Consider the following 72,089-nt stretch of genomic DNA (forward strand, 5'->3'; position numbering starts at 1 on the left):
CTCTTCCTGATTGTCAGACACAAAACAGCGTAAGTATTGTTCCAGGTTTTAGTTCATACGCTCAGTCTGCCCATTCGACTGAAGATGGAAAGCCGAAGAATGAGACAATTTGATCCATAGACGTGAACAAAACGCTCTCCAATATTTTGCCACAAATTGTGTACCTCTATCAGATACAATGTCAGATGGGACACCATGAAGTCTGACCACCTCGCGAATAAATACCTGAGCAAGGGTCTTCGCATTGGGCAAAGATGGCAAAGCAACGAAATGCGACATTTTAGAGAACCGATTAACTATTACCAGAATGACCGTGTTCCCAGCCGAGGAGGGCAAATCCGTAATTAAATCCATGGAAATCTCAGTCCATGGCTTACTGGGCACACAGAGAGGATGCCACATGCCAGTAGGACGGAAGCGTGGTGTCTTGGCCCGTGCGCACGTGGTACAGGCAGACACATATGAAGCCACGTCCTGCCGGATATTGGGCCACCAAAACCGAGGTGATACAAGTTCCAGAGTGCCCTTAACCCCTGGGTGGCCTGCCAGGACAGTATCGTGATGTTCCCCTAACACTTTTAAGCATAGGTGTAGTGGCACAAACGATTTATTAGGAGGCAGACCCGGCGGTACCTCCTACTGAGCCTCAGCAATCTCTGCCTCCACTTCTGTCGTGATAGCTGAGACTACAACACCCTTTTGGAGGATAGGCACCGGCTCCTCACATGGCTCTTCCCCCCGGAAAACATCCGGACAGGGTGTCCGCCTTAGTATTCTTAGAACCTGGTCATTAGGTCACAAAAAAATTGAACCAGGTGAAGAATAACGCCCAGCGAGCCTGTCTGGGGGACAGGCGTTTAGCAGACTCTAAATAAAGCAGATTTTTATGGTCTGTAATAACAGTAATCTGATGGACAGCCCCCTCCAAGAAGTGTCGCCATTCCTCAAATGCCAACTTGATGGCCAACAATTCCCTGTTACCAATATCGTAATTACGCTCAGCATTCGACAGCTTCTTGGAGAAGTAGGCACACGGATGCAATTTGCCCAAGGATGGGCCCTGAGATAGTACCGCCCCCACTCCCACCTCAGATGCATCCACCTCCACGGTAAATGGTAGGGAGACATCAGGCTGAACCAGGATGGGAGCTGAAGCAAAACTGTTTTTGAGGAATTCAAACGCGTGCACCGCAGCCTCAGACCAGTCAGAAAAATTAGTACCTCTTTTAGTCATGTCGGTGAGCGGTTTAGCAATTATAGAAAAATTCTTAATAAATTTCCTATAATAGTTGGAAAAGCCTAGAAACCGCTGAAGCGCCTTGAGATTATCAGGCCTATCCCAATGCAGCACCGCTTGCACCTTAGCGGTGTCCATTTTAAACCCTGAGGCAGAAATAACATAACCCAAAAAATGTAATTCTTGGACGACAAATACACTTTTCTCAAGCTTGGCATAGAACTGGTTCTCTCTGAGCAACTGTAATACCTGCCTAACATGCTCTATGTGTGTATCACGGTCGCGTGAGTAAACAAGAATGTCATCAAGGTATATGATAACAAATTTCCCCAAAAGATGAGAAAAGACATCATTTAAGAAATGTTGAAATACTGCTGGCGCGCTAGTCAACCCAAATGGCATCACCAAATTCTCAAAATGACCCTCAGGGGTATTAAATGCCGTCTTCCATTCATCCCCTTGACGGACTCTTATGAGATTGTACGCCCCCCTGAGGTCAAGTTTGGAAAACCATTTGGCACCAGACACCTGGTTGAACAAATCAGGTATGAGTGGCATCGGGTATGGGTCACGAACCGTAATCTGGTTGAGTTCCCTAAAATCCAGACACGGGCGTAATCCGCCATCTTTCTTCTTGACAAAGAAGAACCCGCCGCCAATGGAGATGATGAAGGCCTAATGTGCCCTTTGCTTAGACTTTCTGCAATGTATTCTTTGAGAGCTTGCCTCTCCGGACCTGAGATATTAAACATCCGGGCTTTCGGTAACTTGGCTCCCGGTTTTAACCTAATAGCACATTCATAGGGTCGGTGCGGTGGCAGCTCTGAACAACCCTTTTCAGAAAATACATCAGCAATGTCAAGCAGTGGCTCCGGGATGCTGGGAGTCACCGCGGAAATACAAGTGGCCAGACAACTCTCCTGGCAATCTCTGCTCCACTGAATTATGTCCTGGGTTTTCCAATCAATCACCGGATTGTGCATAGACAACCATGGAAACCCCAGAACTACCTGAGCAGGTAAATTACTGAGCACCTTACATGTTACCCGCTCAGAGTGTAAGACCCCAATGTGGAGTTGTACATCAGCCACAAACTCTTTAATCTCCCCTTGTGAGAGTGGGGAGGCATTGATGGTAACCACCTGGATAGGATTAGGCAGCTTCTCCACCTTCAATCCCGCTGTCCGTGGAAATCTCTCATCAATGAGATTTGCAGCTGAACCACTATCAACAAATACAGTAATCAACAGCTCTTGGCCCCCGTCTACTACCTTGGCAGGGAGCATACACTGGGAGACCAGCATGGAGGATATGCAAAGGCTCAGATTAGACTCCTCCAAACCCTCTGAGCCTAGCAGATTTCCGCCGGCGCGTCCTCCTTAGGTACCAGCCGGCAGGCATTAATAAAATGTCCTTTCTTGCCACAAAAAAAACAAACCCCTTGCTTTCTGGGCAAGGGACATTTATGCTTGTTACTTTGTGAATGTGATATACCAGCGATCTGCATAGGCTCAACGGATTCATCCGAAGTAGCCTCACCAAAAACTGCCCCCCCCCACAGAAAATATCTCCTGCGAACTCTGACGAAAGCGGCGATAAATGCGTACTACAAGCACCATAGCAGCCTCCAGAGAGGCGGGAGTCTCATACATTAACAGAGCCTGTTTAACCCTTCCAGAAACCCCATGCAAAAATTGACTCCTTAGTGCAGGGTCATTCCACTGAGTGTCCACAGTCCAGCGACGAAATTCAGTACAGTAATCCTCCGCCAGTCGCTCACCCTGGAGCAGAGAGCGTATTTTAGATTCTGCTAACGCCAGTCTGTCAGGATCGTCATAGATTAAACCAAGAGCAGAAAAAAAAAAGGTCTACAGACTCAAATGCAGGTGAATCAGAAGGTAGTGAAAAAGCCCACACTTGTGGATCACCACTCAGCAAGGAAATTACCAAGCCCACATGCTGAGCCTCATTTCCTGAGGAGAGTGGCGCATACAAAAATACAATTTGCAGGATTCACGAAATACAACGAACTTACAGCGATCACCAGAAAATCGTTCAGGGAGAGGTAACTTGGGTTCAGCTGCCCTGACTGCTGCCTCAGTTTGTACAGCAGGAACTGACAGGCCTTGTTGCTGGACCGCCCCCTCAGTTCAGTGACCTGTAAGGACAGAGCCTCCAGCTGTTTGGTTATGGAGACTATAGGATCCATGGTAACTAATTCTTGGGCCGACTATAATGTCACCGGAAGCTTAGGTAACTCTAGGCTGAACCCCGGGGCCCCTGCGGTGTCCCTCAGACTAGAGGAAACCCTGACTTTCCCTCAACCCAGGGTTTACACTGAAGGTGTGCCTGCCTGGGCCTCCACCCTGTCCTTGTCTCCTGTCCAGCCCTAAGCTGAACCCACCACCCTCCACCCAGTGAAGAGACCAAACACCAGACCCCACAAATAAGTATGGACAAGGGTAAGGGAAACGCACCAACTGCGTACACACAAGAGAAAACAATAAGGTGCAAGGGCAACCAAATAATACCATGCTGGGAGGAAATAATGGCAACAACGGAATATACTACACCAAATATTGTATGCTCCTAAGACGCCCCCTTCAGACCTGTACCGCTAGCACATGGCAAGAGCTATAGTCGGCGACGCCCATAGTCACGCAGGACAATTTAAAGGCAGGGGGCGTGGCTAAGCCCTCACCCAGACTAACAACCTGGTTAACCCAATCTAAGCCGGATCAGAAGACCAACCGGCACCGATGAGAACAATGTGGTAGGATGGGGTATTACCGCTGTCTGCCGGACAACCTGGTGCGAACTGTGTCCGACATGACAGATATTTACATAGTGTGTCTGTTGTCTTCAGGGTCAGTAACATGGTAAGACAGTCTACATCCCTACAAAGTGACATGCACTTTTGTTTATCCACATTGCGTTTTCCAAAATCTCTTCAAGAAAGTAAAAACAAGGTAAAAAAAAACTAATCATGTGATCAGCAAACTGAATTTCCCATAGAAATAAATTGGAAGAATTTAACAAGAGTTTTTTAAGTGGTTCTAAAGAGGATTTTATTCAGAATCCACTCCAAAAAAGTAAAAATAAAACTCAGTGTGAACACAGTTTTATATGTCTTGCAACACAATTGTTATGTATTTTAGGCATTTTTTTTTGCTTGCTCAACAAAGGGGTTTGACCTAATAGAAATTGCAAGAGCATCCGCCAAAATGTTCTCAAAGGTTGTGACAAATTATATTATTGCTGCAAAGTAAATTAACATGTGGCAGAACCTTAGACTACAGAGTCTATAGATGCACCAAACTTATGAATTAAAATTAATAGTTTAGATAAATTTGGGGCATTTTAAGACTGTCCTGTCTACATTTAAAATATCTTAAAGTTAGACTGTTTTAGTAAATCTGCCCCATTTTGTGCAGGTGCATGTATTTGGTGACATTACAGCTATATTCTCTATTTCTTCACAATATGGAGTCGAAATTAGCAATTTTAGATGCTAGGTAGGCTTCCATGGATACCATATGACCAATTCATACTACTTTGAACATGCATGAGTTATTGAAAAAATACAGTACCTATGCTAAGTCCTAATGGATTTTTTTTTTCTCTTGCTTGAACAAATAGCTGCCACAAGACAGAATGGATGAGCCAGTGGTACATTTGGTAAGAACTTCAATCTGCTATAAAATACATTAAAAGGCTGCATTATTGTTTTCTTTTAATTCCCTTGAGAAAATTCTACTTTTTTAGCAGTGTGATAAAATCTATAAAGTGTTTTTCAGATAATCATGAGAGTCAGAATGAGCAATATTATACTAAATACACTAAAAAAAAATAAAAACCTAATAGCTCTCAATTCTTTGTCATTTCTCTGTTCCTTTAGGCTTGTGGTTACCGCGGGAGTATTGCTGCTAATGTTTGGAATCACCTGCACCTGTCTACGCTGCTGGTACCTGAGACAACAGCGTTGCCCAGAGCGGGCAGGGGAACAGCCCTGTGAAGTCACAGTCATAGCCTTCGACCACGACAGTACCATCCAAAGTACTTTGACCTGTGAGTCACTAAAAAGGCAAATGCATTGCATGATTATCTCTTATCAAGCCATTACAGTACAGTACAGATATTTGAATAACACTAGTTACTATGCACACAGTGATTTTATTATGGCAACATGACTTCTTTGTGTTAATTGCAGTGTGTGCCTGTAAATTAGTTTTGGACTTCGAAAGAAAAACGCTTGCGCTGGAGGCTATACTGTGACTATTGCTGTGCCTTAGAAATAGGGAAGGCTACTGGTTTATGCAGTTTCTTGTTTGACAGAGTCCTGGTGGGACCCTCTTTAAATTCAATTTTTCCTTCTTCCCTTTCAAGATCTATAATGGATTTATTTTTCAGTTATTACCATTTTGATGCCCATACAGACTTTCTGATGGCTTGTTTATTCTACAGTATTTTTATTTTCTTGTTAAGAGGCAAACTGAGCAAACAATTTCTATTTTTCTTTTTTCATTTTAGTTTTCACCATATTGAAAACATAAAATGTTGAAATTGTAACATCAAGAAAGAAACCTCATTGAATTATAAAAACTACAAAATTGATAGACATGCTAATAATATGCAAACGGTAAAAAAATTGAAACATTTTCCAAAAATCTTGATTTACACAGCATCAAGTACAAGCATCACACGATGAAATACACACTCTTACGCACCTTGTCTGCTATCAATTACGTTATTACTGATTGTTGGAGGAATGTTTGACATGTTAAATGCATTTGGGCAAATCATCACAATCCACTGCTGGAGCTCTCTTTGCAATTGCCGACAAATTACTTCCCAGATGTGCTCAATGGGAGACAAGTCAGGAGACACTGCAGGCCATGGTAGCATATTTAAACCATACAGGCTGTTCACAGTAGTAGCATACCTGACATTGTCGTGTTGAAAAACAGCTCCTGTGACTCTTTTACATTCCCTCATAAAGGCCTCGTCATGATGTTTCTGTCAAGTAGTGACTAGGGACTTTGGGCGCCTACACAATCCCTCAAACTAGGGGCTCCCTAGTCTATCTCTGTCCACTGGATTACTCCTGAAGGTGGAGACTCCGGAGTCACGTGCCTTGCTATTCTCCTATATTTACCCTTAATTGTTCACGCTCCCACTCAGGAAGGTGAGAGGCCGAAGTGTATAGGATTACACTAACCAGACAAACAAGGGAAGACAGACAGGGATAAATTAAAACTACAATCATACAAAATACACTAACCAAATAACAGAGTGGAACAAATGCCTACTCCAAACACAAATTTCACCTCCAACTCCTAGCCAGGCAGTAAGAACTATCCCTGGCAATTCTTGACGTTGGTATTGTCAAGTATTTACCTCGTGGGGATAACAAGCATCTTGACTTACCCCCAAAAACCCCACCGTGACCATAAAACCACCACCCCCACCTCGGCGCCAACTAATACACAGAGACCGGTATTTCTTTGGGAATTTTATGGCCACAGCAGCCTTTTATTATAACAACAAACAAACAATAAACACTGTATCATAAATAACATGAGTACAATGAATTTAACCCTGGAAGGAGAAGTCCTTGAAGCCACAAGATCATGGTGAAATAGTCCAAAATATTGTGAACAACCCCCGACCATTTGCTCCCAGCCGTTACCCCACAGGCTCGGGAGCACCAGCACACCAATAGATGTTGTCCACAAACTCCTTGGAGATCCGCCCTCTTCCGACGGAAAACTCCCCATCCACCTTTCACCAGATCACGACCAGCATACCTTTAAACGAAGGAGACCCTACCCACAGAGTCTCCCAAACCAATTTCCACCGACTTCAAGGACTCCCCCCTCCCCCAAAACTGCCACAACGAGGGGCCTTTGAACACCTCAATGACCCGAGACCCCCACAACCCGCCAAGCGACAGCCTTCTCTATACCCTCCTGAAGGGCAAGAGCGCAAATATCAGAACCCACTGCATTCAAGTGAATCCCGTCCGCCAACCAGTAATCACCCTCACCCTTTTCCAAATCGAAATGTCGCACGGCAACTCCCCCATTTTTAACTATAAAAGCAGACACCGCTCTGTTGACCTTGATCCTGGCCCGGTTGACCTTTTCCAACGATCTCATGGACCGCCAACGCCTACGTGGCACAATCTCAGACCACACAATCGTGATCTCCCGATAGGTTACCCACAACCACAAGCAATCTTGCTTAATGTTCTTGATCAATTCCCGAAAGGGACGGACCGCCAAATCATTACCCCCAGCATGAATAACGAGAACATCCGGTGCCCGGTCCAACCGGACACACTCGTGAATTTCCGGCAACACCCGACACCACACCAGGCCCCTAAAACCAATCCACCGCACCACCGCCACCGTTCTGGAAATTCCCAACTGTCTGCCGTCGTTCCTGACATCAGCTCGCACCGCTCCCCAATAAACAAAGGAGTGACCAAATATCCAGACCAGCAGCGGTTCCGCACCTGAAACACAAAACGACACTCACAGGAAAACATATCGCAAAAAGATAACACTCCAACCCCTGTAACATTCAATCGACCCCATGAACTCCACCAACCAGGCCCACCTCCTGCACACCTAAGGCCGAACATAACTGCGATAGCGATTAGACCTCCACCCGCCGATGCGCTGTATGAAAGAGGGACCCAAACCACGCTCGGCTGCCTCAGTCGCCGCGCCAATCCTAAAAGAATGAGTGACAAGATATAGAATAAACGGGCACCATCCACAATGTCAATTTAGGTGGGATCACCTAGTGCATATAAATGGATTGACATGAAAACACATGAAGAAAAGAAAGTATATGCACACAAATAGGGATCACCACAAGGATATGATAATCAAAAAGTATCAATTTTATTAATGGACACAACAAACAAACACTTTGTTTAAAAACAATTAAAATGTCTGAACAACCAGACACTGATAACAAAACAAAGACAATGGGTCATTTTGATAAATAGTTAAATACTATGGGTCCCAAGGCCAACCATTCAGTATAATGCCAGGTATCTGCTAGTTACCATAACCTAGGGTCTATCAAATCAATTGTAATGACAATCATGACCTTGGATCAAAAATACCATATTATCAATAACTACTATGGTTACATAGAGATTCTACATATGCCATGAATAGAAAATTGAATACTTATCATGTCCACCAGGTCCACCTTGAGAAAGACACATCACTGTGTCGATACGCGTGGGTTTGGGGGTCCCATGTAACCTACCCGGTAGCTTGTTCATCCTCAGAAACCAGGTGATATCATGCTAGGGAAAGGGACTTGTTAATGTATGTTTATTTGTGTTGGCAACATGATAAGTATTCAATTTTCTATTCATGGCATATGTAGAATCTCTATGTAACCATAGTAGTTATTGATAATATGGTATTTTTGATCCAAGGTCATGATTGTCATTACAATTGATTTGATAGACCCTAGGTTATGGTAACTAGCAGATACCTGGCATTATACTGAATGGTTGACCTTGGGACCCATAGTATTTAACTATTTATCAAAATGACCCATTGTCTTTGTTTTGTTATCAGTGTCTGGTTGTTCAGACTTTTTAATTGTTTTTAAACAAAGTGTATGTTTGTTGTGTCCATTAATAAAATTGATACTTTTTGATTATCATATCCTTGTGGTGATCCCTATTTGTGTGCATATACTTTCTTTTCTTCATGTGTTTTCATGTCAATCCTAAAAGAATGAGAGGCAAACCGAGAATCATCCAACCCCAAACACCGAATTGACATCTTAAACACTGCGCCAAACTGATACCGAGACAGACTACCACCGTCTGCGTGACACAACAAAGATCTGCCCAGACTGGGACGAAGGTCCCAAAAATTACGCAAACACTGAACCGGGCACATTCCCGAACCAGACACAACACCCAACACAACTCGACGGCCTTTTCCAGACTGGTCCGTTTTTGACCTACGCAGCCAAAACTCGACGCTCTGGGAAGTCAAAACCACATCCGTGGCTAGCAACCCACCCATCGACTCTTTATTGTGAGACACGAGTTCCCCAATCTGCAGTGCCCCAAAAAATGCAAAGGAAAAAGCCAGACGAAACAACGCAACCTCATAACCATCTGCGCATACCGATCCCAGAACCAGTCCCAATTGCTCTAGCATATTAAACGACACGGGCCGTCTTAAATCACCCCCCCTCGAAAACGGTGAAAACCTTTCACCGCCTGTCTCACCAGAAACGTTTTCGTCAAATCCCTGCACCCACGCAACCGAAAACCGAAAGACAAACCGGCCAACAAACGTGTCACCTTCGCACGAGACCAACCTTCGCTTGCGCCCTGCCCCAACCACGACAACAACAAACCCTCTTGCTCAAGCCTAACCCCACTGGTGGGGCCAGCCGTAAGGACCTCTTCCCACATACGCCACACATTCCGGTAGGCCTCCCAGGTTTTTGGTGCCAATGACGATACAATCAGTGACTCCGCGGCTCGTAAGCCACCCTCCACAACTCCTCCGGACAAATCAGACCCTCGAACTCTGCCTCCGGAGCCAAGAAACGAAAACGATCCCACTGCAAACGAGAGAGAGAGTCAGCTATCTCGTTCTTCACTCCAGGCACATGCGTCGCAGTCACATGCGCATTCAAAGACAAGCATGATAGCACCAACTTCTGCAAAACCCTGACAACTGGAGGGGACGATGCAGTAAGACCATTAATCGCGCTCACAACACCCATGTTGTCGCAATTAAAACGAACGCGCCGATTCCGAAAATCCTGACCCCACAAATGTACTGCCACCAGAATCGGAAAAATCTCCAACAACGTGATGTTACGCACCAACCCCGCCGAAACCCATGCAGCGGGCCACTGAGCGGCGCACCATTGCCCTCCAAAATAGGCACCAAAACCGAATCCACCCGCCGCATCCGTAAACAAATCCAAAGCATCGTTACAAACCTCATCAGCCATTACCAACGAACGACCGTTGTACTCCTCTAAAAAGGACTCCCAGACCACCAAATCAGCCCTGAGCTCCGCCGACAATCTCACAAAATGACGAGGAGCCCGAATCCCCGAAGTAGCGCTAGCCAGCCTACGTGAAAAAACTCGACCCATCAGCATCACCCGACAAGCGAAGTTAAGCTTTCCCAACAGCGACTGAAGATCCCGCAACAAAATTTTTCGCAACCGACGTGCTCAAACCACCTCAGACCTCAAATCTTCTAGCTTGTCCTCAGGCAACCGAAATTCCCATTCGACAGTATCGATGACGATCCCCAGAAAACACAAACACGTACTTGGGCCCTCAGTTTTTTCGGGCGCCAACGGGACCCCGAACCGATCTGCCACCCACTCAATCGCTTTCAAAATCCTGAAACAACGTGAAGAATCAGCCGGGCCAATGTACAAGAAATCGTCCAAATAATCAACCACCGAATCACAACCAGAAACGTCACACACGACCCACTCAAGAAAAGAACTAAAAGCCTCGAAATACGCACAAGATAATGAACAACCCATAGGTAAACACCTATCTACAAAAAACCTGCCTTCCCAAAAACAGCCCAACAACCTCACGCTTTCTGGGTGGACCGGAAGTAAACCAAAAGCGGATTCAACATCAGTCTTAGCCATAAGGGCACCGCGACCACATTTCCGGACCCAACTTGCCGCCTCGTCAAATGAAGAGTATACCACAGAACAAATCTCCGGATCAATACCGTCGTTAACCGACCTCCCACGCGGGTAAGACAAATGCTGAATTAGCTGAAATTTATTGGGCTCCTTCTTCGGAACCACCCCCAACGGGTAAACCACCAAATTCGGAAAAGGAGGGGACACGAAAGGGCCCACTATGCGACCCAACGAAACTTCTTTCCAGATTTTCTCCGAAACAACTGAAGGATGCTCCAAGGCGGAGCGCAAATTTTTCAAAACAAATGGGATTTCAAACGGAGGACCCGGAATGCGAAAACCCTACTTAAAACCTGAATACAACAGCCCCGCTCTTACCCTATCAGGGTATCTATTTAGATAGGGGACCAACCTTTCCAGATTCACTGGAGTCTCCCCCTTGCGAATTACCCCCACCAGATTTGGACTTCCCTTTCTTGAAACACTTTGATGCCCCGTGTGAGGCACCATTGCAATTTGAGCAGAGGTGTTTAAATTTACAGTTGGCCCCGAACTTACACTGGCCGTCATTAAACTGCCAGCACACCCCCGCCTTGTGCGTTCCTGACTGCCCTTGACCCCCGCCACTCGTAGAGCCGGAGGTGCCGCTATTCTGGCTGGTGCTTCCAGCCCCCCCATGAAAGGAACTCCCCGACTTATTTTGCGCTATCACATGCATCCACAAACCAATGTCTTTTTGATCCCAGCGGATAGCCGGACTCACAGCTTTCCTCTGACGAAATTGCTCATCATACCTCAGCCACGCCTGACCGCCATATACTCTATAAGCCTCCCCAATAGCATTCAAATAACAAAACAACGCGGAGCAATTATCGGGGGCCTGTTCCCCAATAACACTCGCCAAAATGGCAAAAGCCTGCTGCCAATTTACAAATGTCTGAGGAATCAAGCGCCACCTCCGCTTTTCCTCCTCTTCCTTTTTGCTATCCTCTTTCTTACTTTTATCCAAATTAAACTTCTCAAGAGGCAATAGCGAAAATATTTCCACATATTCATCCTTCCAAATCCGTTCTTTCACCTCCTTTTTTAAATGGGCCTCAACGAACCTTCGAAGCACACATACACCTCGCCATGCGCCCGATCACCCGATCATCCAGATGCACACGACACTCCTTTTCTCTGTCGGTTTGCACCGACACTGACACCGGCTCACCAGCACAAGGGCCCGAAGCAGCCGCGCCCTGACTCGCCAACCCGCCACCCTGTGGCCCGACCCACGCTGCTACCGGTGACGACCCAACAAAACCCCGCTCCAAACGTAAAAGCAAGCTACGCACATCCGACAGCATATCACATACACCCCCGGCCGACCCTGAACTGCTCAACCCAGCCTCAAACCCACCGCCCCTGGATTCTGCTAAGGGGCCCCCGACCACCACTGACGAAGACAATAGCGGGTGACAAACAGGGGACATAGACGCATACTCACCGGGCTGCGAGGGGGCTGTGTGCCCTCCAGCCGGAAATCCTGGATCCCCTGACGCCTCTTGGACCTCGCGCCTCCCGGCGGCGAACTAACCGCCTCGTTGTTGCGGCCCGAACACCCCCGCAGCCTATGCCGGGGTAGGAGGCCTGAACCCTCGGAGTGAACCAGGCAGCGGTACCCCCACATCCGAAGGCTCCTGGCCCCCCCGCCGAGAGTCATTCCAGATGTGCCATCGCGAGGCACCTGGCCGCCTAGGGCCCCCCACGGCAACTGGGAGCCCGACAGTGTCCTCCGCTCAAATCTTCTTGCAGCCGGCCCCGACACAGCCGGGCAGCTCTCTGGTCCCGCTGCAGCCCCAGGGCTGTGGAACAAGCTCAGGGGGTCAGAAGCAAGCGCCGCTGCGGAGCCAGCGCAGCAGCGCCCCCCCGCTCCAACCGGTTCCCCCGCCCCGCTGGGGGACGAGACAGGACCCGGCCCTGCCACCTGGCAGGCCGCCACTCTGCCGGCGGCCGAAACGCTAGGAGTTGGGACAGGCCGCGCGGCACGTCCGTAACCGCCGCGTCCCCCGAAGGAGCTGGTGCTGCCGGATGTCGGGCGCGCGCCGGCTCTGCCCCCTTCCTGCCCCGGGGCGAAGGTCCGGACGCCGCCGCAGGGCCTCGCCGCGTATGAGGATTCCTCCCAGGCCGCGCCACCATGGATGGGGAAGGCAGCGTCGCGCGGCCTGGAGGGTCCCGGGAGGGGCTCCGATGGCGACGCGAGGCCTGGGGAGCGGTGTCGGGCGATAACCGCTCTGGAGGCCGCACCCGCCTGGACCTCCGCTCCCTCACCTCGGCCTGCGCTGGCGCCCCTTGAAGCAGGCCAGCCACTTGAGCCTCCAACCATCCAGGAGGCTGCTCTGCCGCTGCCGCCCGAAGTCTGTCCAGGGCCTGATCCACTCCAGACATCCCGGTAAGCTTGTGGGACTGTTCTGGAGCTGGGAAAAACAGGAACAGAGGGCGGGAACCCCCCAGTCCCTATCTTAAATACCCCCCAGCTCCCCCTCCCCTTTAACCCTTCCCTCACTACAAACTTCCAACCCCCCCGTCATGATGGCCTCCACCCACGCCTCCTCCAGGGAGTCAGGAGGCTCACTCCGGCCATTTCTTAAGTGTCAGTGGCGAGCATATATAGCAGAGAGGAGTGTCCAACACTGAAGAGCTGAGACAATCCAGGTTGGAGAGCTCCAAGAGCTTCAACTGAACTGATTAACCCTTGCACTGCCAGCAGGGAAAAACTTGCACTGTTTAATAAGATGGTGAAGTTGTTCTAATCAGAGCAGGAGTTTATGAAACCAGATGCTGAAATCTTCTGGCCCCTTTCTGTTGCGGTATCCCCATGACAGTAACCACTCTCCTAACAGGGACCTTCGGAACCAGGTTTATCTGGATGTGAAGTGTAAGAAGACCGGATCAACCTGTTCACATGTATATTTGATGCTGGTACCCAGAGTAATCTTTGTTATCTGGAATTCCAGATTCCCATTAGCAATGACTGGGGAAGGTGGAAGCAATATATTTCTTGAGGTGATCTGTGGAACAAATTCTGAATCTCGAAAGTAGCTGGTAAACCAAGGCAAAATGCTACTGGATTAATGACAGCAACTATTTTATAGGGGTCAATGAACCAGGGTCCCAGTTTCCAAGAAGGAACTTTCAACTTAATGTTCTTCGAGGACAACCACACAAAATCACTAACAGTCAGGTGCAGAGCCACCAAGCATTTCCAATCAGCCATACTCTTATATTTGGACCCTATCCTCCTTAAATTGTTAAGAACACCTTGCCAGATATATCAGATGGAATCCCATGTAATTTCACAATTTAACCACTTCCTCGCCCACAGAAAAACATGAGATAAAGCATCCACCTTAATGTTCTTATGCCCCGGGTTTTAAGTTAAAACAAAGTTGAATCTTCTGAAGAATAATGACCATCTTGCCTGTCTATGTGTCAAATGTTTGGCAGATTCCAAATGCATAAAATTTTTATGATCAGTGATTACCATGACCAGATGACCTGCCCCCCTCCAAAAAGTAATGCCACTCCTCAAAGGCCCACTTTTTTGCCAAGAGTTCCCTATTACCAATGTCATAGTCTTTCTCGGCGGACGACGGTTTCTTGGAGAAGTGTGCACACGGACGCCATGTACTTGGGGATGAACCCTGTGACAATACCTCTTCAAGTAGGTCAGTACCCAGCGCACCAAGGCAAGTGCCGGACAGGGATAAATGAAAACTACAATCATACAATATACACTCACCAAACAACAGAGGAGCGCCGAGGAGATGGCTGCTCTGGAATGAGGCTCCTGAGTTTTTTTAGTTTTTTACCCCGTTTAATTGTTAATTCTCCCTTTGGAGCACTCACCATTGCGTAGCTACAGGATTCGGCAGAGCTGGGAGTAGTGTGGAGACTGCGATCAGCTGGGACTGGTGTCTTCCTGTCCTCGTGAAGCTCTGTGCCTGGATTCAGCTGGGAGAGAGTGAAGCTGCTGGCTGCCTGCCAACTTTCCTACAACTTGTAACCAATTCCAGAATGCAGATGATCCCGGGATAGGAAAGCTGGTGGAGTGTGCGGTGCTGGAGTTGTTCTGGAGATCTTGTGGTCCACGTGGAGCTGTAGGGCTACAGGATTCGGCAGAGCTGGGAGTAGTGTGGAGACTGCGACCAGCTGGGACCGGTGTCTTTCTGTCCTCGTGGAGCTCCGTGCCTGGTTTCAGCTGGGGGAGAGTGAAGCTGCTAGCTGCCTGCCAACTTTCCTACAACTTGTACCCATTTCCAGAATGCAGATGATCCCGGGATAGGAAAGCTGGTGGAGTGTGCGGTGCTGGAGATGTTCTGGAGATCTTGTGGTCCAGGTGGAGCTGAAGGGGTGAGCTGGGCAGGTTTGGACTGACTGTTGGCATGTCCCCTGATGTCCCTGTCTTGTTGCACCCATGCCCTCCCCCCCAGCAGTGCTGGAAGCACCCTTTATGGAAAGTTGTACATTTAACTTTGCTAAGCTGTGACTGTTCAGTCTTTATAGCTACAAGCTGAGTGTAGTCATGGCCACTGCACTCTGTAAACCTACTCTTATGATTTCAAGGGACGATTTATTATTCTGGAATCATCCGCAATTTCTCATGGACTCCCCTTCTTGGAGCATGATTGCTAATTCAACAATTGAGTACATAAAATCCATTACTTCTGTGAAACCTGTGGAGGTGTACTGCAAGAGAGGTAGGAGAGGAGGAGTCCTGGCACGCCTTCGGAGGAGAGGGTTCAGAACAGCTCTTCCTTCACTCCACTTGGCTAATGTCCGTTCCTTATCTAACAAAATGGAGGATCTGAACTTACTTTGTAACATGAGATCTGATATGGCCAATTCAGCTGCTCTTTGTTTTATTGAGACCTGGTTGAATGAGACCATCCCTGATTGTAGTCTGGATCTACCTGGTTTTGTTATCTACAGAGCTGACCGTGATTGTGTAGCTTCAGGTAAACAAAGGGGGGGTGGGGTATGTCTCTACATCAACACTAGCTGGTGCTGTGATGTTAACATACTGGGAAAAGGCTGCTCTCCAGATCTAGAGTACCTTGCACTCAATTGTAGACCATTTTACTCTCCAAGAGAGTTTTCATCTATGGTTCTGGTTGCAGTATATATTCCCCCCCAAGCATCTGTTAAAGCTGCTATTGGTGAATTAGCATGCAAAATATCAGAATGGGAGAAAGGATCTCCAGAAGCATTTGTGATCGTAATGGGGGACTTTAACCAAGGAAAACTCAACCTGGATCTCCCCAAATTTACTCAACATATAAACTGCTTCACGAGAGAGAACAATACGCTTGATCACTGCTATACAGTCATAAAAGGGGCCTACAGGGCAGTGAGGAGAGCAGCAGTGGGCTTTTCAGATCATTGTCTAATTCATTTAATTCCAGCCTACAGGCAAAGGTTGAAAACATCCAAACCTACAGTTTATACAAAGAAGACATGGCCTGAGGAGGCAAAATTGCAACTACAAGCATGCTTTGAATGCACGGACTGGGAGGTATTCCAGGAAACATGCTCGGGTCTGGATGAATGGGTTGATGCAGTGTCCTCATATATCCGTTTTTGTGAAGACACGTTTATTCCATCCAAATCTGTCCACTTTCGGGGAAACAACAAGCCGTGGTTTACAAATAAAGTCAGGTTGATCCGTAAGAGAAAAGAGGAGGCTTATAAAGCAGGCGATATTACTGAATTCAAGAAACTTAGGAACTCGCTATCTAAAGAGATCAAGTTAGCCAAACACGAGTATGCAAAGATTCTGGAGGAAAGGTTCTCATCAAAAGATAATAGATCTGCATGGAGAGGATTAAGAGAGGTCACCAATTATAAAAGCCACCCCACTATAGTGAACCCCAGCAGAAGTCTGGCAGCAGAGTTAAATGAATTCTACTGCAGATTTGAGGCAAGCTCTACACACAGTGGCTATTCATCTCTAAGCTCCTCAGTCTGTTCATATAAAGATCATTCATTGTGCAACACTCAAGTAGTGATCTCCGAGGCAGAGGTGATACGCATCCTGAAGGGACTTAAGGTTAAAAAGGCACCTGGCCCTGATGGTGTATCTCCAATGTGTCTGAAAGTATGTGCTACCCAGCTTGCCCCTATACTGACAAATATATACAATATGTCACTGAAAGAGTGCGTTGTACCTCAGTGTTGGAAAAATTCCACAATTATCCCTGTCCCCAAGAAAGTGGGATCCTCTGAGTTGAACGACTATAGACCAGTAGCACTCACATCTGTAGCTATGAAAGTCTTCGAAAGAATTATGATGTCCCACCTGATAAAATTCACGCAGAAGCTATGGGACCCGCTTCAGTTTGCCTATAAGGAGAATCGTTCGGCAAACGACACTGTCAATCTGGCACTGAAGTACATTTTGGATCATACAGATGAACTGCACTCATATGTCCGGATTCTTTTCATGGACTTTAGCTCAGCGTTCAATACCATTGATCCGAATTTACTTCATAAGAAAATGGTAGCTCTTGGAGTCCCTCTTAACTTATGCTTGTGGATTTATAACTTCCTGACAGCCAGGATACAGAGTGTAAAAGTTGGACCATTCACTTCGGACACCTTGGTCACAAACATCGGGGCACCTCAGGGGTGTGTTTTGTCCCCGTTACTGTTTTCTCTCTATACGAATGATTGCATCTCTTCAGCAGACTCAGTAAAAATCTTGAAATTTGCCGATGATATGACACTGATTGGTCTCATCAGGGGAAATGCTGAAGACTTGTATCGGAGTGAGGTGGAAAGAATATGTGACTGGTGTAAAGCCAATAATCTTGTACTCAACACTAAAAAAACTGCTGAGATGGTTGTGGATTTTAGGAAAGATCAACATGAGATACTTCCAATCTACATCCATGACGAAGTGGTTCTTAGGGTCACAGAGACCAAATTCCTTGGTGTTATCATCTCTCATGATCTTAAATGGGGGAAAAATGTGGATGCTGTTATAAGAAAAGCACAACAGAGGATGTTCTTCCTGCGTCAGCTGAAAAGATATGGTTTGTCTAAGAATCTGCTGATCTTATTCTTTAATGCTGTCATCAGATCTGTAATTTGTTCCTCTCTGATAGTCTGGTATGGGGGAGCCACTGCGCATGACAAACTCCGCTTACAAAGGACTTTCAGAACAGCAGAGAGAATTATAGGTTCCCCCCTGCCCAAAATCCAGGATCTTTTTGATAAGAGTATTCGATCCCACGCATTGAAAATTTCATCCGATCCCTCTCACCCGGGACACTCCTCATTCCAACTACTCCCTTCAGGACGTCGCTTCAACCGCCATATGAACAGCTTCTATCCACTCTCTGTTCAACAATTAAATCGTCATGTGTAGACTATATACTGTATCTGTCTTGTTAGATGTTACTTGTTGTATCTGTTGTTATATATTATGTTGCCTCTTTGCCACAAAGAATTCCTTGTATATATGTAATATGTACTTGGCGATAATAAATTTGATTTGATTTGATAATATATAGCAAATGGGATATAAACAAAAGATAGTATATAGGGTTAATATTATATTGCTAAAGCAATTGGGCATAAATTCACCAAAAGCCATTAACGTCACATAACGCAGTATATAATAAGCCACGTAAAGTGCAGTACTAGGAGAGGTGACCAATAGTCACCAACAGCCAATGCAACTGCTTGTAGCAATTGCATAATCCCAATTATTGCACATTCCCTCTATATGCCTATAAATAAGAAGTAAAGAGCCACCGCACCCCAAATAATAGTATGAGGCAGTAAATTACCTAGTATGCTGGCGGGGGGCAGGAGCTTGATCCTTATTATGCTTATTTCAAGTTAAAAACAAACTTTGCTGAAGATACATTAACCCCTATATTTTGTGATTTTTTTTTTGTCCATTTTTTCCTTTCCTTTTTCGAAGTTGTAATTTTTTATTTTTCCGTTGACATAGGGCTTAATATTTGCAAGATGACTTGTAGTCTTAAATGACAACTTTTATTTTACCATACAATGTACTGGAAAATTGGGAAAAAATTAAATTTCTGTATGGGAGAAAAAAGGGGGTTGATTGAAGTTTTTTCCTTTTTTTAAATGTTTACATTATTTTTCACATTTTTCCATTCACTAGAGTTATACCTGTGATCATCTGATCACGTTTTCCATATTGCATTTACATAACTAAAATCACAGTCTCCTATGAAACCAGCATTCAGCAGACTGTCATGGCAACCCATGAGCCCTCCCAACAGTTCAGCTCCTAATCTCAATCCATACACTTGCATCTGACATGTGCCATACATGTGCGGTGTTCAGAAGGTGTTGAAAACTGGTTTAAAAATGATATAGCCTAAATTTGCATAGATGAATATTACAGAATACTACACAATGTGTAGATAAAATAAAAATATATTGTATAAGATACACAATTGTGTGAGATGGAAAAGGAAAAGAGGGGGGAGGATCAGAATGGAACAATGGTTAAAGGGGTTGTCCACTACTTTAAATTAACCCCCCAATGTATCCCCCCCATGGCCTCTAATGAATTTTGTAACTACCTTATGTTGCCTATCCTGCCTGTGAGCGGCGGTATCCGTGGCTGCTCACAGGCAGCACGTGACCCAGCACTGGCGTCACGTTAAGTGAGGCGTGACTCAGTGCTGGGTCCCCGCGGTGGCTGCTGGGTTGTGGGCGAGGTTACCCCCGTGTCACACCCAGCATCCATTGCGCACTTTCTCAATGAATGGCCACATGAGGTATTTGTAAAATTCATTAGGGGCCCTGGGAGGATATATTGGGGGGTTAATTTAAAGTACTGGACAACCCCTTTAAAGAATGGTAATAATGAGAAATAAGTCCTATGATAAAGAATAACAATGTCCCACCTGAGTAAGGACTCATGCACATATACATATATTCTCTCATGTGAGAAAAGCAGTCCAGTTATGCTCTAAGCCTACGGCCACACTATCTGTATTTGTTAAGTATTTTTGTTCAGAATTTGTAAGCCAAAACCCGGTGAGGAACAATCAGAGGACAAGGAATAATAGAAACAAGAGCACCAATTCTGCATGTTTGAACCACTCTGGGTTTTGGCTTACAAATACTGATGTACTCCATGCCTGCATGCAGTGGCTTGGACTGGCCCACAGGAGAACAGGAGAATCCCCTGTGGAGGAGTGGGCCACCACTCTCTTATTTGAACAGCACTTGGCACAATACACTTGAATCACTATGTACAGAGGCGGCATCTTATTCATTTACAATCTACCCAGCTCATTGTTACATAAATTTGTGATTGAGGATAATGTCACATTTGTACATAGCTGAAAAGCGGTGTCTTGCTACTGGTGGGCCCTTGGCATCCCAGTCCAACACTGCCTGAATGTCCTTATCAGTGGTTCAGAACAGTTAGGCTACTTTCACACATCAGGTTTTCGGCGTCAGGCGCGATCCGGCGTCGTGCCGGAATGCCGGATCCGGCAAATGTTTTGTAAAACCTGATGTGCCAGATCCGGTTTTCTGCCGGATCCGTCTTGTTCTTGACAGACAAAACCGGATCCGTCTCATCCGGTTCATCCGTTTTTCTATCCGTTTTTCGACGGATTACGCCGGATCTGGTTTTTAAAATTGACCCTTGTGGCCTTCCGAACGGGATTGGCTACTGGAAAACTATATATAGCATGTTCCTACAGCCCTTCTTTGACAGGTTGCAGAGGAGAAAGTGCAGGTTGGAGAGAAGAGCAAGTTACTGGCGAAGATGGATGTTGTCATTGGAAATATTACCACTAGAAGTTCTGTGACGGTTTCAGTAATGAGGGACAATTTTGCACTATACTTTATGTCACCTCAAGGCAGAGTACACTGGCAGGATGACAGAGTGTGAAAGATTTGTGCCCTAACTAGAGTTGAGCGATACCAGCCGATACTTGAAAATATCGGATCGGAATGGATCGGCCGATCTTAAAAAAAAGTATCGGTATCGCCGATTCCGATACCGGGAACCAATGCAAGTCAATGGGGCCAAAATATCGGAATTAAAAAAAAACCTTTCTTTCCTTGTAGGTTAATTCTACATGAAGAAAAACAACTAAGAATAATGTAGAATGTATTGTGGGAGGTGGAGGAGACATTAAAGCCATAGAGGTTTAGCCCAATCAAATGGAATAGCAGGAATTAAACTTTTTTTTTAAAGATGTTAGGAGTTACAAAGATATTGACTATGTTAGCCTCATTTATATTTTGCCAGACATGTATGTCTTCTTCTTCTTTCTTCTTTCTTCTTCTTCTTCTTCTACTTCCTTTTTTTACATTCTTCTTCTTCTTCTTCTACTTCCTTTTTTTACATTCTTCTTCTTCTTCTTCTACTTCCTTTTTTTACATTCTTCTTCTTCTACTTCTTTTTTTACATTCTTCTTATTCCTTTTTTTACATTCTTCTTCTTCTTCTTCTTCTACTTCCTTTTTTTACATTCTTCTTCTTCTTCTTCTTCTTCTTCTTCTTCTTCTTCTTCTTCCTTTTCTTACATTCTTCATATTCTTCTTATTCAACAATTATTATTCTACATATTCAGCTTCTTCATCTTCTTCCTATTCTTCTTCATCATATTCTTGTTTGTGTCAGGCATTCCTGTAGTTGTTATCTAGAAAAGTTAGAAGTTTACACCTTCCGTTCTGCCTGTCACAAAAGATTTACAACAGGATTTGTCCGCGTTCAGTTTGGCCTGCAGCAGCAGGCCTTTTCCAGGGGCACCACGAGGAGGAACGGACTCACCTCAAAAAACACTGCTTAGTCTTCTTCTGCTTATAAATAAGATAATATCATTTGCTCAGAGTATTAGTCTTATGCTTAATGTTCTTCTGCTTTGTTTTTTTATGCTTTGTCTTCTCTCTCTTGTTGTTCTGCATCTTGGTGGTTGTCTTCCTGTTCTTTGTCCTCTTGAACCAGCTGACGGTACTGGCACCCGGAGGGGCAGCAGAAGGAACAAGAACCAATGGCACTACCGAGGACCAGCTGACGGTGCTGGAACCCGGTTACTAAGCAGGAGGTACCTGTGCTACAAAGCACTACCAAGGACCAGCAGACGTTGCCGGAACTCGGATACCGAGATGGAGGCACCTAGGCCAAAGGCTCTGACGAGAACCAGCTGACGGTGCTGGAACCCGGAGGGGTAGCATAAGCTGCAAGAGCAAATGGAAATAGCGAGGACCAGCTGACAGTGCTGGCACCCGGAGGGGCAGCAGAAGGAATAAGAGCCAATGGCACAACCGAGGACCAGCTGACGGTGCTGGAACCCGGTTACTAAGCAGGAGGTACCTGTGCTACAAAGCACTACCAAGGACCAGCAGACGTTGCCGGAACTCGGATACCGAGATGGAGGCACCTAGGCCAAAGGCTCTGACGAGAACCAGCTGACGGTGCTGGAACCCGGAGGGGTAGCATAAGCTGCAAGAGCAAATGGAAATAGCGAGGACCAGCTGACAGTGCTGGCACCCGGAGGGGCAGCAGAAGGAATAAGAGCCAATGGCACAACCGAGGACCAGCTGACGGTGCTGGAACCCGGTTACTAAGCAGGAGGTACCTGTGCTACAAAGCACTACCAAGGACCAGCAGACGTTGCCAGAACTCGGATACCGAGATGGAGGCACCTAGGCCAAAGGCTCTGATGAGAACCAGCTGATGGTGCTGGAACCCGGAGGGGTATCAGAAGTTACCCCTGAAAAGCAAAGTTGGCATGCCGCAAGCTGGCCGCAGTTACCGAATCACACAGTCCTACAGGGGGTGCTTGTCCTACTGGCACTATGGAACAAACCTTTCTTACCAGAACCCGCAGTCCACATAGGAAGCACCTAAACTGCTGGCACCCTAGCCTCGGCTAACCCAACCGCAACACGACATGGCAACTTGGGGTGGCAAACTGACATTGACACTTCCCGGAAACAGCAGGCAGGGCTGGAACCAAGCTGGGCAGGAGGGAGTACCCGTGCCAAAGTCAGTTATGAGCAGCAACTGGCGATGTTGGAGCCCAGGACAAGCACTTAGCAGGCTGAGGCCTGATGTGCTGTCAATTGGGAGGCAGCAGGACAGATTGCCATCAAAACAGCAGGGGAACAGCTGACGTTACTGAACCCCACAAACACAGGAGCTAGTGTTTTACTCTGTGAAGACGGCACTTCCGAGCAACAACTGGCTGTGTTGAAGCCCAGGGACAAGCACGGAGCAGGCTGAGGCTGCATTGAAGAAATTTTAAGATCGGTTGTAGACTACTAATTTGAACCAAGCTCCACTTAGGCCTGTGGCTTCACTGATTTTCGTATTTCCCCTGTCCTCCAACCCCGCCAGTTACAGCTCCGAAGTGGCGTCTGCACAATCCACACTTGTTCCTGTGTTACAGGTGTTCAGTCCGGTCAGTTAATCCCCTGATGTGTGTCCGGCAATGTCGCCTGCTCTGTCCACATTCCCATAATGGGAATGTGGACAGAGCAGGCGACATTGCCGGACACACATCAGGGGATTAACTGACCGGACTGAACACCTGTAACACAGGAACAAGTGTGGATTGTGCAGACGCCACTTCGGAGCTGTAACTGGCAGGGTCGGAGGACAGGGGAAATACGAGAGACAGTGGAGCCACAGGCCTAATTGGAGCACGGTTAAAAATCAGTAGTGGTACGACTGTGTAGGCAGCAGGAGACTTTGCCATCCACACAGCAGGGGATCAGCTGACATTACTGAACCCCACTGAGACACGGGAGCAAGTATCTCTTTCCGTGTGGACGGCACTTCCGAACTACAACTGGCTGTGTTGAAGCCCAGGAAATAGGAGGGTGTAGGCAGAGGCCTACTGTATTTTGAATGAGGTGACAGCAGGAGAGACTGCCATCCACACAGCAGGGGATCAGCTGACATTACTGAACCCCACTGAGACACGGGAGCAAGTATCTCTTTCCGTGTGGACGGCACTTCCGAACTACAACTGGCTGTGTTGAAGCCCAGGAAATAGGAGGGTGTAGGCAGAGGCCTACTGTATTTTGAATGAGGTGACAGCAGGAGAGACTGCCATCCACACAGCAGGGGATCAGCTGACGTTACTGAACCCCACTGAGACACGGGAGCAAGTATCTCTTTCCGTGTGGACGGCACTTCCGAACTACAACTGGCTGTGTTGAAGCCCAGGAAATAGGAGGGTGTAGGCAGAGGCCTACTGTATTTTGAATGAGTTTACAGCAGGAGAGACTGACATCCACACAGCAGGGGATCAGCTGACGTTACTGAACCCCACTGAGACACGGGAGCAAGTATCTCTTTCCGTGTGGACGGCACTTCCGAACTACAACTGGCTGTGTTGAAGCCCAGGGAATAGGAGGGTGTAGGCAGAGGCCTACTGTATTTTGAATGAGGTGACAGCAGGAGAGACTGCCATCCACACAGCAGGGGATCAGCTGACATTACTGAACCCCACTGAGACACGGGAGCAAGTATCTCTTTCCGTGTGGACGGCACTTCCGAACTACAACTGGCTGTGTTGAAGCCCAGGAAATAGGAGGGTGTAGGCAGAGGCCTACTGTATTTTGAATGAGGTGACAGCAGGAGAGACTGCCATCCACACAGCAGGGGATCAGCTGACATTACTGAACCCCACTGAGACACGGGAGCAAGTATCTCTTTCCGTGTGGACGGCACTTCCGAACTACAACTGGCTGTGTTGAAGCCCAGGAAATAGGAGGGTGTAGGCAGAGGCCTACTGTATTTTGAATGAGATGACAGCAGGAGAGACTGCCATCCACACAGCAGGGGATCAGCTGACATTACTGAACCCCACTGAGACACGGGAGCAAGTATCTCTTTCCGTGTGGACGGCACTTCCGAACTACAACTGGCTGTGTTGAAGCCCAGGAAATAGGAGGGTGTAGGCAGAGGCCTACTGTATTTTGAATGAGGTGACAGCAGGAGAGACTGCCATCCACACAGCAGGGGATCAGCTGACATTACTGAACCCCACTGAGACACGGGAGCAAGTATCTCTTTCCGTGTGGACGGCACTTCCGAACTACAACTGGCTGTGTTGAAGCCCAGGAAATAGGAGGGTGTAGGCAGAGGCCTACTGTATTTTGAATGAGGTGACAGCAGGAGAGACTGCCATCCACACAGCAGGGGATCAGCTGACGTTACTGAACCCCACTGAGACACGGGAGCAAGTATCTCTTTCCGTGTGGACGGCACTTCCGAACTACAACTGGCTGTGTTGAAGCCCAGGAAATAGGAGGGTGTAGGCAGAGGCCTACTGTATTTTGAATGAGTTTACAGCAGGAGAGACTGCCATCCACACAGCAGGGGATCAGCTGACGTTACTGAACCCCACTGAGACACGGGAGCAAGTATCTCTTTCCGTGTGGACGGCACTTCCGAACTACAACTGGCTGTGTTGAAGCCCAGGAAATAGGAGGGTGTAGGCAGAGGCCTACTGTATTTTGAATGAGTTTACAGCAGGAGAGACTGCCATCCACACAGCAGGGGATCAGCTGACGTTACTGAACCCCACTGAGACACGGGAGCAAGTATCTCTTTCCGTGTGGACGGCACTTCCGAACTACAACTGGCTGTGTTGAAGCCCAGGAAATAGGAGGGTGTAGGCAGAGGCCTACTGTATTTTGAATGAGGTGACAGCAGGAGAGACTGCCATCCACACAGCAGGGGATCAGCTGACGTTACTGAACCCCACTGAGACACGGGAGCAAGTATCTCTTTCCGTGTGGACGGCACTTCCGAACTACAACTGGCTGTGTTGAAGCCCAGGAAATAGGAGGGTGTAGGCAGAGGCCTACTGTATTTTGAATGAGTTTACAGCAGGAGAGACTGCCATCCACACAGCAGGGGATCAGCTGACGTTACTGAACCCCACTGAGACACGGGAGCAAGTATCTCTTTCCGTGTGGACGGCACTTCCGAACTACAACTGGCTGTGTTGAAGCCCAGGAAATAGGAGGGTGTAGGCAGAGGCCTACTGTATTTTGAATGAGTTTACAGCAGGAGAGACTGCCATCCACACAGTAGGGGATCAGCTGACGTTACTGAACCCCACTGAGACACGGGAGCAAGTATCTCTTTCCGTGTGGACGGCACTTCCGAACTACAACTGGCTGTGTTGAAGCCCAGGAAATAGGAGGGTGTAGGCAGAGGCCTACTGTATTTTGAATGAGGTGACAGCAGGAGAGACTGCCATCCACACAGCAGGGGATCAGCTGACGTTACTGAACCCCACTGAGACACGGGAGCAAGTATCTCTTTCCGTGTGGACGGCACTTCCGAACTACAACTGGCTGTGTTGAAGCCCAGGAAATAGGAGGGTGTAGGCAGAGGCCTACTGTATTTTGAATGAGTTTACAGCAGGAGAGACTGCCATCCACACAGCAGGGGATCAGCTGACGTTACTGAACCCCACTGAGACACGGGAGCAAGTATCTCTTTCCGTGTGGACGGCACTTCCGAACTACAACTGGCTGTGTTGAAGCCCAGGAAATAGGAGGGTGTAGGCAGAGGCCTACTGTATTTTGAATGAGGTGACAGCAGGAGAGACTGCCATCCACACAGCAGGGGATCAGCTGACGTTACTGAACCCCACTGAGACACGGGAGCAAGTATCTCTTTCCGTGTGGACGGCACTTCCGAACTACAACTGGCTGTGTTGAAGCCCAGGAAATAGGAGGGTGTAGGCAGAGGCCTACTGTATTTTGAATGAGGTGACAGCAGGAGAGACTGCCATCCACACAGCAGGGGATCAGCTGACATTACTGAACCCCACTGAGACACGGGAGCAAGTATCTCTTTCCGTGTGGACGGCACTTCCGAACTACAACTGGCTGTGTTGAAGCCCAGGAAATAGGAGGGTGTAGGCAGAGGCCTACTGTATTTTGAATGAGGTGACATCAGGAGAGACTGCCATCCACACAGCAGGGGATCAGCTGACATTACTGAACCCCACTGAGACACGGGAGCAAGTATCTCTTTCCGTGTGGACGGCACTTCCGAACTACAACTGGCTGTGTTGAAGCCCAGGAAATAGGAGGGTGTAGGCAGAGGCCTACTGTATTTTGAATGAGGTGACAGCAGGAGAGACTGCCATCCACACAGCAGGGGATCAGCTGACGTTACTGAACCCCACTGAGACACGGGAGCAAGTATCTCTTTCCGTGTGGACGGCACTTCCGAACTACAACTGGCTGTGTTGAAGCCCAGGAAATAGGAGGGTGTAGGCAGAGGCCTACTGTATTTTGAATGAGTTTACAGCAGGAGAGACTGCCATCCACACAGCAGGGGATCAGCTGACGTTACTGAACCCCACTGAGACACGGGAGCAAGTATCTCTTTCCGTGTGGACGGCACTTCCGAACTACAACTGGCTGTGTTGAAGCCCAGGAAATAGGAGGGTGTAGGCAGAGGCCTACTGTATTTTGAATGAGTTTACAGCAGGAGAGACTGCCATCCACACAGCAGGGGATCAGCTGACGTTACTGAACCCCACTGAGACACGGGAGCAAGTATCTCTTTCCGTGTGGACGGCACTTCCGAACTACAACTGGCTGTGTTGAAGCCCAGGAAATAGGAGGGTGTAGGCAGAGGCCTACTGTCTTTGTAATGCGGAGACAGCAGGAGAGACTGCCATCTCCACAGCAGGGGATCAGCTGGCAATGATGAACCCCACTAACACTTGAACGAATGTGTTTGGCTCTGTGGAGACGACACTTCTGAACACCAACTGACGCTGTTGGAGCCCAGGATTAGGCGAGGAGCAGGCTGGGGCCTACTGGATTTTGGCAGGTGAAGGCAGCAGGAGACTTGCCATCTCCACAGCAGGGGAACAGCTGGCAGTGCTGAACCCCACTAACACTCTAACGAAGGTGTTTGGCTCTGTGGAGACGACACTTCTGAACACCAACTGACGCTGTTGGAGCCCAGGAATAGGCGAGGAGCAGGCTGTGGCCTACTGGATTTTGGCAGGTGAAGGCAGCAGGAGACTTGCCATCTCCACAGCAGGGGAACAGCTGGCAGTGCTGAACCCCACTAACACTCTAACGAAGGTGTTTGGCTCTGTGGAGACGACACTTCTGAACACCAACTGACGCTGTTGGAGCCCAGGATTAGGCGAGGAGCAGGCTGGGGCCTACTGGATTTTGGCAGGTGAAGGCAGCAGGAGACTTGCCATCTCCACAGCAGGGGAACAGCTGGCAGTGCTGAACCCCACTAACACTCTAACGAAGGTGTTTGGCTCTGTGGAGACGACACTTCTGAACACCAACTGACGCTGTTGGAGCCCAGGAATAGGCGAGGAGCAGGCTGTGGCCTACTGGATTTTGGCAGGTGAAGGCAGCAGGAGACTTGCCATCTCCACAGCAGGGGAACAGCTGGCAGTGCTGAACCCCACTAACACTCTAACGAAGGTGTTTGGCTCTGTGGAGACGACACTTCTGAACACCAACTGACGCTGTTGGAGCCCAGGAATAGGCGAGGAGCAGGCTGTGGCCTACTGGATTTTGGCAGGTGAAGGCAGCAGGAGACTTGCCATCTCCACAGCAGGGGAACAGCTGGCAGTGCTGAACCCCACTAACACTCTAACGAAGGTGTTTGGCTCTGTGGAGACGACACTTCTGAACACCAACTGACGCTGTTGGAGCCCAGGATTAGGCGAGGAGCAGGCTGTGGCCTACTGGATTTTGGCAGGTGAAGGCAGCAGGAGACTTGCCATCTCCACAGCAGGGGAACAGCTGGCAGTGCTGAACCCCACTAACACTCTAACGAAGGTGTTTGGCTCTGTGGAGACGACACTTCTGAACACCAACTGACGCTGTTGGAGCCCAGGATTAGGCGAGGAGCAGGCTGGGGCCTACTGGATTTTGGCAGGTGAAGGCAGCAGGAGACTTGCCATCTCCACAGCAGGGGAACAGCTGGCAGTGCTGAACCCCACTAACACTCTAACGAATGTGTTTGGCTCTGTGGAGACGACACTTCTGAACACCAACTGACGCTGTTGGAGCCCAGGATTAGGCGAGGAGCAGGCTGTGGCCTACTGGATTTTGGCAGGTGAAGGCAGCAGGAGACTTGCCATCTCCACAGCAGGGGAACAGCTGGCAGTGCTGAACCCCACTAACACTCTAACGAAGGTGTTTGGCTCTGTGGAGACGACACTTCTGAACACCAACTGATGCTGTTGGAGCCCAGGATTAGGCGAGGAGCAGGCTGTGGCCTACTGGATTTTGGCAGGTGAAGGCAGCAGGAGACTTGCCATCTCCACAGCAGGGGAACAGCTGGCAGTGCTGAACCCCACTAACACTCTAACGAAGGTGTTTGGCTCTGTGGAGACGACACTTCTGAACACCAACTGAAGCTGTTGGAGCCCAGGATTACGCATGCCGCATGCAGAGGCCAATGGGCAGCGGTTTTTATGGAGGTTGTGGACTACTACTGATTCTAACCATGCTCCACTTAGGCCTCTGGCTCCACTGTCTCTACTATTTACCCTGGCCTCCAACCCCGCCAGCTACATCTCTGAAGTGGCGTCAGCACAATCTACACTTGTTCCTGTGTTACTGGTGCTCAGTCCCGTCAGTTGATCCCCTGATGTTTGTCCGGCAAGTTCGCCAGCTCTGTCCTCATTCCCACTACTGGTTATGGGAATGTGGACAGAGCAGGAGACCTTGCCGGACACACATCAGGGGATAAACTGATGGGACTGAGCCACAGGAACACAGGGACAAGTGTAGATTGTGCTGACGCCACTTCAGAGATGTAGATGGCGGGGTTGGAGGTCAGGGGAAATAGTAGAGACAGTGGAGCCAGAGACCTAAGTTGGGCACGGTTAAAAATCAGTAGTGGTTTGAATGTTGATGGAGCTGGTGACTTTGCCGTCCACACAGCAGGGGATCAGCTGGCATTACTGAACCCCACTAACACAGGAGCTAGTGTGTTTCTCTGTGCAGACGACACATCTGAGCGACAACTGGCTGTGTTGAAGCAAAGGGATTATAGTTCAGGTGGTAGAAAAATGAACACACCAGCAGACCTGGATACAGTTGCCAACCACTAATTTAGTCTGTAAGAGGAATGGCAAAGTCTTTGGAGATCCAGGCCTTGTTCATTTTCAGAAAAGTCAGCCGGTCAACATTATCGGAAGATAGTCGCGTGCGACGGTCTGTTAGTACACCACCTGCGGCACTAAAGACACTTTCCGATAATACACTGGCAGCAGGGCAAGCCAGCACCTCCAATGCATACTGGCTAAGCTCTGGCCATGTATCCAGCTTAGAGACCCAAAACTTGAAGGGGGAAGAGCCATCTGGGAGTACAGCGACAGGGCAAGACATGTAGTCTGACACCATCTGACGGAAGCGTTGCCTCCTGCTGACTCGAGGCGTCGCTGATGGTGTAGACAATTGTGGTGGACACACAAGACTTTGCCACATTTGGGCCATAGTGGTCTTGCCTTGTGCTGCGGCGCTGCCTCTGCTCCCTCTTTGTGCAGAGTTTCCTCCACTGCCTCGACGCACAGAGCTGCTTTGTAAAGCACTAGCAACAATGCTGTCGGGTGGAATGGAAAACATTATGGACTGCACCAGTGACTCTTCGTACTCCCGCATTTTACGCTCCCGGTTCAACGTTGGTATGAGCCTTTGTACGCTGTCCCGGTAGCGAGGATCTAGGAGGGTGTACACCCAATAATCAGCCGAGACGAGAATGTGGGCGATGCGGCGGTCGTTTCTCAGGCACTGCAGCATGAAATCAACCATGTGCTGCAGACTCCCAACTGCCAAAGAACCGCTGTCCCCTGTTTGAGGCGTGACCTCGGCCTGCACTGCATCACCCCACCCTCGCTGTACATACTGAGTAGAGGTTTGTGTACCTCCCTCCTCTGGAGAGATGTCTTCCTCCTCCATCGACTCCTCCTCATCCTCCTCACAAAGTGTCCCCTGCCTAGGCCTTTGTGAGGAAACACGTAGCGCAGACTGTCCAGAAGCAGATGGCATTTGGGACTCCTCATCCTCCACCTCTTCTGAAACCTCATCCCTTAGTGCTTGCAGTGTTTGTTGAAGCAGGCAGATAAGGGGGACAGTCATGCTGACTAGTGCATCATCTGCACTCGCCATCCGCGTGGATTCATCGAAGGCACGCAAAACGAGGCAGATGTCCTTCATAGAGGCCCACTCAATGGTGCTGAAGTGTGAACGGCGCACAGTGCGACTTGTTTGCGCCTGATGCAGCTGGTACTCCATGACTGCTGCCTGCTGCTCACACAACCGCTCCAACATATGTAACGTTGAATTCCACCGGGTGGGTAGGTCACATATGATGCGATGTTCCGGAAGGCCAAATCGTCGCTGCAGAGCAGCGAGGCGCGATCTTGCCGTGCTGGAACGTCGCAAGTGAGCGCACTCTATGCGGACCTTGTGCAACAGTGCAGCAAGATCCGGATAGTCCCTCAGAAAGCTCTGCACGACCAAGTTAAGAACATGTGCCAGACATGGGATGTGTGTGAGGTTGCCTAGGCCAAGAGCTGCCACCAGATTTCGGCCATTGTCACACACTACCAAGCCCGGCTGGAGATTCGCTGGCCCAAACCACACATCGCTCTCCAGCTTGATAGCATTCCAGAGCTCCTGCGCTGTGTGGCTTCGATTCCCCAAAGAAATTAATTTGAGTACAGCCTGTTGACGTTTGGCCACGGCTGTGCTCATATCGGTCGTAACAGGCTCCTGCTCTGCTGTTTCTGAGGAACTTGAGTAGGAGGAGGAGTCTATGTGTACAGACTGGAGTCCTGCAATCCGTGGCGTTGGAAGAACACGTACAGCGCCACTCTCCAGATCCGTACCCGGCTCCACAACATTGACCCAGTGGGCAGTGAGGGAAAGGTATCGTCCCTGTCCATGGTTACTGGTCCACGCATCGGTGGTCAGGGGGACCTTGCTACTAACGGCGTTTAGTAGCGCATGTTTTATTTTGCCCTCAACATGTTTCTGCAGGGCAGGGACGGCTCGCCTGCTGAAATAAAAGCGGCTGGGCACGTTGTATTGGGGGACTGCCAATGCCATTAAGTCCCGGAAGGTGTCAGTGTCCACCAGCCTGAATGACAGCATTTCAACTGCCAGAAGTTTGGATTCAGAGACTGTGCTCGGGGATGGTTTGCCGAGTAAGGGCGCCTTTTATCCCATGCCTGTGCTACCGATGGCTGTGATGGATGGGAACGTGCTGCTATGGGTGTAATCTGACAGGGTCTCCGGACAACAGTGGCAGAGGTTCTTCCTTGGCGATCCTGTGAGGAAGCCGAACCAGCAGTGTGTGAGCTGGAGGAAGAGGGCCCAACACGAACTGAAGAGGTGGTAGGTGGTGCTGTACGTTGGCCTACGTCTTCAGGGTGTCTCTGCAACTCCAACTCGTGCTTGGTGCGCACATGTTTCCACATATTTGTGGTATTGAGGTTGCTGACATTTCTCCCTCTTTTGACTCTCTGATGACACAGCTTGCATTTGACAAAGCAAATGTCATCTGCAACTGTGTCAAAAAAGGACCACGCACTGCAACTCTTGTGAGCGCCCGGTTTGCCTTTGGAAGGAGGAATGCTCCTAACGGGTGCCGAAGTGGAGGGTACAGGCAACCAAGTCTTCCCCCTCCCTCTGCCTCCTGTTTTGGCCGGTAGGGGAATCTCTTCCTCCGAGCTGCTCCCACCACCTTCCTGTTGCTCACGCCATGATGGGTCAAGGACCTCATCATCTTCCCTCCCCTCTTCAAACAGCTGCTTCTCCGGGGTTGTCTCGCCAGCACCGTACGCACCAGAAAGTGGCAACTGAGTCTCGTCATCATCTGATGCGTACTGAGGTGTGCTGACCATAGGCACTGGCCCACTCGCCTCTTCAGATTCAGAGGGACAAAGAAGTTGCGCATCACTGCATACTCCCTCTTCTTCACATTCAGGAATGCTGCTTGGCTGGCCCCCTCTTTCCAAGCCAACAGATTCCGAGAACAGAAGTAGAGACTGTGATGGCTCCTGTCCATGTCTCTCTGACTGCCTGGGCACTTTGGCAGTTGGTGAAGAGACAGATGGTTGCTCTTCGGTGCTCTGACCCTGAGAGGATGCGGAAGTAATTGAAGTCGATGCGTTAGCTGCCATCCATCCGACAACGGCTTCAATTTGTTCCTCCCGCAGCAGTGGGGTACGTTGAGGTCCTACAAAGCTGCGCATAAAGGACTGTTGCCTGCTAAAACTGGGGGATGCTGATCCACTGGTGCCCGCAGCAGGCCCAGAATCCCCACGTCCTCTACCTGTAGAATCCCCACGTCCTCTCCCTGCAGAATCCCCACGTCCTCTCCCTGCTGAAACTCCACGCCCACGCCCACTCCCACGCGCCTTACTCCCAGCCTTCTTCATCTTGCAAGACTGCTTAAGATAGGCAAAAAAGTACAAAGGGGGGCCTTAGTGTGCTTATTCCTGAACAGCTGGTTACAGGTACAAGAAACACTAATTTTATGAAGTGTGTGTGTGTGTGGACTAGACTTTAATAGGAGCTGATGTGGCCTACACAAGTTCAAAATGTAGTGTTTGGTGAACTTTTTTTGTGGTTTCTTTGTTGGAAACAAACTCAAAGTATGTGAACAAAGAATTGAAACTGATAGTATCACCAACTTTTTGGAGCTATTACAATGCAGGCAGGTAACCTACAATGCAAAAGATGAGGCTCCAAAAAAATTGGGTAATACTAATCTGGCTGCGCCGGCAGGGCACAAGCCAGAAAAAAAGGCTCCTCTATCTACTCCTATATAGTGTTTGCAACCAACCAATGTTGATGGATACGGATGGATGCACACTAATAGGAGAAGAAAAAATGAGCTGCACTCAAAGACAAATATGTGTGAGGCAGTGACGCACGTTGAGCGTCCTACAACCAGACGTAGCTGCAGGACACTCTACTCAGCGTGAGCTGCACTCACACACAGTCAGAGGCCTCTCAGACAGCCGTCAACAGTGCAGCTAAGTGGGCACTGGCACTGACAGGCTGCAGAAAGGCTCCGCTGTGTACTCCTTTATAGTGTTTGCAACCACCGTAGATGGAGACGGATGGATGCACACTAATAGAAGAAAAAATGAGCTGCACTCAAATAAAAATATGTGTGAGGCACTGACGCACGCTGAGCGTCCTACAGCCAGACGTAGCTGCAGGACACACTACTCAGCGTGAGCTGCACTCACACACAGTCAGAGACCTCTCAGACAGCCGTGAACAGTGCAGCAAAGTGGACACTAGCACTGAAAGGCTGCAGAAAGGCTCCGCTGTCTACTACTAGTGTTTGCAACCAACGTATGTGGATACGGATGGAAGCACACTAGATTGAAATTATGTAAAAAATGCAGCTCAAAAAATAAAAGATGTATGAGGCAGCAGTGATCACACTGGGTGGCCTACAGCCTGACGTGGCTGCAGGACCCACTCCACAGCGTGAGCTGCACTCACACAGCCCTTGCAGACAGCTGTGAACACTGCTGCTAGGGCAAAGAAGGCTACAGTGGTGGTTTATGTAGCCTGGGTAAAGCACTAGATGTTTGGTGGAATCGCTATTTCTAACTGTCCCTCACAGTCTTCTACAGCAGCCTGTCCCTAACTGAATTCACAGCAGAGTGACCAGAAATGGCGGCTGCGGTGGCTTTTATAGTGCATCATGACATCATTTCGGCAGCCAATCACAGCCATGCCAATAGTTAACATGCCTACATGCCTAACAGGATGTGCCCACACTTCGGAGGATTCCCATTGGCTTAATCAAAGCAAGCAGGCTCATAGCATGATGGGAACTTCCTATTCCAATTCCGATTCCGGAATCCGATATGACAAAAGTATCGGAACTAAGTATCGGAATTCCGATACCGCTAATATCGGCCGATACCCGATACTTGCGGTATCGGAATGCTCAACACTAGCCCTAACCAAACTTGTGTACCTTCTGGACCAACAGTATATACCTTTGCCAACCAAAGTTGGCTATCTTGTCATGGTCTTACTATTTTTAGCTTTAGGCCACAGGTGTGTTCCTTGGTTGTGTTTTATGCAAAGTATTTCACCTTTTAACAAAAGTTGTGTTCATTGTTAGGAAATCACCAACAATAAACACAACTTTTCAGGTGAAATACTTTGCTTCAAACACAACCAGGAACACAACTGTGGCAAAAAGCTAAAATTTACCCACAGTTATATACCTGGTTTTGAATACCTTTTTACCTTTTAAATACCCTGTATTTAACCTTTTTTTTAAACATATTTCGCCGCAGAAAGAAATGACAGACAACCAGTGAAACAATAATTTAACTTTTATTTAAAATATTGTTTTTTGTGTAAACTGTTTTTAAAGTTAAAAAAACTTTTTTAATAAAGGTTTGAAACCAACCAAATGGGCATTTTTATTACAAAAAAACATTATAACTCAGTGTAGTGTGGGGTGGAAATACTGCCGGAGGGGCTGCTGGACACTTCGACAATGGGAGTGTGGAGAGAGGACTGGGATCGTGGTGGGGAAGGTACAGTTAGAGGTGATGGTGTGGAAAAAGCTACAGAATGGGTGGACATGTGGGAGGCAGAAGAGGTGGTGGGCGGTGGAGTGGAGGGTTGGGCAGGGACTGTAGGAGCTGATGATGTTGATGGAAAGTTGTATGGGGAAGGAGTTTGGTACGGGGAAGGAGTTTGGTACGGGGAAGGAGTTTGGTATGGGGCAGGTTGCTGGAAGTGGGGAGATGTCTGGTACTGGGGAGGTTGCTGGTACTGGGAAGGTTGCTGGTACTGGTGAGGTTGCTGGTATGTAATAGGAGGGGGAGGATGGAAAGTGGCTGGAGGGGGTGCAGATGTAATAGGAGGGGGAGGATGGAAAGTGGCTGGAGGGGGTGCAGATGTAATAGGAGGGGGAGGATGGAAAGTGGCTGGAGGGGGTGCAGATGTAATAGGAGGGGGGGATGGAAAGTGGCTGGAGGGGGTGCAGGTGGAGGAACTACAGTGGTGGGAGGTGGAGGTTGGGATGTAACCTGCTGTAGAGCACCATGGCACGAATGCATTACATGCATCTGCTGGGTAGGAGATAGTGTTGCCATGCGCTCCACAACAGACCTGAAAAAGGTGTGGTTTGGCGAAGATCTTGCTTCTGAATGCATGGTTTGCAGAAGTGTCTTCACCTCCAGAATGCTGGAGTTGATCTGCTGAAAGCCTGCGGAGATTTGCTCTGACAAGACTTTTAGACAGTTCTGGAAAGATGCATTCAGATGCAAGAACTCTGGCGCATAACTCTTTTCCTGACCCCTCTGCCGCTGCTGCCCAGTACCCGCAGGTGTACTAGAGGTGGCAGGGGCAGAAGGGTGGGGTAAAGGGAAAGCGATCTCCTCACCAGCAGCTTCATGTAATGTAGGCGGCCACGATGCTCCTGTGCTGGTGGATGGGACAGATGGGTCGAATGTGTGGGAAGGCTGGGAAGGTGCAGATGTACCGGGGCGGTCGAAGTGTCCCTCGGTGCCGGTCTCCTCAGGGATCGCCTCAGAAGGGTCCAATCGTGCAGGCTCCCGAGTGCTGCTCACCGTGCTGTGGAATAAAGAGAAAAAAAAAAAATTAAAATACTGACATGGTATGGCCCTGGCTGAAAAAAAAAAGTTACATCTAACATTTTTTTTCACATGTGGTGTGTAATATTTACCTTCTAGTGACCATTGTTTCCCGGAGGAACGACAGGGCTTGTGCGTACTTGTACTTGCTCCTGCGTCCTCCAGATCCACTCGGGGCCCACATCTCTTTATTGAACTCCTTCTTGAAACGATCCCTCACAGACCGCCACCGATTCACAATTCTGTTCCCTGAAACGAGAAAGGAGTGGTTAGTATACAACATCAGTGTTTCACAAACTCCAGTCCTCATGGTCCCCAGGGGTCATGTTTTCAGGATTTCCATAGTAAATAGAAATCCTGAACACATGATCCGTGGGGACCACGAGGACTGGAGTTCGGGAAACACTGGTTTACATCAAGCAACCGGTACTGTATATACTTACGCTCTTTAATCTGGGCCCGAACATCGAGGTCCTCCCAGCGGCCCACAAGTAGTGAACAGATTTCCTCCCAGAGTCGTCGGGTAACGATAAGGTCAGCGTGGCGGCGGTCAGCCATATTCCAGAGCGGCTCCCTTTCTCTGACGAGATCGATGAGGTGGTCCACATCGAGTCCTCCATCCTCACCGTCAGAGTCAGGAGCACGCTGTGAAGGCTGTTAAAGAAAAAGACAAAAATAACATAATTAGCCTCCACTAAAGAAATGAAATAAAAAGTGCAAAAAAAAAAGCAAAAATATTTATACTTACACGCTGGTGACCGCCGCGTTGCTGTCGCCGACGACCCTGGGAGGCACTGCGAGGACCTCTTGGCCGAGCACCAGATTGGGAAGACTAGAGAAGAAAACAAAAAATGTTATGTCTGGATGTAGGCATTTGTTTGCTGTGTGTGGTCTGCAGAACATTGTTTTCTATGTGTTGTGTGTAGTGTGATGTTGTGTTTGATGCAAAAAACTTACCAATTGTGAGCCCACTCCAAGTGTCTGTCCACCCCTTCCTTCTTCTTCTGGGAGCTCCTCTTCATCTTGTGAATCCTGTTTTGAAATAAAAGGCAATGAATAGACATATATTACAGAGATGATGGATTTTGGAAATAAAAACTTACCGTCAAACGCTGACGATGCGAGGGAGGGCTCCCAGAAGATGATGTGCTGTCTTCCTGGTGGCCACACTCCATGCCTGTGGGTGGTGTTTCTGCTGCTGCCATTGCTGCTGCTGCATCTATTGGGCGGCTGTTGAATAAAGAGAAACAAAGGGCTAATGAATATCTTGATATTCAATAGCCCTAGTTTGGAGGAATGGGGGATTTGATAATTACCGTCTCTCATCTGCTGCTGGCCTCCCCTTCTCAGCATGTTCCATTTGCTGCTCCATTTGGGGTGGTGGTGGTGCTGATGGTGCTGCAGTGGTCTCCTGCCTTCTCCTGCTGTGCTTGGTTGCTTTCTTGGGTGGCATGTTGGGTGTGGCTGTGGGTCCCACTGTCTTGCTTTTATATATGTCTTGTGGGCAGAGCTACTGAGCATGCTCAGACCAAAAAAACCGGATCCGGCCACCGGATCCGGCTTTCGCCGGATCAGGCGCATTGCGCGCTCATAGGCTTTCATTGTGTGAAAAAGCCGGACGCGCCGGATCCGGCGTGTCCGGCTTTTTTGCCGGAGACAAAAAACGTTACAGTAGCCGTTTTTTCCAGACGCCGGATCGCGACACATTGCCGGATCCGGCGAAAACCGGATGAAACGCATGGCCATCCGGCGCAAATGCAAGTCAATGGGGGGGAAACCGGATCCGGCATTGCATTTCGCCGGATCCGGTTTCTGTCAAAAGCGCCGGATCACGCCTGACGGCGAAAACCTGATGTGTGAAAGAGGCCTTAGCGAAATATGTCAATAATAATAATAATAATTTTTTTAGTTTCATTGCGCAAGCATATTCTTGAAATTTTGGGAGGAAATCAGTCACAGGTTTGCTCTTATGTAAACCAAAACATAAAACCAACTTGATAAACGGTCCCGCTGGGATATGCAAAGCACCGAGCCGGTTTGCAATTCCATACGAACCGGGATTTTCTACATAATAATAATTTTTTTTTCTATAGCAGAAACATATTTCACAGCACTTTACATTTCAGTGGGTACAATGAGAACATAGAAGAATACAATGCTTTCTACTTTTGTTCTAAATTTTACTCAAACATGGTCATATAGGCAGTATAAATATAATATACAGGCAGGATTGCAACCTACAGTATTCAGTTATTTAAGTGCATTAAACTTTAAGAAATCTAATGGACATGCTGCAAAATATATTCACAACGTAAATTGAGTTAGAGATATACAGAATGTCAATTTATGCTGCTGATATAAGTGTGAATTTTACACTTCGCTATGCACATTTCACCTTTCTCGCTATGCTATCCACAGCGGTAATTGCTACCGGTGGTCTGCAATAATTAGCTTCTATGGTAACGTAGCCTTAAAGAGTCTCGATCCTCATTTCGAAGAAGCTTACTGGTATGGAATTGAATTTAGTAAAGATAAAATCAGTAAGGTTACATAAGTAATGGATCAGTAATTCAGTTATTATTCATGCGCTAACACTTCTTAAGAAAGCCTGGCTTCATTTTTTCATAACATTAAATTGAAACCTAAACTCCGTTTTTTTTTACAGGAATTTCTATTAAAATACAGAAGCAGAGAAGCTACTTCCATTGATTGTAACCTGATAAATGAAGTGTCCTTTCTAGCAGAGGATCTGTCAACAGATATTATAATACAAACTTTATAAATTATTACAGTGAGTATGGAAAGTATTCAGACCCCTTTTAAATTTTCCACTCTTTGTTTAATTGCAGACATTTGGTAAATTCAAAAAAGTAGTTTTTTTCTCATTAATGTACACTCTGCACTCCATCTTGACTGAAAAAAACAGAAATGTAGAAATGTTTGCAAATTTATTAAAAAAGAAAAATTGAAATGTCTCTTGGTGATAAGTATTCAGACCCTTTGCTCAGACACTCATATTTAAGTCACATGCTGTCCATTTCCTTGTGATCCCTCTTGAGATGGTTCTTCTCTTTCATTAGAGTCCAGCTGGGTTTAATTAAACTGATAGGACTTGATTTGCAAAGGCGCACACCTATCTATATAAGACTTCACAGCTCACAGTGCATACAAAGAAACTACAGGAGAGAAGAAGCACACATAGGGTTTTATCTGACAGTTTCAGAATCTGTTAGTCAGAAAACTGCTCACCTGATGCCCCTGTGATAAGGCACATAAATGTCAGGTGCCGCAGATCCACAGGTCAGAGATTGACCATATCAGGAACCATACAAAGGAATTTTGTGGATATTGTCCGTCCTACTGAACAAATACTGTAGATATCCGGATGTATTGATGAAAAGGAATGGTGGTTTAATTCAACGCGTTTTGAAGTCTAAAAATGACTTCTTCCTCAGGAAATACCACATACAATGTTGTATGTAGTATTTCCTGAGGAAGAAGTAATTTTTAGACTTCAAAACGTGTTGAATTAAACCTCCATTCTTTTTCATCAATATGTCCAGATATCTATTTGTTCAGCAGAGCGGACAATATCTACAAAATTCCTTTGTATAGCTCACAGTGCATGTCAGAACAAATGAGAATCATGAGGTCAAAGGAACTGGCCAAGGAGCTCAGAGACAGAATTGTGGCAAAGCACACATATGGCCAAGGTTACAATTGAATGTCTGCAGTACTCAAGGTTCCTAAGAGCACAGTGGCCTCCATAATCCTTAAATGGAAGAAGTTTGGGACCACCAGAAGTCTTCCTGGACCTGGCTGTCCAGCCAAACTGAGCAATCATGGGAGAAGAGCCTTGGTGAGAGAGATAAAGAAGAAACCCAAAATCACTGTGGCTGAGCTCCACAGATGCAGTGGGGAGATGGGAGAAAGTTCCACAAGGTCAACTATCACTGCAGCCCTCCACCAGTCGAGCCTTTATGGCAGAGTGGCCTGACGGAAGCCTCTCCTCAGTGCAAGACATATGAAAGCGCGCATAGAGTTTGCTATGTAAGGGGAAGGAACTAACTAGGCATGTCTCTTCCGTGAAGGGTCCGGAACTGTCGGGGCTGTCACCTATATTGCGGGGTATAAAGCTTGAGACTCCAGACCGTACTCCGTGTTTGAGAAAACGGGGCATGGCTAAGTGGACAGAGCTGCAGCGTGCGAGTGGCCAGACAGATTGGGTGGGAATTTCGGGTGCAAGGGATGGCTGTGGGGTGAAATCAGCTCGGAGGCGTCTGGGCAGAGCACAGCCTGCGATGGCAGAGCGCTTTGACAGGAGACCGTCAACCGAGTACCGCTCAGACATCACTGCCCGCACTGAGACTGCTGACACAGCCGACAACGCTGCCACAGCCTCCCCTGCTGACAGTACTGACCGTGAGAGACAAGGTCTGTGAACGGGACTTAGGCGTGTGTCGATTCGGTACAGCGAACCGGGCTGCCCATTGTAAACTGTGTTTGGGCAGTGCTGCAAATCTCCGTAGTGTTGGGACAATCACCGCTGAGGATAAAAATGTATCCCTCTTCATCACCTCATCTGCTGGACCGAAGACCCACATCAGGATCCCGAGGATTCGCCACCATCGTCAGGACCATGGGAGGACAGCGCCAACTTCAAAAGATACTACGCAATCTAGGCAGCACCAGTCACAGACAGAAGTTCAACCGTGACTGGCACCTGAGTGATAAGTTATATTTTATTGTATTGTGGCTTTACTTGTCCCTGTTCCTTAAGTTATCCCCATTAGCCTTTTGCTGTATTAGGGAATATTATCCCTCCATTTACTCCCTGCGTTGAGTTTTTACTGTATAATAAACCCCTTTCACCCTTGGTCTGTGTACAGTCCGTTACTGCATCCTACGTGCCTGCAGTTTCCTCACAGCTAAAAAATACATGAAGGACTCCCAGACTATGAGAAATAATATTCTCTGGTCTGATAAGACGAAGATAGAACTTTTTGGTGATAATTCTAAGTGGTATGTGTGGTGAAAACCAGGCACTATTCATCACCTGCCCAATAAAATCCCAACAGTCAAACATGGTGGTGGCAGTATCATGCTATGGGGGTGTTCTTCAGCTGCAAGGACAGGACGACTGGTTGCAATTGAAGGAAGCATGAATGCGGCCAAGTACAGAGATAACCTGGATGAAAACCTCTTCTAGAGCGCTCTGGACCTCAGACTTGGCCAAAGATTCACCTTCCAAAAAGACAGTGACCCTAAGCACACATCTTAAATGACAAAGGAGTGGCTTCAGAACAACTGTGACCATTCTTGACTGGCCCAGCCAGAGCCCTGACCTAAACCCAATTGAGCATCTCTGGAGAGACCTGAAGATGGCTGTCCACCAACGTTCACCATCCAACCTGACGGAACTGGAGAGGAGCTGCAAGGAAGAATGGCAGAGGATCCCCAAATCCAGGTGTAAAAAACGTGTCGCATCATTCTCAAGAAGACTCATGGCTGTAGTAGCTCAAAAGGGTGCTTCTACTCAATACAGAACAAAGGGTCTGAATACTTATGACCATATGATATTTCAGTTTTTCTTTAATAAATTTGCAAACATTTTTACATTTTTGGATTTTTTCAGTCAAGATGGGGTTCAGAGTGTACATTAATGAGAAAAAAACTTTTTATAATTTACCAAATGGCTGCAATGAAACAAAGAGTGAAAAATTTTAAAGAGGTCTGAATACTTTCTGTACCCAGTGTATAAAGATCCCTTAGACCTGATTGGGCAGATGTACTAATGTACTAACTTAGAAAAAAATCAATTTCAGAATGGATGTGTAATCAATTTTAAAAGGTTTCCTTCCTGAGAATTCTGAGAATTCATCACTAGTCGCTAATTTTAATATCAGTTGGGGAAACATTAAAAACCGATTATACAGTCACATGAAATTTCAAAATAAGTACACTAGCCTCATCAGGAATAAGATATTCAATGTTGTTAATGTATGCAGCTTGTATCATGAGATTTGCAGATTCCCTATAACCCCTGACTTGATACTCTATTCTTCTTTTCACAGCTCTTCAGTCTGTGTTTGGTCCAGCTGCTCGGAGGATATTTGCTGTATCTCACTCTCATGTTCCTCCACCTCAATTTCCTTATACTGGACCAGAAACTCCTCCATGTTATGAGGAAGCGCTGCACATGAGTAGATTCACTGTCACCCGGAGCACTCACAAAGTTCCTCCTCTTGCCCCGGTTCCCGAAGAAAGGAATGAAATTCCTATACCATAAAAAATGGACAATGAATACAACCATAGCATTGCACATGTCAAGTCATGCACTAGAAACAGAAAACATATAACGTGAAGATGTTTCTTTAATCTTATTTGTAATAAATCTTTACTGCCTTTCTTTTCAACAGACTTGTCAATATCAGCTTTTTGGCAGTTTTCATAAGAGAAGAGAATGTTTGTTTTATACAATCAATAGAAAAATATGCAAGATAATGAGGAAATACTACATATTTCATAACAATGCAAATTTCCTCCCCAGAAAAGGAGAGGACTTGAACTCTTGTGCCACCTATTGGATGTAGCAATCCTAAAAGTCAATATCAATTCTTTAACAAGCCTTGCCACATGACTTTGAATAAGAAGCAAAATCAGACTTTCCATTAGCAGACGCAAGTTTCAGAGTGTTTACCCTTCATCAATGTAAAGCAGGAGATCCAAATAAGCTGGGTGAGAGACCTCTGACTGTGGCGGGGTCTCAGTGGGATTGTTTCTTTTGCTAGAGAGTGCCAAGCTGGCTTGAGGAAACTTATAAGCCATACAATGCTCCTCTCAAAATTGAATTTGCCAATAACCTCTTCAGAAAGGAAGAAGACAGGAACTGTAATACCACCTATTGGGGTAGCAATCCTAAAAGACAATATTGACCCTTTAACGAACCTTGCCACATAAGAATCCAGACCAGACAAATTTCAGAGTGTTTGTTCCCCTTTAGACTCCATGTCAGAGTCTCTCACCGAGCCAGATCAGACCTTCTGCTTTGCCATGATGATGGGCAAACACCCAGAAAAACATGTTTACAAATGGAATTTCTGGTTTGGCTTTTTATCCAAACTCATGTGGCAAGGCTCATTAAAAGGTCAATAATGACTTTTATGATTGCTACAACTAATAGGTGACACAACATCGCTTTTCTTCATCCTCTCTGAAGAGGTTACCAGGTATTTGCCTATTTAAATTCCCAGAAGAGCATTGCAAGGACTATAAGGCTGTGTGCACACGCTGCGGATTTTGCTGCGGTTCCGCAGCGGTTTTGGCCGCTGCGGACCCGCAGCAGTTTTTGCTGCGGTGTACAGTACCATGATTCCCTATGGGAATCAAAAACCGCAATGCAGACGGTGCGGAATTTTCCACGCGGATTATCTGCGGTTTTCAATCTGCAGAAAGAATTGACATGTCAATTCTTTCTGCGGATTCTCCTGCGGTTTGCCATCTCCTCCATTGAGGAGATGAAAAACCGCAGGGCAAAACCGCAGAGCAATCCGCAGGTAAAACCGCAGGTCTTTTGACCTGCGGTTTCACCTGCGGATTTTACAAAATCCGCGCGGATGAATCCGCACATAATCCGCAGCGTGTGCACACAGCCTAAGCCTCCTTACGCAGGCTTTGTACTGTCCAAAAAGAGAAATGTTCCCCTTTACACTCCTTATTTCATGACTGCATAGCCAAGTAAAAAGTTTCTCCCATTCTTTTTAGTTACAACTTATCAAGATTGACGTGGGTTCCACATGGAGAATAGGCCCTCATGGTGCCTGTTTGCAAACAAATTCTTGGCGATCCCAGTGAAATCAATGGAGTGAATCACATGCAGTGGATACGGAAAGTATTCAGACTCCTTTAAATTTCTCACTCTTTGTTTCATTTCAGCCATTCGGTCAATTCAAAAAAGTTCATTTTTGTTCTCATTAATATACACTCTGCACCGCATCTTGACTGAAAAAAAAACAGAAATGTAGAAATTTTTGCAAATTTATTAAAAAGGAAAAACTGAAATATCACATGGTCATAAGTATTCAGACCCTTTGCTCAGTATTGAGTAGAAGCATCCTTTTGAGCTAGTACAGCCATGACCATGAGTCTTCTTGGGAATGATGCTAGAAGTTTTTCACACCTGGAATTGGGATCCTCTGCCATTCTTCCCTGCACATCCTCTCCAGTTCTGTCAGGTTGGATGGTGAACGTTGGTGGACAGACATATTTAGGTCTCTCCAGAGATGCTCAATTGGGTTTAGGTCAGGACTCTGACTGGGCCAGTCAAGAATGGTCACAGAGTTGTTCTGAAGCCACTCCTTTGTTATTATAGCTGTGTGCTTAGGGTCATTGTCTTGTTGGAAGGTTAACCTTTGACCAAGTCTGAGGTCTAGAGCACTCTGGAAGAGGTTTTCATCCAAGATATCTCTGTACTTGGCCACATTCATGTTTCCTTCAATTGCAACCAGTCATCCTGTCCCTGCAGCTGAAAAACACCCCCATGGCATGAAGCTGCCACCACCATGTTTCACTGTTGGGAATGTATTGGGCAGGTGATGAGCAGTGCCTGGTTTTCTCCACATATACTGCTAATAATTATCATCAAATGTTCTATCTTCATCTCATCAGATCAGAGAATCTTATTTATCATAGTCTGGAAGTCCTTCATGTGTTTTTTAGCAAACTCTATGCGGACTTTCATATGTCTTGCACTGAGGAGAGGCTTCCGTCGGGTCGCTCCATCATAAAGGCCCGACTGGTGGAGGGCTGCAGTGATAGTTGACTTTGTGGAACTTTCTCCCATCTCCCTACTGCATCTGTGGAGCTCAGCCACAGTGATCTCTCACCAAGGCTCTTCTCCCACAATTGCTCAGTTTGGCTAGACGGTCAGGTCTAGGAAGACATCTGGTGGTCCCAAACTTCTTCCATTTAAGGATTACGGAGGCCACTGTGCTCTTAGGAACCTTGAGTACTGTAGAAATTCTTTTGTAACCTTGGCCAGATGTGAGCCTTGCCACAATTCTGTCTCTGAGCTCCTTGGCCAGTTCCTTTGACCTCATGATTCTCATTTGTTCTGACATGCACTGTGAGCTGTGAGGTCTTATATAGACAGGTGTGTGCCTTTCCAAATCAAGTCCTATCAGTTTAATTACACACATCGGGACTCCAATGACGGAGTAGAACCATCTTAAGGAGGATCACAAGGAAATGGACAGCATGTGATTTAAATATGAGTGTCTGAGCAAAGGGTCTGAATACTTATGACCATGTGATATTTCAATTTTTCTTTTTAATAAATTTGCAAACACTTCTACATTTCTGTTTTTTTTTGTCAAGATGGAGTGCAGAGTGCACATTAATGAGAAAAAAAATGAACTTTTTTGAATTTACCAAATGGCTGCAATGGAACAAAGAGTGAAAAATTTAAAGGGGCCTGAATACTTTTTGTGCCCACTGTATGCATGGTCACCTCTCCATTACTGACAGGACCATTAGGTATATTATATATTTCAAAGTGAAAGTGCCTTTTGACTTAAATGAGTTGTCCCATTTGGTACATTTACGGCATGTCAACAGGATTCACCATAAATGGCGGAGAGATGCATATCTCACCACTGGAAGGAAGAATGGAAAGATGGATCTTAGCAATATTCACTGTGTTGTTAAATTTACACTATTTTTCACTCTAAAGCCAGGACCATATCATGTTCGGGTCATACATTTTGGCTATATCAAGACTTTCACCCGAATCCCTGAAATAACGGAATTTGGATGGAACCTACAATGGTGCGATTCGCTATAATAAGGCAGAAGCAGAGGTGTTAGCCAGGGGTTCAGCTCAAGGGGGGCGAAACATCTGAGTGGGCCTCTAACCGGTCACCCTGATTACAACTGGGTCGCCCTCCCAGGGCTGTGGGGTACTCGGTACTGGGCCGGTCTCTCAGAGGTACGTGTCACAGCAGCGGTGACCCGGTCCGTGGCCCTGGGTGCCCATGTAAAAGGGAGTTGAGATGGGAATAAAGTTTGTGAGTGGATGATTCATGACGCCACCTGTGGTGTTTGGCAAGGAGGGTGTTAAGCCGACGCTGCAAACAGATCCTCTGGGACAGATGGTGTGGTGCAGCAATGATGTTGTAGCCCTCCACAGGCAGAGCTGTAGTCCCAGGGCAGTGAGGATAGGTGTTTAGGAAGAGGGTGCAGTGTCTGGCACAGAGATGTAGCATTGCTGAAGATGTTGCAGGAAGGAGGCAAGGACACAACAGAGTGCAGTTTCTTTACCTTAAAGGGGGTTTTACACATAGCGATATCGCTAACAATATCGCTAAAGCATCACCGATTTGGTGACGCAGCAGCGATATCGCTATGTGTGATACTTACCTCCGACCGGCTCCCCCGCTGTCTATCGCTGATCGCGCGAGATCGCGCAGCTCCATTTCTCATCGGACGCTACCTGCTGGGCCTCCTGCTGGCGCCGACAAGCGACGCGTGGACACGGATGGAGGACGTCAGGATCGCCGCGTCTGAAAGGTAAGTATCGTCCGCTGTATCGCTGCTGCATTGCTGTGAGATCTTACTGTGTGGAAGCTCACTAGCGATCATTTAGCGATGCACCAGCGATCCTGACCGGGTCATATCGCTGGTCGGGATCGCTGGTGCATCGCTAAATGTAAAGGGGCCTTTACTTTGCTTGGTAAATGCACTCCAGGGTCAAGATTACAGATGGTACAGGAGCTGGTTAGCCTGGAAGCAACTCAGGAATCTCTCTGTGCAGATTGGTTGTGTAGTCTCCTTCCTAGCGCTTACTTGAGGGACATGCAGTACTGTGTTACACTGAAGTTCCTCCTTGTTTCCTTTTAGATCTACCTCGTATGGCAGACAGCTGTAGCCTTCTATCTCTTCTTTTGGCTCACCCGTCGCTGTTGTGCCTCCAAGTCTTATGTGGGAATACAGCATTTACAGCTTCCTATTCCTCTGGATTCTGTTGCAGGAACGTCAGTATCCATACAACCTTGGAGACCAGGCTCCAGATCATGTGCTATCACTAGGAGTGAGCTCTCTATTCTCCGCTCAACCTCCAGCTTCTCTCTCCACGTCTACACACGTTGCCCTCCTCACACTAACTGACTAATTTCCCCTTCCCGGCCCCCAGAGAGCAGCTCCTCCCCCAGTCTTGGTTCAGAGCTCCCTCTGCTGGCCTGGAGTGGGAACTGTGTTGTGTGTTATGGTTAACTGCCAGAGAGACCCTTCATTGCTTCCAAGCCTGACATCACCCTCCCTAGGAGGAAGGCAATGCCATTGTGGTAACCATACTCCTGGGGGCGCCACACAACTACAGTGGGTATAGGGGAATCTCAGTATATGACCTGGCCGTTGATGAAAATCAATGACATATAGTGGTAGATAGCAGTCCTGCAGAACATGTAAGAGATTATAGTACAGTTATAAATGGTGACTTATAGCCAATATTTTGGAATCACTCAATTTTCCTGTCTTTTCAATCTAGCGCAGAACGACATTATTATTATTATTATTATTATTATGCATTTATATAGCGCCATTTATTCCGTGGCGCTTTACATGTGAAAAGGGGAAATATAGACAAGTATAGTGAACATGTGTAAGACAAGGGACACACAAGTACATAAGGAGAGGGGACCCTGCCCGCGAGGGCTCACAGTCTACAGGGATGGGTGAGGATACAGTAGGAGAGGGTAGAGCAGGTCATGCTGTGGTTCAGTAGACCGAGGATCAATGCAGGCTGTAGGCTTGTCGGAACAGATGGGTCTTCAGGTTCTTCTTGAAGGTTTCCGTTGATGGTGAGAGTCTGATGTGTTGCGGCAGGGAGTTCCAGAGTATGGGGGAAGCACGGGAGAAGTCTTGTATGCGGTTGTGGGAAGAAGAGATAAGGGGAGAGTAGAGAAGGAGATCTTGAGATGATCGAAGGTTGCGTGCGTCTAGAGACCATGTCACAGATGTATGGAGGAGACAGGTTGTGGATGGCTTTGTATGTCATGGTTAGGGTTTTGAATTGGAGCCTCTGAGGGATAGGAAGCCAGTGAAGGGCCTGGCATAGGGGGGAGGCTGGGGAATAGTGGGGAGACAGGTGGATTAGTCAGGCAGCAGAGTGTAGGATGGACTGGAGCGGAGCCAGGGTGCTAGAGGGGAGGCCAGAGAGTAGGAGGTTGCAGTAGTCGAAGCTGGAGATGATAAGAGCATGCACTAGTGTTTTTGTGGTTTCATGGCGGAGGAATGAGCGGATCCGGGAAATATTTTTGAGTTTGAGGCGGCAGGAGGAGGCGAGGGCTTGGATATGTGGTTTGAAAGAGTCGAGGATCACCCCAAGGCGCCGAGCGTACGGGACTGGGGAAAGAGAGCAGCCGTTGACATTGATGGATAGGTCTGGTGGAGGCAGACATGACAACTTCCTCCATCCACAAATCATCCGCAGTGATTACAGAAGAGACACATTTGACTTCTCACATTTTCTGCACCATCCTCATCTATTCCCAACCTGCAAAACCTTCTCATTCTGCTGTCACCCAATCCTGAACCACTGCTACCCTGTCACTATTACTGCATCTGCTGTTTGGCACAATAACAACGCTCCTCTTACTGCATCACATAACCACTGTGCCCCTTACATAGTGCTCTCTAGATGGTAAAATTGGCCCCTAGAAAATATTAACGCCCTGTTCAAGTCCCTTAGAAAACAAGGTCCACATTTTGCTCCTAGACAATAAAAATGCCCCATGTGCACCTTTGACGGCCATAATACTCTGAATGCCTTATAACAATAATGCTTCTTAAATGCCCACTTAACATTTAATAATGTCTCCTGAGTTCCCTAATGTACAGCACCTCTATACAGAGTATGATGGGCCCAAAGCTCCCCTATACACAGTATGATTGGCCCACAGCTCCACTCTACACAGTATGGTGTGCTTACGTCTCCTTTATCCAGAGTATGATGTTCCTACTGCTTTTTTTATACACAGTATGATGTCCCCACAGCTCCACTATACACAGTATGGTGGGCCACAGCTCCCCTATAAAGAGTGTGATGGGTTCACAGCTCCCCTATATACAGTATGATGGGCCCAAAGCTCCCCTATACACAGTATGATTGGCCCACAGCTCCCCTATAATCAGTATAAAGGGCCAACAGCTCCCCTATACAGAGTATAATGCACCGACACCTGCTCTGTACACAGTATGATGGGCCAACAGCTCCCCTATATACAAAATGATGGTCCCCCAGCCCCTTATACACAGTATAATGCCCCCACAGCATCCCTATACACAAAATGATGGGTCCACAGCTCCGCTATAAATAGTGTGATGTCCTCACTGCTCCCCTATGCATAGTATAGAGTCCTAACAGTATAATGACCACGACATTGTACAATGGCCCCCACAGTAGAATCCACATTGTATAATGGCCCCCACACTGTAAAATGGCCTACGCAGTAGTCCCCACAGTTTATGATGTCCTCCACAGTAGCTCTCAAACTGTATAATAGCCCAGCATTAGCTCCCACACTGTATAATGGTCCCCACGGTAGACCGCAAACTGTATAATGGCCCTCACATTAGTTCCCATATATAATAGCACCTGCACTTTATGAAGACCCATCACAAATGTCCTTGAAATGTATGAGGGGCTCACCCACAATATGACAGCAAATTACGCTTTATGAGGATCCCCTACACCGTATGAGGCCCCCCCACACTTTATGAGGGCCCCCCACAGTAGTCTCCAAACTATATAATGGTTCCCAAATTAGTCCCCAAACTGTATACTGGCCCTCATATTAGCTCCCAGACTGTATAATGACCCCCACATTAGCCCCCAAACTATATAATGGCCCCTACATTACCCAAAAACTGTAAAATGGCCCCCACATTAGCTCCCAAAATGTAGAATGGCCTCCACACTTTGAGGGCCCCCAAAGTAGTTCCTACAATATATGAGTGCCCCCACACTGTTTCAGGGCACCTAACAGAAACCCTCACACTGTATGAGGGTCCCCCATATTTTATAATATAATCACAGTCATATCACAAGTTTTAAACATCATATACTCACCTAATCCAGGACCCTGAGAAGGTACTTGCAGACCAATAAACTGATGTCACCGCACTGGGACTCTGATGCCCTATGCATGCTCTGGTGCCTTCACCAGTGCATTATCCTGCTCTTTTGTATACCACATTCTTAAAGTAAACTGTGGTTTACATAACAGAGAGTAGTAGTGCTGGGCATGCTGATATAGTTTAGGGTAGTGTTAGCTGACGGTGGGCCCCCCTGACGATGCCACCCAGGGCAACCGACCCCTCTGTCCCATCTCTTTTAGCTATGCTACTGGGCCACAGGAGTCACTTTCTACTCTGTTTGACTTCTGATCCAGAAGCATCCACATTTTAATTCGAGCACAAAAACATGGTCAGGCAGATAGACAGATGGAGCGCCCTCACTCACCAGGGCTGTGGGGTACTTGGTACCGGGCAGGTTGATCTTCGCAACGGGGGGTTGACACGGCAGCAGTGACCTGGTCCTTGGCCCTGGGGCTCCATTACAAAAGGGGTTGTTTCCATGTGCTTATGGTGGTGAGAGTTTATAAGTGATTCGTGACGCCACCTGTGGTGTTCGGCAAGGAAGATGTTAAGCCGACGCTGCAGACAGATCCTCTGGGACAGATGGTGTAGTGCAGCAATGATGTTATAGCCCTCCACAGGCAGGGCTGTAGTCCCAGGGCAGTGTAGGTGAAGTGACACTTAGATGGTGTAGTGTCGAGTGCAGGAGGGATGTAGCAGTGTCGGACAGGCTGGCGCAGGAATAAGTGGAGGACACCAGGGCATGTAGTTCCAAAGCTTTACTCAAGTCTGTTGCAGGTACAGGTGCCCGCATCCGTGCCGTGTCCTCCGGGTCAGGAGCTCAGCCAACTTCCAGGCAAGATGAAGTACTCCTTTCCAACACTCCGCCAACATATGTGCCTTTTCTGAACGTCTCCCTCTTAGCGCCTTTGAGTGAAGTACTCACAGTACTGAGTTACACTGGAGTTCCTCTTGTCAGATGTTCTTATGAACTCTTCTTGTACGGCAGACAGCTGTAGCCTACTTTGGGGACTCCTTCTACCTAGTCCCGGCTCACTATCATTGCTGTTGTGCCCCCAAGTCTTGTGTGGGAATAAAGTGGTCACTACTTCTATTCCTCCGGTGTCTGCTGCAGGACCATTAGTATCCATACAACCTCGGGGACCGGGCCCCGGCCTTGTGCTTAGAACTTAGGAAGGGTTCTCCTCTAACCCTGGTCCTTGTTCTCTTATTCTCCTCACGTTCCGTACTAATCCTTTCCTTCTTATGGAGAATCAGGCTTTCTAAAATGTCTCTTTCCTGTGCCAGCAGACCCAGGTCACTGAGGTCTGCTGCAGCACTTCCATCCTTCCATCCTTCTCCTGGGTTATCTCTCCAACTCCCTCTTTCTGTCAGACTGACTGACCGACTCCTAAACTCTTCCCGCTCTTTAGTGCAAAAACTCAGCTCCACCCACCTCCCAGCACGTTTTGTGTTCCAAGCAGGGAGCCACCAAGGGGTGCTCTGCTACACTCCAAGCAGGGAGCCGCTGAAGGTGCTTTGCTACACTACTTTGTGGTGTGGGGTGCAGGTGTTGGAGTGTGGTCAGATGTCTCCACCTTACCTGGATAGTGGGGTACCACACCTCAGGAGGAGGTGCAGTACCTCTGTGGCGACTGAACCCTCAGGGGCGCCACACAGACATTGCCAGAGCAGAGGTCAAAAGAAACAAAAAGAGACTGTCTGCCTCAATTTATTGAATGGCTCCCAATGGAGTGAGAAACGTACCACAGAAACATCATGCACACATAACCTCAGCTGTCATAAAACTTCCGGGCTACCAAACAATTGTGTTTTTCAGTGGTATGAAATCTCTATTTATCTTCAGTCCTTATCTTCTGAAAGAGGCTAAGTTAAGACAAGCACCAAACTTTATGGTCACGTCTGCAAATTGCGGTCATGTCTAGCTCCAAGTGCAGCTCTGTGTGCTCGTCTCTTACACTCACTAGACTTGTCCGTAAATCAGTATAATAGAAATTCTCCATTTAAACATTTTGATTCATAATGCATACATATTCCAGTGGGACCCCAAAAGTAGTTGCTGTAGAAGTGACTCAAAGAATGAATGGCTTAAAAAGAGAGAAACTCAGTTAAGGGCTACATAAAAAATGTATATACAGCTCTGGCACAAATTAAGAGACCACCACATCAAAACCCTGCCATGGACAGCCCACTCTCCAGACCTGGACCCCATTGAAAACCTCTGAAATGTAATCAAGAGGAAAATATTGATTTCTGAACTCTTCCTGAGTTAAAACATTAGTATTGTTGTTTCTAAATGATTATGAACTTGTTTTCTTTGCATTATTTGAGGTCTGAAAGCACTGGGTTTTTTTTCGTAATTTTGACCATTTTTCATTGTCAGAAAAAAAATACAAAATTCATTGCTTGGAAAATCGGAGACATGTTGTCAGAAATTTATAGACTAAAAAGACAATTTACATTTTACTCAAAAATATACCTATAAAGAGAAAAATCTGACAAACTGAACATTTGAAAGTGGTCTCTAAATTTTTGCCAGAGCTGTATCTTTATTAAGCACAAAAAAGACACATAATAGAACAAACGCATTAAAATGGTATAATGAGATGTGAGGACAATACAGTGACAAGGTACCCAGAGATGAAGATGGCCGGTAGCACAATGATGTTATTAAAATATAGGAAATTAAAAATTCAAATGAATAAATTGTAATAAATAGGGCTCACTCAATGGTGCTTGGGCAAACTTCTGCATAAAAAAAGTCAAGAAAGCAAGCTTCTTGAATCTGTGGTAGTGGGTCAGCTAAAGTCACAGCACTATAAGCAGACCCTCTCATCAGACTGTGGTTAAAGATGCAAACATTCATAACAAGTAGATAGCAAGTCAACGCAACAGTAAAGTTATATTGCCTCTAGCCTAAACATGTGGGTAAATAGAGAAGTCTCAAAACATACCCAGTGCTGTGGTGAGCTGAGTGCACCGGACAGCTGTTCCCAACGCACGTTTCGCAGTAGGTTTGCTTCCTCAGGGGGCATGGCTTAACATGTCACATGTATGTACATATATATCAGACTCCTCCGATCACGTGGTCGGCAGGAGCTACACACAGCAAGCGTATCGGCACATGTGCACCTGCCCGAGGTGCCACGCATCCGCCCACCCGACCGTCAGCCTGATGCAGTCACGTGGGACAGCAGGCATCTAGCCATCACCACGCAACCGCACCACACTTGACAAAAGGACGAGAAAGCAGGACCCATGGGGAAAAGTGTGCATGTGCGCACACCGTGAATAAAGCAAAGTGGTAAGTATAATACAGAAAAAGGGGCACAGAAGCTATTAATTATTAAATGGTGGAATGGGAAATGATCATGGTGTATTAGTGAATCAAATATGCGCCAAGGATTCAGTGCAGATTCAAATGCAAGTTAAACAATATAAAGGCCTCAACAATGATCATAAATACAGTAAGTATAAAAGATGATATTAAATATGTCAAATACACCATACAGTAACAGCATATATCCAATGGCCAAAAAATGATCAAAATCATAGATCAAATAATATAAAACAGTCCGTTCCATTTCCTTAGATGCTCTTCTAAGAGCTGCATATAAAGATACCGTGCCATGTAGTGATGAGATGAGCATCACAGACGCCATGGATTGTAAGGCTGAAATATTGAGATTACAGATGATTCACTAGAGGCAGAGACAAAAGAAGAATAAAAACAATATGAAAATTAAAAACATATCAAAAATAAAAATTAAATCAGACCTGACTAGTGCATGCTGTGATTTTTTTTCCACACAGACATGAAGTCCATGGTTGCAATAGCCTATGTGCATTATTACACAGGCTAAGATTGGTCCATATGGTGTTCTTGTTTGGCCTGTTGTGCACACAGACGGCACGTACTGAAAATTCACTTATGTGATATATGATCTGTGTGATATTAAGAGCTCTTCATATTTTAGTGTTATGGTCCTTAGATTTAATGGTATCTTACATAGAATCTCACAGTCCCCACCTGTATTTTCTCATCCTACTGCTTCTCGGAGAGAACACATAATTCCCAAATTTGCACACGTTACTTTTATGACCCCTGATCTTTTGTACAGCTGAATTAATAAGCTAATTTTCATTGCCAGAGAGCAGTATTTTGGTTTATTCCCCTTGGTACAGTTCTTTTATTGAAGAACGACACTTGTTTTCATATCGGCTTATTAACAGAGTCCGAGTTATCGCAAGAAAATATCTCTACTATATTCAGGAGCAAATTGAAAAATGACCAGTGAGTTGCTGACATAATTTTATTAATGACAGTTTATACTCTTTTTTTTTTTTTGTTACAAAATTTTTATTTTACTAAATCACAGTCAAAATAGGAGCCTGTGAGGTTAGGCAGTGTGCACATGTTGCGTTTTTCCTGTATTTTTTCACAAAACCTAAAGTTTACTAGTACCATTAAAGTGAAGCAGATTTATATATGTCTGCAGCATGTAAATTCTTTCAGCGTTACATAGTTGAGTAGCTTGAAAAAAGACCTCAGTCCATCAAGTTCAACCTTTCTCCACTTATTGTACATTTTGTCACTAATTTAGCTATAACCCGCAATGTTATGTTTATCAAGAAAATCATCCAGCCCTTTTTTAAAAGCTGTTCTAGTGTCTGCCATTACTATCTCCTGTGGTCAGCATTCCACAGTCTGACTGCTCTAACGGTAAAGAAGCCTTTCCTGTTTAGCTGCCAGAATTGCTTTTCTTCCACCTGTAATGAGCGTCCCCTAATCCTCAGTATGGTCTTTGGAAGCAACAACTCATGTGCCAGCAGCGTAGGACTCGAGCACTTTGGACACACCAGATAAAATCATTCTTGGGGCCCACTATGTAGCTACATAGAGATAAATACAAGACCAATTGTGTGGTAAAACACGCTAATATCAGGGTATTATTATTATTATTATTTATTGTTATAGCGCCATTTATTCCATGGCGCTTTACATGTGAGGGGGGTATACATAAAAACAAGTACAATAATCTTAAACAATACAAGTCATAACTGGTACAGGAGGAGAGAGGACCCTGCCCGCGAGGGCTCACAATCTTCAAGGGATGGGTGATAATACAGTAGGCGAGGGTAGAGCTGGTCGTGCAGCGGTTTGGTCGATCGGTGGTTACTGCAGGTTATAGGCTTGTCGGAAGAGGTGGGTCTTCAGGCTCTTTTTGAAGGTTTCGATGGTAGGTGAGAGTCTGATATGTTGTGGTAGAGAGTTCCAGAGTAGGGGTGATGCGCGAGAGAAATCTTGTATGCGATTGTGGGAAGAGGAGATAAGAGGGGAGTAGAGAAGGAGATCTTGTGAGGATCGGAGGTTGCGTGCAGGAAAGTACCGGGAGACGAGGTCACAGATGTATGGAGGAGACAAGTTGTGGATGGCTTTGTATGTCATGGTTAGGGTTTTGTAATGGAGTCTCTGGGCAATTGGGAGCCAGTGAAGGGATTGACAGAGGGGAGAAGCTGGGGAATAGCGGGGGGACAGGTGGATTAGTCGGGCAGCAGAGTTTAGAATAGATTGGAGGGGTGCGAGAGTGTTTGAGGGGAGGCCGCAGAGCATGAGGTTGCAGTAGTCAAGGCGAGAGATGATGAGGGCATGGACTAGGGTTTTTGCAGATTCTTGGGTGAGGAATGAACGGATGCGTGAAATATTTTTGAGTTGAAGTCGGCAGGAAGTGGAAAGGGTTTGGATATGTGGTTTGAAGGAGAGATCAGCATCAAGGATTACTCCGAGGCAGCGAGCTTGTGGGACTGGGGAGAGTGGGCAGTCATTTACTGTAATTGATAGGTTCGTAGGGGGGGTCACGTGAGATGGGGGAAAGATGATGAATTCTGTTTTGTCCATGTTGAGTTTCAGATATCTAGTGGAGAAGAAGGATGAAATAGTGGACAGACATTGAGGGATTCTGGTTAGTAGGGAGGTGATATCTGGTCCAGAGATGTAGATCTGTGTGTCATCAGCATAAAGATGATACTGAAAGCCATGAGATTCTATGAGCTGTCCCAGGCCAAAGGTGTAAATAGAGAACAGCAGGGGCCCTAGGACTGAACCTTGTGGGACTCCGACAGATAGGGGGCGAGGTGAGGAGGTGGTGTGTGAGTGGGAGACGCTGAATGTCCGGTCTGTTAGGTATGATGAGATCCAGGAGAGGGCCAAGTCTGTGATGCCGAGGGATGAGAGGGTCTGTAATAATAGGGAATGGTCCACTGTGTCAAAGGCAGCCGACAGGTCCAGGAGGAGGAGGACAGAGTAGTGTCGCTTGCTCTTGGCAGTTAAGAGGTCATTGGTGACCTTAGTAAGGGCAGTTTCAGTGGAGTGGTGTGACCGGAAGCCAGATTGTAAGCGGTCGAAGAGGGAGCAAGAAGAGAGATGGGAGGACAGTTCAAGGTAGACGTGTTGTTCCAGTAGCTTGGAGGCGTATGGGAGAAGTGATATAGGGCGATAGCTAGATACAGAGGATGGGTCAGGAGAGGGCTTTTTGAGGATAGGTGTGATGGAGGCATGTTTAAAGCTTGAGGGGAAAACACCAGTTGTTAGTGATAGGTTGAAGAGATGGGTTAGGGTTGGGATGAAGACTGTGGTGAGGTTTGGGATGAAGTGGGATGGGATCGGGTCGAGTGCACAGGTGGTGAGATGTGATCTTGAGAGTAGAGTGGAGAGTCGATCTTCTGTAATGGTGGAGAAGTTGGTTTTGAAGGTGGAGGGCTGGGAAGTCGGGAGGAAGGGCTCTGGGGGTTGTTGACCAAAACTGTCCCTGATGTTATCAATTTTCTGCTTGAAAAATGAGGCAAAGTCTTCAGCTGAGATGAGTGGGGAGGGAGGAGGTGCTGGGGGGCGGAGGAGAGAATTGAAGGTGTTGAATAACTGTTTAGGGTTGTGAGACAGGGAGGATATGAGAGATGAGAAGTAGGTTTGTTTAGCTGTGGCGAGTGTGGTCTTGAAAGTAGTGAGGGACTGTTTGAATGCGATGAAATGCTCGTTGGAGTGGGATCTTTTCCATCTGCGCTCAGCAGCCCTGGAAGCTCGCCTCAGCTCTTTGGTCAGGCTGGTGTGCCAGGGCTGTCTGTTGATTTTGCGAGTTTTGGTATGTGTAAGTGGGGCAGCGGATTCCAAAGCTACAGCTATTGTGGTGTTATATAGAGCGGCAGCGTCATCCGCATTGTGTAAGGAACTTATATCTGTAAGAGGGAGGAGGGATTCGGAGAATGAGTGTAGGTCAAGGTGTTTAAGATTCCTGCGAGGGTGTGAAAGTTTGTGGGGTGGGGATTGTAGACATGGAGTGAAGAGGGAAGAGAATGTGAGCAGGTTGTGGTCAGAGAGAGGAAGAGGTGAGTTATAGAGGTTAGATAGGGAGCAGAGGCGGGTGAAGATGAGGTCCAGTGTGTGGCCATCTTTGTGGGTGGCTGTAGAAGACCATTGAGTGAGGCCGAAGGAGGAAGTGAGAGATAGAAGTTTAGTGGCAGCTGAGAGGGAAGTGTCAATGGGGATGTTGAAGTCGCCCATGATGATAGTAGGGATGTCCGCGGAAAGGAAATGAAGTAACCAGGTGGTGAAGTGGTCAAAGAAGGTGGTGGCTGGCCCTGGGGGGCGGTAGATGACAGCCAGTTGGAGGTTGGAGGGGGAGTAGATGCGCACAGAGTGCACCTCAAAGGAAGGGAGGGTAACAGAGGGTGGCAGTGGGATTGGGGTGAAGGAGCAGGTATCTGACAGGAGAAAACCAACTCCTCCACCATGTTTGCTGCTGGGGCGGGGGGTGTGAGAAAGGTGGAAGCCGCCATACGAAAGTGCAGCAGGAGAGGCTGTGTCAGAAGGGGTGAGCCAGGTTTCGGTGATGGCGAGGAAGGAGAGTTTGGTAGTAACAAAAAGATCATGGATGTAGGAAAGCTTGTTGCAGACAGAGCGAGCGTTCCACAGAGCTCCTGTTAGTGGGACTGGGGAAGCGGGGGCTGGGTGAATGGGTATAAGGTTGGAGAGGTTACGGAAGGTTGTGATAGAGCGTGGATGGGAGGTAGAAATGACTGTGGGAATGTGGTGAGGAGGACCAGGATTTGGAGAGATATCACCAGCAGTGAGAAGGAGCAGAGAAAGTGTTAGCAGGTGGGAGCAGGAGAGGGCATGAGGGGGCTGTCTGTGTTTGGAGACAGAGGATTGTATGTTAAGGAACAGTTTTGAGGCGGAGGTGAGGTGGATGGGGAGGATTGAAGAAGAGATGAACAGTTCCTTACTAGGAGTAGGGATTAGGGGAATTAGCAGAAAGTGAAGGATTATTGGGGTGAAAGTGAAAACAAACAGAAACATTGTTTACAGTGACTGTGTCCAGTTACCTTCAGTTCCCTTCTGGTTCAATTCTGGTTTTAATTCTTAAATTAATCTTCACACTTCTAGCACACACTTATAGCAATCACAATGCAGACTGAAGTCTATGCAGACTTGTACTCTGCAATATATGTACAACTAAGTGCAGTCAGGTGTGAAGCAGAGAGGAGTGGTCTCTGCTCATCTTGGCCAGACAATTAAGAGTGGACCAGATGTATATGATCAAGCCAGAGTAAACAAGGTCATAAATAACACTGGGGTAAGCTGGGGTTAGCTGAAAGGCATACCATGTGAATGCTAGGTGCAGAGGCAAGTCTATGTGCAAAGCTGGGTGACGCACTGTGTGTCCTTCATAGACAGACAGCAGGAGAGCAGGAGAGCTGGGTGGATGGACATACCATGTGAATGCTAGGTGCAGAGGCAAGTCTATGTGCAAAGCTGGGTGACGCACTGTGTGTCCTTCATAGACAGACAGCAGGAGAGCAGGAGAGCTGGGTGGATGGACATACCATGTGAATGCTAGGTGCAGAGGCAAGTCTATGTGCAAAGCTGGGTGACGCACTGTGTGTCCTTCATAGACAGACAGCAGGAGAGCAGGAGAGCTGGGTGGATGGACATACCTGTCGGAAGAATAGAGATGCTTGTTAGAGTGCGATGGTGGCAGGTAGCAGGGCACAGTCTGTATTCATCCTTCTGGTTTTAATTCTTAAATTAATCTTCACACTTCTAGCACACACTTATAGCAATCACAATGCAGACTGGGGTATAAGGTAGTACACGTCTTAATTATGTAGCAGGAGTTGTGGTAGCCCCCTCATAGAATATAAAGCAGCCCCCTCATATAGTATAATGCAGCCTCCTCATAGAATATAATGTAGCCCCCTCATAGAATATAAAGCAGCCCCCTCATATAGTATAATGCAGCCTCCTCATAGAATATAATGTAGCCCCCTCATAGAATATAGCCCTCTCATAGGGTATAATGTTATATAGATATATAGATATAGAGTTAGATAGATATGGATAGAAAGATAGATGTAGAAATAGATAGATAGATAGTTATAGAGATAGATAGTAGATAATGGATAGATAGAGATAATAGATAAAGATAGATATAAAGATAGATATAGATAGAAATATAGATATAGAGATAGATCGATAGATAGATATAGAGATAGATAGAAAATGGATAGATAGATAGATAGATAGATAGATAGCTATAGATAGAAAGATATAGAGATACAGTAGGGCAAAAAAGTATTTAGTCAGTCAACAATAGTGCAAGTTCCAATACTTAAAAAGATGAGAGACGTCTGTAATTTACATCATAGGTAGACCTCAACTATGGGAGACAAACTGAGAAAAAAAAATCCAGAAAATCACATTGTCTGTTTTTTTTTCATTTTATTTGCATATTATGGTGGAAAATAAGTATTTGGTCAGAAACAAAATTTCATCTCAATACTTTGTGATATATCCTTTGTTGGCAATGACAGAGGTCAAACGTTTTCTGTAAGTCTTCACAAGGTTGCCACACACTGTTGTTGGTATGTTGGCCCATTCCTCCATGCAGATCTCCTCTAGAGCAGTGATGTTTTTGGCTTTTCGCTTGGCAACACGGACTTTCAACTCCCTCCAAAGGTTTTCTATAGGGTTGAGATCTGGAGACTGGCTAGGCCACTCCAGGACCTTGAAATGCTTCTTACGAAGCCACTCCTTCGTTGCCCTGGCGGTGTGCTTTGGATCATTGTCATGTTGAAAGACCCAGCCACGTTTCATCTTCAATGCCCTTGCTGATGGAAGGAGGTTTGCACTCAAAATCTCACGATACATGGCCCCATTCATTCTTTCATGTACCCGGATCAGTCGTCCTGGCCCCTTTGCAGAGAAACAGCCCCAAAGCATGATGTTTCCACCACCATGCTTTACAGTAGGCATGGTGTTTGATGGATGCAACTCAGTATTCTTTTTCCTCCAAACACGACAAGTTGTGTTTGTACCAAACAGTTCCAGTTTGGTTTCATCAGACCATAGGACATTCTCCCAAAACTCCTCTGGATCATCCAAATGCTCTCTAGCAAACTTCAGACGGGCCCGGACATGTACAGGCTTAAGCAGTGGGACTCGTCTGGCACTGCAGGATCTGAGTCCATGGTGGCGTAGTGTGTTACTTATGGTAGGCCTTGTTACATTGGTTCCAGCTCTCTGCAGTTCATTCACTAGGTCCCCCCGCGTGGTTCTGGGATTTTTGCTCACCGTTCTTGTGATCATTCTGACCCCACAGGGTGGGATTTTGCGTGGAGCACCAGATCGAGGGAGATTATCAGTGGTCTTGTATGTCTTCCATTTTCTAATTATTGCTCCCACAGTTGATTTCTTCACTCCAAGCTGGTTGGCTATTGCAGATTCAGTCTTCCCAGCCTGGTGCAGGGCTACAATTTTGTTTCTGGTGTCCTTTGACAGCTCTTTGGTCTTCACCATAGTGGAGTTTGGAGTCAGACTGTTTGAGGGTGTGCACAGGTGTCTTTTTATACTGATAACAAGTTTAAACAGGTGCCATTACTACAGGTAATGAGTGGAGGAAAGAGGAGACTCTTAAAGAAGAAGTTACAGGTCTGTGAGAGCCAGAAATCTTGATTGCTTGTTTCTGACCAAATACTTATTTTCCACCATAATATGCAAATAAAATGAAAAAAAAACAGACAATGTGATTTTCTGGATTTTTTTTTCTCAGTTTGTCTCCCATAGTTGAGGTCTACCTATGATGTAAATTACAGACGCCTCTCATCTTTTTAAGTGGTGGAACTTGCACTATTGCTGACTGAATAAATACTTTTTTGCCCCACTGTATATATATATATAGATAGATAGATAGATAGATAGATAGATAGAGATAGATAACAGATAGAGATAGATAGATAGATAGATAGAGATATTGTAATAATAATAATATCGAGATATATAGAGATATATAGATAGATATAGAGATACTGTAGATAGCTACAGAGATCTAGAGATAGATAGATATAAACAAAAATAGATATAGAGATAGATATAGAGATAGATATAGAGATAATTTATAGATATAAAGATAGATAAAGAGATAGATAGATATAGAGATAATAGATATAGAGATAGATCTAGAGATAGATATATAGTTAGATAGATATAGATAGAAAGATAGATATAGAGATAGATATAGAGATAGCTAGAGAGATATAGAGATAATAGATAGATATAGAGATAGATATAGAGATAGATAGATATAGATATAGAGATAGATATAGAGATAGAGATAGAGATAGATAGATAGATAGATACTTAGATAGATATAGATAGAAAGATAGATATAGAGAGCGATAGATAGAGAGATAGGGAGATATAGAGATAGATATAGAGATAGATAGATATAGATAGATATAGATATAGAGACAGATAGAGATAGATAGGGATAGATAGATAGATAGAGATAGAGATAGAGCGATAGATAGATATAGAGTTGGATATAGAGAGAGATAGATATAGAGATAGAAAGATAGATAGATATAGAGATAGATAGAGAGATAGATATAGAGATAGATAATGGATAGATACATAGATAGACAGATACTGTAGATATATAGATAGATAGATAGATAGATATAGAGATAGATAGATATAGAGATAGATAGATATAGATAATAGAGATAGATAGATAGATATAGAGATAAATAGATATAGATGATAGATAGATAATAGATATAGAGATAATAGATAGATATAGAGATATATCGATAGATAGATAGATAGATAGATAGATAGATAGATATAGATATATGTAGATATAGAGATAGATATAGATAGATATAGAGATAGATAGATATAGATAGAAAGATAGATATAGAGATAGAGCGATAGCTAGATAGAGACAGATATAGAGATATATAGATATATAGAGAGATAGATACAGAGATAGATAGATAGATAGATAGATAGATAGATATAGAGATAGAGCGATAGATAGATAGAGATGGATATGGAGATAGATAGATATAGAGAGAGATAGATATAGAGATAAAGCGATAAATAGAGAGAGGTAGATAATAGATAGAGATGGATAGATAGATAGAGATAGATAGATATAGAGATAGATAGATATAGAGAGAGAGAGATAGAGATAGAGTGATACAGAGATAGATATAGATAATAGAGATGGATAGATAGATAGATAAAGATAGATAGATAGATATAGATAATAGAGAGATAGATATATATATATATAGAGAGAGAGAGCTATATAGAGATAGATAGAGATAGATATCTAGATAGATAGATAGATAGATAGATAGAGAGACAAATATAGAGAGATAGAGATATAAAAAAAACCAAACCACAATACTCACCTCTCCTCCTCGCTCCCACGCTGATTCCGGCAGCCGGCTCTGCTTCAGTGTCAGGAGCTGCCCCCTCTGCCAGACACATAGCGGGTGCGTGATGTAGTGATGGGTCGCCCAGTCCCAGGGCTGTGGGGTACTCGGTACCGGGTCGGTCGGTGTCAGGGGGAAAGTTTAACGCAGCTGTGACCCGGTCCGTGGCCCTGGGCGCCCAATGTCAATGGTGGTGTCTGATTAATGGAATTGAATAGTTCATGACGCCACCTGTGGTGTTTGGCAAGCAAGATGTTAAGCCAACGCTGCGGGCATATCCTCTGGGGCTGATGGTGTATTGCAGCATAGATGGTATAGCTCCCCACAGGTGAAGCTGTAGCCCCAGGGCAGTGTGTAGGCGCAGGTAGTATAAAGGAGGATATCCAGATGTAGCGGTGCTGACGGTGTTGATGCACAATGACTGGAAGACACCAGGGCTTGTAGTTCCAAAGCTTTACTCACAGTTCGTGGTACACACTGGTGCCTGCCTCCGTGCCGTGTCCTCCGGGGCAGAGACTCAATCAACCTCCCGGGCAAGTCAGGCTTCTCCTCTCCAACACTCCGCCAACATGTACCTGTCCTGAACGACTCCTCTATTGCGCCTTTTAGTGTGAAGAGCTCCAGTACCGTGGTAGAATCATAGAATCATAGAATCATAGAATCGTAGAGTTGGAAGGGACCTCCTGGGCCATCTGGTCCAACCCCCTGCTCAAAGCATGATTCGCTAAATCATCCCAGTCAGATGTCTGTCCAGCCTCTGTTTGAAGACATCCATTGAAGGAGAACTCACCACTTCTCGTGGCAGCTTGTTCCACTCATTGATCACTCTAACTGTCAAAAAGTTTTTTCTAATATCTAATCTGTGTCTCCTCCCATTCAGTTTCATCCCATTGCTTCTAGTCTTTCCTTGTGCAAATGAGAATAAAGATGATCCTTCTACAATGTGACAGCCCTTGAGATATTTGTAGACAGCTATTAAGTCTCCTCTCAGTCTTCTCTTTTGCAAACTAAACAATCCCAAATCCTGCAACCTTTCCTCATAAGACAGGGTTTGCAGACCGGTCACCATTCTGGTTGCTCTTTTCTGAACTTGCTCCAGTTTGTTGATGTCTTTTTTAAAATGTGGTGCCCAAAACTGGACACAATATTCCAGATGAGGTCTGACCAAAGAGGAGTAGAGGGAAATAATGACTTCACGTGATCTAGACTGTATGCTTCTGTTAATACATCCTAGAATTGCATTTGCTTTTTTTGCTGCTGCATCACACTGTTGACTCATATTCAGTTTGTGATCTATTAGTATACCCAAGTCTTTTTCACATGTGCTGTTGCTTAGGCCTATTCCTCCCATTCTGTATATGCTTTTTTCATTTTTATTGCCCAGATGTAGTACTTTGCATTTGTCCCTGTTAAAAACCATTCTGTTAGTTGCTGCCCAGTTCTCCAGTTTATTTATATCTTTTTGAATCCTCTCTCTCTCTTCTCTAGTATTAGCTATCCCTCCTAGCTTTGTGTCATCAGCGAATTTAATCAGTTTACCCTCAATTCCTTCATCTAAATCATTGATAAAGATGTTGAACAATACAGGGCCCAGGACAGAGCCCTGTGGTACCCCACTTGAGACATTCTTCCAACTGGATGTGCAGCCATTTACGACCACTCTTTGGGTCCGATCACTAAGCCAGTTATGAATCCACCTAACAGTTGCCTTGTCCATTCCATACTTAGTCATTTTTTTAATAAGGATTGTATGAGATACTTTGTCAAATGCTTTGCTGAAGTCAAGATATACTATATCTACAGCATTTCCTTGATCCACCCAATCAGTGATTCCATCATAGAAGGAAATTAAGTTAGTCTGACATGACTTATTAGTTACAAACCCATGCTGACTCTGTTTAATCACTTCATTCTTATCCAGGTACTGACATACATGTTGTTTAATAATTTGTTCAAAGATCTTTCCTGGTATAGAAGTCAGACTCACCGGCCTATAGTTGCCTGGGTCCACCTTCTTCCCCTTTTTGAAGATAGGAACAACATTTGCTCTTCTCCAGTCTTCTGGGACTTCTCCTGTTCTCCAAGAATTTTCAAATATTATGGAGAGGGGTTCAAAAATTTCTTCTGCTATCTCCTTCAGTACTCTGGGGTGTAATTCATCTGGACCTGGAGACTTGAATTCATTTAGGTTAGCTAAGTGTTTCCTCACTATCTTTCTGTTTATAGATATCCTGGATTCTTCTATACCCTTAATAGGACAGTGAAGAACAGTTGATGTCACATTTCCTTTCTGAGAGAAAACAGATGCAAAATAGGAATTTAAAAGTTCGGCCTTCTCAACATCCTGTCTTAACATTTCATCATTTTCATCCTGTAAAAATCCTATAGCATCTTTGACTTTTCTTTTACTTTTGACATATCCCCAAAATCCTTTATTATTGCTTTTGACATCTCTTGCAAGCCTCAATTCATTGTCAGCTTTAGATAATCTGATTTGTGCCCTGCAGGTTCTACAGACAGCATTATATTCTTCTTTAGATATGCCTCCCTCTTTCCATTTTATAAACATTTTTTTCTTCCTTTTTAGCATGTGCTTAAGTTCTGTGTTCATCCATCCTGGCTTCCTTAAATGCTTCCTATTCTTCCCTCTTTTCGGAATTGTTAACACTGAAGTTCCTCCTGTCAGATGTTCCTAACAACTCTACTTGTATGACAGACAGCTGTAGCCTGATCAGGGACCTCCTGGATCCCGGCTCTCTATCCATGTTGCTGTTGTGTCCCAAGTCTTGGATGGGAGTAATGCATTTACAGCCAACTACTACACCGGTGTCTGCTGCAGAACCATAGGTATCCATACAACCTCGGGGACCAAGCCCCGGCCTTGCGCTAAGAACCTATAGGCAGGGTTCCTCTTCCAACCCACAACTCCTCTCTGTTGTCCTACTCCTTCGTTCCGCGTTGTTCCTTCTCTCTCTTATGGAAGCTTAGGTTGCAGTTCTACGTCTTTCTCCTTCTGTTCCTTTCCCGTGCCAGCTGGCTCAGGTCACTGAGGAAGCTGCAGCACTCCTTCCTCCATCCCTTCTTCCAGGGATCCTCACTCCTTTCTGCGCGACTTCCTTCCTCTCTGACCCTCTGTCAGACTGACCTCAGACTGATCTGTAATTCTAAACTTTCTCACTCTTTTATATCTAACTCCACCCACCTCCCAGCACATCTCGTGTTACCAAGCAAGGACCCACGAAAGGTGCTCTGCTACCCTCTAAGCACGGAGCCGCAATCTGGTCCATTGCTGAACTATCCTGTGTGTGGGTGCAGGTGTTGGAGTGTGGAAAGGAGTTCCCAACTTACCTAGTTGGTGGGGCACTACACCTTAGGAGAAGGTGCAGTACCTCTGTGGCGACTGAGCCTCAGGGAAGCCACAGTGACGTCATCGCGCACTGGCTGTGAGTCAGGAGCAGAGGGGACTGAGGGCGGCGCCGGCCCTGATTTATAGATGCAGAGCGGCTTACTGGGCTGGGGGCGGTGCCTCTGGGGATGGAGACTGTGAAATGATATTCACTGCTTCGCAGTGAATATTCATTTCTCTTTAGCAGCGGGGACAGGGGCTCCTGCCTCCTGTCACCCGCTGCTGCTCCACTGGCAGGGGCCCCCATAGCGGCTGCATGGTGTGCGACACACCACAGGCTGGGGGCCCCTGGAGCAGCGAGGGCCCTAGGCAACTGCTGGCCCTGTATGCCAGCAGGTACCAGGGCCCACCAGATGCCAGGGCCCACCGGAGAATCCTCCGGTTCTCCGGTGGGCCAGTCTGACGATGTGTGCCAGTGTTTTGTACTGACCACACATATATTTATACATGTAAATGAGATCCCCTCTGAGGCGTCTTTTTTATAAGCTAAACAAGCCCAACTTTACCAACCTCTCCTCATATGAGAGGCTTTCCATCCCCATCCCTTGTAATAATTTAGTTGCCCGTCGTTGAACAGATTCTAACTTCTGAATTTCCTTTTTAAAATGTGGAGCCCAAAACTTGATTACATATTCTAGATGTGGCCTCACCAGTGATTTATAAAGGGGTAATAATACTTTGGGATCGCCGGATTTTATCTCTGTTTTTATACATCCTAAAATCTTGCTTTTGCAGCTGCTGCTTGATATTGAGTACTGCTGCTCAGCTTACCTGTAACCAGAATACCCAAGTCCTTCTCCTGTTCTGTAGTCCCGAGTATACTCCCATTTATTGTATATGCAGCAGTAGGATTACTTCGTCCTAGGTGCATTACTTTACATTTATCTACATTAAGGCTGTGTGCCCACGATGCGATTTTTAAGCGTTTTTGCCGCGATTTTCAGTGCGAAAATGTTTAAAAATCGTGTACAGAACACACCCCATGCATTCCTATGGCATTCCGCACATGCTGTGCTAATGCTGCGCTTTTTTCCGCGGCGGAATCGCATCGCGGAAAAAATCGCAGCATGTTCATTCTTTTGTGCGGAATCGCAAAGAACTGCCGCGATTCCGCACCCATAGGAATGCATGAGAATCGCTTACTTCCCGCATGTGGCTATGCCCACCATGCGGGAAGTTAAGCGTCTCATGTGCGGTTGGTACCCACGGTGTGGAGGAGAGGAGACTGTCCTCCAGGCCCTGGGTACCATACCCCTGTAAAAAAAAGAATCAAAAATAAAAAATCGGGGTATATTTACCTTCCGAAGTCCCGCGCTGCATTCCCGGCCTAAGCGTTCCCAGTAATGCCTTGCGGCAAGGTCCTGTGATGACGTAATCTCGCGAGATCACTATAGTAACGCGAGAACAACGTCATCACAGGTCTCGCAAGGCATTACTGGGAACGCTGAGGCCCGGGATGGCAGCGCGTGACGTTGGAAGGTAAATATACCCCGATTTTTCATTTTTTTATCATTTTTAACATTTTATCTTTTACTATTGATGCCGCATAGGCTGCCTCAATAGTAAAAAGCTGCTCACACTTGTCAAACACTATGTTTGATGAGTGTGACCAGCCTGTCAATCACTTTCCAAGCAATGCTTCAAATCGCTTGGAAAGTGCTTGAGAAAATCGTGGCAAAATCGCGAACAGAATCGCGGTAAAATCGCGGTGAAATCGCGCGGAAAAAAACACGCAATTTCTGGGAAGGAGTCCGGTTTTCAGTGTGCGTTTTAACACGCAACGTGGGCACATAGCCTAAATCTCATTTGGCAAATCTTTGCCCATTCAGTCATTTTATTCAGATCGTTTTGCAATATTGTAATGTCAAGGTCAGATTTTAATATCCCGCACAAAGTTTGGTGTCATCGATACACTACACTCAAACCCATCCAAGAGGTCATTAATAAAGAGGTTAAAAAGAATCGGTCCTAGCACAGATCCCTGTGGTCCCCACTGCTGACTATATCCCATTTGGAGAACGTACCATTTATGACAAATCTTTGCTTCCTATCATTTAGCCAATTCCTTACCCATCTTTATATAGTTTCCCCCAGTCCTTGCTTCTGTACCTTAAGTACAATAATAATATAATAATAATAATTTTTATTTATATAGCGCCAACAAATTCCACAGCACTTTACAATGAAGCGGGGACATGTACAGACAATAAATGCAATATAAGTTAAGACAATTTAAACAGTGACATTAGGAGTGAGGTCCCTGCTAGCAAGCTTACAAGCTACAAGGAAATGGGGGGGGACACAGTAGGTGAAAAGTGCTTGTTATTTCAGGTCTGGCAATTATAATAAATAGGGATTTTCATATAAAGCTGCATGATCCGGTCATCAGCCCGTGTGTTTAAGCGCAATAGTCCAGTATCAAGTGCAGTTATCGTGTGCCTGGAGGGTGTGGAGACAGATGAATAGTAGGGTGCAGATTCAGAATAATATTTGGAAGGAGGGAACAGGGCAAAGTTAGTTTACTGAGTAGTTGATGTGGTAGGCTTGTTTGAAGAGATGGGTTTTCAAAGCGCGCTTGAATAGGTATCAGTCTGATCGTCTGGGGAAGAGCATTCCAGAGAGCTGGCGCAGCACGAGAGAAGTCTTGGAGATGGAGGTTCAGATTACGGGGGATGTTAGTCTTAGGTCATTTGTAGAACGGAGGGCACATGTAGGGCGATAGACAGAGATGAGAGAGGAGATATAAGGCGGTGCAGAACTGTGGAGAGCTTTGTGGGTGAGAGAGATGAGTTATACTGGACCCTGTAGCGAATATGTAGCCAGTGTAATGACTGGCACAAGATGGAGGCATCAGTGATGCGGCTGGACAGAAATATGACCCTGGCTGCCGCATTCAAGATGGATTGGAGAGGAGAAAGTTTGGTAAGAGGGAGATGGATCAGAAGAGAGTTGCAGTAGTCCAGAAGAGAATGAATAAGAGCGACAGTAAGAGTCTTAGCAGTTTCAAAGGTGAGATGCTATTATGTGAAACTGTATCAAATGCCTTTGCAAAGTCCTGAAAAATCACATTAGCCGCATTATCTACATCCAGATTTGCACTCACCTCCTCATAGAAACCCAACGTGTTAGTTAGACATGACTTATTCTTCATGAATCCGTGCTGATTGTCAGCTATTATATTATTATCTACAATATATCTCTGCAGGTCATTTCTTATAATGCCCTCAAAAATGTTGCACACTACTAATATCAGGCTTACTGGATGGTAGTTGCTTGGCTCCACCTTCTTACCTTTCTTATATATTTGTACCACATGAGCCATCCTCCAATCTTGTGGCTCCACCCAGTTACAAGAGAGTCTAAGAATATGAGATACAGCGGTCTGTCAATTATTGAGCTCAATTCCCTCAGTATTCGTGGATGAATGCCATCTAGGCCAGCGAATTTGTCAATGTTTAAATTGCTCAGCCGTAGATGTATTTCTTTTTGTGTTAAACTAGTTAAATCAGGTTGTGAATTTAGATTTTTGCCTTGTTGAATGATCTCTGTAACAGACAGTTCATTGGTGAACACGGATGAAAAGTGCTTGTTTAATATCTCTGCCTTTTCTTTGTCCTCTGTGATTATCTTGTTATTGTCATCTTTTAAGGGGCAGATGACACCTATTTTTTTTTCTTTTTGGCACTGATGTATTTATAAAAAAATTGGGATTTATTTTAATGTCGTTGGCGATTTGTTTCTCTCTAGATAACTTTGCTTGCTTGATTTCTTTTTTACATTTCTTATTTAGATCTTTATGTTCTTGAACTGCTTTTTCAGTATTCTCGGCTTTCAAGATTTTGAATGCCCTTTATTTTTGTCTTATTAAACTTTGTACTGTCTTGTTCAGCCATAATTGTTTCTTTTAATTCCTTGACATTTTATTACCAGCGGGTATACGTTTTTTGCAGGATTTTAGTAGTATTGCCTTACAAATGTCCCATTTATGTTAACGAAAATTGGCCGAATAAAGTCACTGGAAGAATAGAACGCTGCAGATGTTGCACCACCTGTGGTCTTTTTTGGACAAATTTAGCAACATGTCCTTTCTCATTATAGATATATCACACTTTGTCACTTATGGCTGTTTTCAATGGGGTCCTGGTGTTAGGTTTGGCGGATTGCATTAAATTAAAATAAATTATAAAGTGCTATCGCAACCTGGAGTCCACTATGCAGAGATGTTAAACTGATGCTAGTGTGATTAATGGCGGAACACACGGCGAGCAAATGCTCATACACAGAGTTAACGGCACTCAGTGTGAACAAAAAGCAAAGTTCCAAGCTCTGCTACTCCAGAGAGAGGAACAGAACAAACAAGTACTAAGTGCTAAGTCCTGTTATCCATCACAGGGCAAAGCATGGACTGAACTCGCTCTGCAACAGAACCGTGTAGGTAGCACATGGTAATGAAACATTTGCTGAGTATGGAGCCCTAACTATGGGTTGGACATGCTCTGCAAACTCCAGATGCAAGCCAAGCTCCTAATTGCCCCTACTGATGCTAGCTGCCTGCCTAACCAGTTCAGTTCCAAACTTAAATGGACGAATAGCACATGCAGAGTGGTATACACATACATACATGCACGCACACCCCTCTGAGAGCCTTTTATACACTAGGCTCATGTCCATTTGGACAGGACCTTGGCCGTGGACCAATTCAAAGCTGCCACATCACCAGAGCAGCTTACCTCCGACCTCCAATAGGAAGACGCCACATTACGGACATGCTCAGTAAGGTGATTTCTGGACTTAGACTCCAGAGGGTAGGGCTGCCTCTGTATACTACTCGTTACCATAGACTTAACTGGAGACCCAGCATCAACCAAGCATGTAGCACTAGCCTCAGCAAGATGCTGGGACTGATGCTCCGGCTTTAAAAGCGGTTTACCTACTCACACCTCCTGCCTTAGGTGCTATTGTGCTTTTGGCACTACCAGCAGATGCACCACCACCACCATCAGTACCTGCTGGCCCCCTGTTATGAATGGGTCCCCGAGGAGAAAAAGGCAAAACAAGCTAAGCCACTGAAAACCAGAGTGGTTGGTAACTATGCAGATTGCAGATCCCTGATCTTACCACACAACTAGCAGTAGCCGTGGAGCGTGCCTACGATGAACCTAGATGCC

The 72,089-nt window shown here is 46.2% G+C and overlaps 1 protein-coding gene across 1 annotated transcript; it reads left to right on the top strand.

Moving 5' to 3' along the window:
* The first annotated feature begins 4,895 nt into the window (after positions 1 to 4,895).
* On the top strand, positions 4,896 to 42,942 carry TMEM52B (transmembrane protein 52B). The gene is made up of 3 exons (XM_073546627.1): positions 4,896 to 4,915; positions 5,136 to 5,305; positions 42,659 to 42,942. Exons 1-3 carry the CDS (start codon positions 4,896 to 4,898, stop codon positions 42,871 to 42,873), a joined length of 405 nt encoding a protein of 134 aa, XP_073402728.1. The 3' UTR covers positions 42,874 to 42,942.
* Positions 42,943 to 72,089: the final 29,147 nt, after the last annotated feature.

This window comes from Dendrobates tinctorius, unplaced genomic scaffold (genome assembly GCF_039654945.1).
Source record: "Dendrobates tinctorius isolate UK_male_01 unplaced genomic scaffold, ASM3965494v1 ptg000149l, whole genome shotgun sequence".
NCBI lineage: Eukaryota > Metazoa > Chordata > Amphibia > Anura > Dendrobatidae > Dendrobates > Dendrobates tinctorius.

Excerpts from the sequence above, each read along its gene's own strand:
- TMEM52B (XM_073546627.1), top strand. The coding sequence starts at position 4,896 with ATGAGCCAGTGGTACATTTG. Across the intron at positions 4,916-5,135 it reads ATGAGCCAGTGGTACATTTG|GCTTGTGGTTACCGCGGGAG; the intron begins GTAAGAACTTCA and ends CTGTTCCTTTAG. Across the intron at positions 5,306-42,658 it reads CATCCAAAGTACTTTGACCT|CTCTTCAGTCTGTGTTTGGT; the intron begins GTGAGTCACTAA and ends TTCTTTTCACAG.